This window comes from Macaca mulatta, chromosome 7, assembly GCF_049350105.2.
Source record: "Macaca mulatta isolate MMU2019108-1 chromosome 7, T2T-MMU8v2.0, whole genome shotgun sequence".
NCBI lineage: Eukaryota > Metazoa > Chordata > Mammalia > Primates > Cercopithecidae > Macaca > Macaca mulatta.
The window spans coordinates 167,559,939-167,631,436 of NC_133412.1; the positions used below are offsets into that span (position 1 = coordinate 167,559,939).

At 43.6% G+C, this 71,498-nt stretch overlaps 2 protein-coding genes across 4 annotated transcripts; both read right to left on the reverse strand.

Annotated features, from left to right (window-relative positions):
* Positions 1 to 385: 385 nt before the first annotated feature.
* SERPINA10 (serpin family A member 10) lies at positions 386 to 10,852 on the reverse strand. 3 transcript variants are annotated; one of them, XM_001097853.5, is made up of 5 exons: positions 10,709 to 10,852; positions 7,399 to 8,163; positions 5,843 to 6,116; positions 3,646 to 3,796; positions 386 to 1,767 (listed from the first exon to the last, which is right to left on the reverse strand). In XM_001097853.5, exons 2-5 carry the CDS (start codon positions 8,111 to 8,113, stop codon positions 1,576 to 1,578), a joined length of 1,332 nt encoding a protein of 443 aa, XP_001097853.3. In that variant the 5' UTR covers positions 8,114 to 8,163; positions 10,709 to 10,852; the 3' UTR covers positions 386 to 1,575. The 3 variants fall into 3 exon arrangements, with proteins under 3 accessions (XP_001097853.3, XP_077797785.1, XP_014999909.3); XM_077941659.1 differs by lacking the exon at positions 10,709 to 10,852 and adding an exon at positions 10,431 to 10,670; XM_015144423.3 differs by lacking the exon at positions 10,709 to 10,852 and adding an exon at positions 10,128 to 10,576.
* A 9,417-nt stretch (positions 10,853 to 20,269) lies between these two features.
* On the reverse strand, positions 20,270 to 39,928 carry SERPINA6 (serpin family A member 6). The gene is made up of 5 exons (XM_001098128.4): positions 39,754 to 39,928; positions 29,732 to 30,363; positions 25,788 to 26,055; positions 22,086 to 22,233; positions 20,270 to 20,619 (listed from the first exon to the last, which is right to left on the reverse strand). The coding sequence occupies exons 2-5, from the start codon at positions 30,342 to 30,344 to the stop codon at positions 20,434 to 20,436; spliced, it is 1,215 nt and encodes a 404-aa protein (XP_001098128.3). The 5' UTR covers positions 30,345 to 30,363; positions 39,754 to 39,928; the 3' UTR covers positions 20,270 to 20,433.
* Positions 39,929 to 71,498: the final 31,570 nt, after the last annotated feature.

Sequence of the window (71,498 nt, forward strand, 5' to 3'; positions counted from 1 at the left end):
GTGACAGAAAATGACTGCCTAAGGAAGATCAGGGATATTTACAATTTCCCTTTTCACCCTGGGACAAAGTTTATGCTTATATTCTGTTTAACCCCCATGGGTAGCTATAGTTCATGCTGTTTACCTGGTCCCCGTCAGATGTTTTAGATGGAAGGAAGGAAGAGTAAAAGGGCTTGGGGACTAGACTCAGGAAAGGTAGGCCTCTGACTCTGCCATTCTCACACTGGAAGACCTTGGACAAGTGTTTTCTTCCCACTGGTATATAAGGTATGACTTATCCACTAGATGCAGAAGACACAGTGCCTAAGGCCGACAGTACTGTAAGGGCCCACGAAGGTGTTTTACTTATTGCCATATGCTAGACAAATAACTTTGAAGCCAGTTACGCAATTTCAAAAGACGAATATATTCATCTTTCTACCAATGCAGCCATAAAACATATATATCTTCATGAAGGAAAGGAGTCTACGAGGTTAAAAGTGCCTAGGGCCCATGAAAGTAAGAATGTGGACCTGTTTCTGGGTCCCTCTTTCTTTCTTTTGTAAAATGAAAGTATTGAACTAGATGATCTGTGGTTCAGCCAATGCCTCTGCCAAGCGATTTGATGCACCATGGAAGTAGATGCTGTGATCAGGACTGATTAGAGCTATTTTTCTTCTGATGTCATCAGCAATTATTATGACTCCATAATAGATTAAAATAAAACACTTATGTTGCACCAGAGAGAAGTAAAGAGAGAGAAGCACATTGACTCAAGGAGATAAAGCCCAAAGGCTTTATCTCGACATAGTGTTCTCATCTGCAACTTTTTAAAAATCCAAATATGTGAGCAACAGAGAAAAGATATTCTACCCAGCTAGTCTTCAGCCAAATAACTAAGGCTGTTAGAAACAGGCTTAAAATACCAGACGGATTACACAAACATCTTTAAAAAAAAATCAATGTAATGCTTTTGTAGTAGTCCTCCCTTATCCATGGTTTTGCTTTCTGTAGTCTCAGTTAACTGTGGTCAACCATGGTCTGAAAACATTAAATGAAAAATTCCAGAAATAAACAATCTAAAAGTTTTAAGTGGCATGCCATTCTGGGTAGTGGGATGGAATCTTGCATCGTCCTGCTCTGTCCCACCCAGGATGTGAATTCTCCCCTTGCCCAATGTCTCCACACTGTCTGTGCTCCTCGCCTGTGAGTCACTTAGTAGCCTTCTCTATAGTCAGTTTGACTGTTAGGGTATTGCAGTGCCTGCATTCAAGTAACTTGTTTTACTTAATGTTGTTATTATTGTTGTTAATCTCTTACTGTGCCTAATTTGTAAATTAAACTTTATCATAGGTATGTATGTGTAGGAAACAATATATATAAGGTTCAGCACTGTCCACCATTTCAGGCATCCGCTGGGGGTCTTTGAATGTATACCCCTCAGATAAGTGGGGACTACTATATTTGAGAACACCCTAAACTAGTTAAGAACAAAAGGAACACTCTCCCCTGCCATCCATTGCTGGTATCCTGTGTGGATTTGATACCTCAGATTCAGCATCTACTGCAGCACGAAGTGCTTATGCACGTCCTGAATTATAGGAGAGTCGGATTCACCACCCTTCCCAGAAACAGAAGCATTCCAGAGGTTTCTTCATAGATCATGAAATGAAATGGCCGGTTCACTTTGATGACAGGAGGCATGGAATAAGCAATAATTTCTGACAAGGTTCCTGCCACTGCCTCAGTGCCCCTTTCATCAACTTCAATCACTGTTCTTTGTAAAACCTGGAAAAGGAAATAGTGTGAAAAACCATTTGTGTGGCAGTGCAAAGGAGGAATTAAATGTGCCCCTTGAAATTCTTCACAGTGGTCCTACCCATGGGATCATGCTACTGGGATTTAGTGGAGCAGGCCCATCTACATTAAGAGCAGTGGTCTGGGGTTTCACCAGGGACTGCACAGGAGTCTCCAACAATACCAGAAGACCTCAGGAACCCAATGTGAAGTATTGTGGAATATGTGAAACACATTCCAGGCGTGGACTCAGGATGCACTCATGCATCAAATCTTTATTGAGCGTGTGCTTTATACTACTAATTGTTGAGCTGAGCTGGTGCTCCTAAAAGGTTTTCAAGCTGCCTGGATCCCTTGAGTCCTCTGACTTTCCTTTTTGGCAGGCAAGGTGGAGGCAGGGAATGGCTAGTCTTCTGTATCAGCTTCCCAGCACCTGGTACTACTCTGAGGCATTTTCTGGGCCAAGCCCAGGGGTCCCTGGAGCCTTCCTGAATTCTGGCTGCCTATATTGTGGCTGCTTGCTATGTTTGGGAGACCCTTTTTTACAGAAACAGGATGTGATATGAGTGATGTACCTATATAATTACTGTGTTATAATAGAGAATAAAAACATACACTGATTTTCACTCCAGAAAATTCCCTAATTTCCTAGAGGAAAATTAACTCTCCAGAGCAAACAGAGGGAGAATATTTAATGGTTTACAATTTAAATTTCATGATGACCCTTTGTAAATGAGCCGTGCGTTTCAGTTTTTCATGTGTTCATAGCAGAAACACTTTCAGGTGCTGGTCTGCAGGGTTGTTTTATTTAATTGTCTTATGTCTCTTGAGGTGGTAAAACCTGATTCCAGGCCACGGTTACCCTACTGTGTCCTACTTAAGTGGATGCCATTTTTAGTCTCTCTTGGAATTGAAAATTGCAATTGTAAGAGAAAATATTAGCCAAACCACACAACTAAGGAAGAATGTAGAGAGATGTAGCTGCCATTTGGAAATGTGTGGGAGCATTTTTATAGTGATGACTGGAGTTTCCTACTGGCATTAGTGAACATGGGTCAGCAGTGCTAACCAGTTCCCTGCAACATGCACAACTGCTCTGAACAACAAGCAGTTCCCCTCAAAACCAAGAACCTTTCCACTGAGAAACACTGAGTAACTGAAGGGATTCTATGTGGATGGTGACTAAATTTGTTCTTAGTTTTAGAAATAGAACTAGGACCAAAAAGTATGAGGTAGAAGTTACAGGTCTCTCTCTCTCTCTCTCTCTCTCTATATATATATATATATATATATGTATGTATGTATGTATATATGTATGTGTATATATACACATATACATATATACACATATATATATAAACAATTTTAGCTATTGTGGATTAGGCAGCTTTTCAAAGAAATGGTGAGTTTGCTGTCACTGGAAGCATGAAGAGGAAGAGACAGAAGTTGGAGGGCTATTTCATAGGGCTATGGAGGGGATTTCCACAAGGAGGGAGAAGTTGGGCTAGATGATGTCTAGGGGTTTCTTTCATTGTAAAGGTGGTGTAATTTCATGAACTATTCAAGTTGTATTCAACATAAATGATGACGTATCTGTAAACCAGTTCTATTTCAGGGGCAAATTTCTCCCTGAGCACTTAAGCAGAAGGAGAGAGGTCTACTTAAAATAAATTAGTTGAAAAGGTATTTTAATAAAGTTGCTTGAAATTCTTAAAACATCCAACCTGGGTGCTATTTCAAGTATTTGGGATGTAAATATAATTTTCCACTACACTTAGGTATTTTATCAAAGTTAAATGGTTTGTAAAAACATTTGTTTTGGTGACATTTCATGCTGAGGTTGGGCTCTGATGAAAGATCCTGACTTACCCTGGATACTTGGAGATTTCTTCCAGTAGCTGAGAGTTCACTAAGGTCAGCCCAGGGTGAGAAGATTCTTCTGATTCCCATCTGCTTAAGCAGCTCATGCATCTCATACTTCTGATCTAGCTTGAACTTTGGAAAGAAAACTTCCATGTTTCTGTGGTACGAGAACAGATAATGGTGAAATGTAGACAAAGCCATAGTCTATGGACACCAAAAAGGTCACAATTTTTGTTCTTTAAGATTGTTTCCATTAATGAGTCTTTCAGTTGACTATGAAGTTCATGCCATTCTTTTACAATTTCCTATTTCAGGGAAAATATTTCTAGCTTATCAAATAGTACTTCAGCTTCAGGGAACGAGTTTTATTCCTCAGCCAATGACTCACATTTTCTTTAGCAAAGTACTTATGTGTTCATTTCCCTATGTTTTAAAAACAACCTGAGATAACAGCTGCTTTCAGCAACCCTGCAGACTCCTGGATGATGACTGTTTTCAGCTCCTGGATTCTGCAGACCCAAGGAGTCTGGGGATGGATGGGAAGGGGAACAAAGAAAACTTTAAACCTCTCCCCATCTTTAGCCAGAGAAACTCTGATACCATCTATTTTGTATACTGGAGTCCTCCTTTGAAAATATGTTGCTTGGAAAGATGAGTTCTGTGGCTCAAAAAAAAATAATTGAGGACATGATGTATCTTGAAGATTAATTTATAAAGTTATTCATTCAGCAAACATTTCTTGAGGGCTTATGATGTTTGGGGTTCTTTGTTAGGTGCTAAGATATGAAGAAAAATGAAAGAAGAATAATGAAGATAAAACTAACCCCAGGGACCTTTAGCTGGACTCGTCTCTGCCAAAATCTGAGTCACGGGATTCAGAAGCCATAGCCATGGAATTTATATTGCCGCCATTTTCATTGTACTCCAATAGGTGTATTAACTTACTGGGCAGACATTTGAGTGCCCACTCTGCTTTCTGTTCCTCTCCTCTCTATGTACAGACCCCAACCCTGTCATGCGTCTAGATTCTAGTTCTATGCTGATGACTGAATTTATATCTCCGGCCTGGACCTCACCCTAGACTCCAGATCCACCTGTCGTCTTGACATCTCAACTTGGATGTCTAATAGATATTTCTGATCTAAGTGTTTAAGAGTGAACTTCTGCACTTACCCCAGAACTGTTCCTCCCCATTTCAGTAAATGGCAAATCTGTCCTTCCAGTTGCTAAGGCCAAAAACTTTGCAATCACCTTTGACACCTCTCTCACCCACATGCAGTCCGTTAGCAGATCCTGCCAACTCTCACTTCCTGATAGATCCAGAATCCAGCAACTTCTCATCACTTCCACTACCACTACCACCACCGCAGTCCAGGTAGGAGCATCTCTACCTGGATTGCTAGTAACCTTCTAACCAGTCTCCCTTGCTTCCATCCTTACCCCCTAGTATCTTTTATCAACACAGGAGCTTATGTGATCCTTTAAAAACAGAAGTCAAATCAGGTTGCTCCTCTACTCAGAACCATCCAGTGGCTTGCTGCCTCTCCCAGGAAAAGCCCAAGTCTTTTCTGGGGACTGTAAGGTGGGATCCTGGTGACTGGGCCCCTGGTTCCACTCTGATCTCATCTTCAACTGCTGAAGCTCCACTTGCCTCCTTGCTCTTCTTCAAACCCACCAGGTACACTCCCATTCTAGAACTTGTACGATTCTGCCTGTAACATAACATTTCTCTCCCCGAATATATCCACATGGTTTATCCTTCATCTTCAGATGTTTGCTTACTGTTACCTTCTTGGAGTGGCCTTCCCTAACCTCCATCTGCATCCTGATGATGCTCCCTGTTCCCTTCCCTGCATTATTACCTATTTTTAATTTGTTCTTTGTCTTCCTTCAATAGAATGTAAGCCCCATGAGGGCAGACTAATTTTTCCTGTTTTGTTTGCTGATGAATTCCTGGCATCATACTTTTATCACGGTAGCAGAACGTGAAATACTGGTGGACTCAATGAATGATCAGCCAGGCACTCTGTGACAGATGTTGGGGATAGAGTGGAAAAAAAGACAAATGCTGCCCTGCCCTCAGGAAGCTTATAGCTCACTGGAGGAGATGGGCATTAAACCACAGTACATTCAACGAAATTCTGCTGAGTGTTTGCAAGTATGGAAAGGTAGAGTTTGTATAGGATGTGGGCAAGAGTTGTACCTGGTTTTCATGTTTCTGAGCCATGTCTCCACCAAGTCTGTGGTCAGGTAGTCTTCAAGAGCGAGGTGGTGACCCATTTTCTCCATGAGGACCACCAGCATGGTGGCATTTCCTTGGTAGGGCAGTTTGAGGACATGACAATGAAAATTCTTGTCAAAGGTGGAGGCAAACTTGCCTGCACCATACATCATGGACACCTTAATGGTCTTGTACTTGTCTAGGTGGAAAGTGTCGGCTTCGGTGAAGACAGGGTCAAATGGGGTCAGCCATTTCCCTGAACAAGTGAGAGAAGAACTCATTGCAGAAATCCCCTCTTTGAAAAGCATTGTTCTTGCTCAAATAATAAAGAGGGAACCTTCTATCTCACTTCTCATTCCAAGGCGTTCCCTAATTGGGTTTGCTTTTCCACAGCTCAGGCAGGCAAAATAAATTTCCCCAAAATAGCTTTTCCCCGGCCTCTAGCCCAGCTAACAAAATACAGCTCCACTTGCAGGCCCTATTGGGAATCACACACAAAAGCAGGGAAATGTTTCCTAACAATCCCTGGCTTCCCTCATTGTCCTGGACCCGAACAAAATCCACAGTCTTTCCCTCATAGTTGGCTCCAGCTTAGAGAAAAGCCTTTGCCTGGCACCTCTGACTGCCACTTTGTCTCATTCACACCAGGCACAAGCACATGCAGAGTCCAAGGTGGCAGGAGTGACACTTCTCACCCACTGTTTAATGTGGTTCTGAGAGAAGGCCCCACAATGCAGAGGCCACCAGCAGGCAGGTACATGACTCTCCACACAAATGTCTGCCCTGGGGTGTGTGGCCTGGCTGGTTGTAAAGTGGCTTCCCCTGCCGGGGCTTTGCAAGTCTGGTGCCAGCTCTGCGAAAGTGGCATCCAGCCCATATCTAGTACCCCATTAGGGAGGCAGGGCTGGACAGAACCTAGGATCAGGAGGTCAGGAGGTTCTTGTTTGGGTTTTGCCTCTGCCACTTATTGTGTGACCTTGATCAGGCTAACCTCTGAGCTGCTTTGATCTTTAGAAAGGAGACAACAACTCCTGCTCTACCTGCTGATTGACAGTTAGGAAGAACAAGTAAAGCATAGATACTCAGTGTCTGCTATGTGCCAAGTCCATCTGGGCACTTTACATTCATTGTCTCATTTAACCTCTAACTCTATAGTAGGTGGAGTGTCACTATTTTCTATAATAAGAATCTAAGGGCAGAGAGCTGGTCAAAAAAGTAAAAATGAAGGAGCAATGATTCACTTCTAAATCCCCCAGATAATCCCCCCACCTCCCTCTTTTTGGAATGACCCTGTGCTTCTGAACATCAGAGGGGAGCTGTGTAGAGTACTTTGAAAATTATAAGGACTACAAGCACATAGGATGCCAGGGCAGGACCTCAAGTGACTGTTCAATATGTGTATCAACCTGTATTTGAAACCTGAAAACACATTCATAGAAAATCATTTAGCGTTAACCCTATGCTGGCCTAACGGAAGGAAAGGGAGAGACAGTTGTAGGACCCTGTGGCCTTGGGAGAGCAGAATATTATCAAAGTACCTTTGAACAAGATGTAATCCACAAGAATTAATTTGGTTTCAGGATAAATCTCATCAAACAGTTTGGGAATTTTCCCCTGAGTCTCTTTGTTAATGTAATGATTCATGAGCCTTTTGGCCTGTGAGGCATTGTGAAAATTCATAAGCACACACTCTGTATCAAAATACCTCTTGGATAAATTGAGGAAGAGCTCTTTGACATAAAAATCCTTGTGGATGAAGGCAAAACTCCCCTGTGTGAGGCCCAGTTCCAAGTTGTGGGAGAGGGTCTCTCTGAGTCCCTTAAAGAGGGAGGGCAGGAGCCCGGGCTTGGTGGTGTTCAGGGACTGCAAGTGGAGCCCTGTCTTGATCTGGGCTTCGGTCGGCCCTGTGGCCCCCAGCATCAAGCCTGCCATGGCCAAGGACACACCAAATGGAGAGAAGACCATGTTGCCATCGTGCCTCATGGAGATCTTTCGCAGCAGGCTGAATCCGAAGTTTGAAGTCTCCTTGGCAAGCTGCTGCCCACTAGCTATCAGCCAGGCTTTCTCCTCCTCACCGGCCTTCTCGCTGGCCTCCTCCTCATCCTCCTCTTCCTCCCTGGGAGCCTGCACTACCCCGCCGGTCTGGTTCTGAAGGGCCGGGGCCTCTGGCGACTGAGGACTGGGGGCCAAGCTGGGTACCAACCACACCTGTGCCAGGAGGACGGAGAGCAGGAGGCTTGGCACCACCTTCATGTGGTCGGCTGCAGAGGCCAAGGAGTGCCTCCCCTCAGCTGCAAGACTTCCTGTGGAGAGAAGAGGACAGAGATGGTTTTAATGCCTCCTAAAGTGTCTTAGTGGATAGTAAAAGCTTCTTCAGGGACCCTGCCTCCTTCCTGTGGCTAAGTAGGTTAGCCCTGTCCCAGGGAGACCTGAAGCAAGTGTGGGTGACATTTGCTCACCCAATGAGGGGACATTATTTCACAGAGCAAAACCTCCTCTAGTTCCCATTCCCTGCCCAGCTGTCAGGCAGCTCTCGGTCCTGACCCCTTTTTTATTCATCCCATCTCCTTCCTGAGGGCTAGGGCAAGAGACCTCGCTCTGGGAGCAGGAGGCAGCACAGAAGGTGGGGGTCTGAGCAGGTGGAATCAGGGGTCCTCACACACCTTTCCCTGATCTGCTTCGTTCATTGCCCTGACCCTCCGGCCATCAGGCTGCCCATCCAGATGGGTGGCCGGCCTTGCCCTGTGCCCTGTTTGGCTGGGGATTGGAGTGCCTGCATGCCTGTTAGGCAAGGAAGGGGGAAAGTATTGGAGCTTTCCTGGATTTTTGATCAAAATTCTCTTCGCACTGCACCTCTGCCACACAGTTCCTTGGACGTCTTCCTTCCTTCCTATAGCTGCGGCTCCCAGGTAGCAGGAGGCCCCGCAATTCATACAACCCACTGCTGGGCTCCCTCCACTGTGGCCTCATAGAGCCCTCCCAGCCACCTGGGCTGCCTGCCGGCTCTCACTGCCCCCGGCTGCACAGCGTGGGAGCCACACTTCCTCACCGTTCGCTGTCCCCTTCTCTGTTGCCTTTTAGGCTCCCTCCACATCCTTGGACACAGAGCCTGGCTCCCGAACACTTGTATGATTTCCATCCAAATACATGGCTTGGGGCTGGGCTGGGCCACCTAGCTGTGTCCCAACTCAGTTCTGGTGCTGAGCCACACTGCAGGCCTGATCCCAGAGGCTGACTGAGCAGGACCCCCAGGACACCTGCCCTCCCTCATCCTCTCTCTGGGCCCACTGCCCTGGGAGGGTCTGCATGGGGTCGGCCACCCAGCCCAGTGAGCGCAGGGTGGATGCTGCGGGCCTCATGAGAGTTCCCATCCGCAGAGACCCTTATTCTTGACCAAGGTCACCTGCAGCAAAATGTGACAGGCAGGGAACTCCCAGGCGTCTTCTCCCTGATGCAGGGACTGAGTCCTTATCTATGCGTGGGACAAAACCGCCTCCAGCGCCGGGGCCCAGCATGTTGCTCCTTGTTTAGGCTGAATGGCACCCGAGAATTCAGGGCCGCACTCTGCAGTCTGAACGGCACTCCCCTCTGCCTTAAAGAAGCAGTGAAATACTTCCACTGTGTTTCCCAAAGGACACTGTTGAGGAAACTCTTTTTGACTCTAAATGGCAAGCCTGTGTTCAATAGGTCACTCAAGTATTGTAAATGTTGGGGAAATAGCTCTTTCAGTGTAAACGCAGCCCAGTTTCATGCTTTTATTGTTATGGATTGAATGTGTTCCCCCAGAATTCATAAGTTGAAGCCCTAACCCCCATTGTGATTGCAGTAGAGTTGAGGCCCTTGGGAGGTGATTAGGTTTGGATGAGGTCATGAGGGCAAGGCTCCTGTGATAGCAGTAGTGCTGTTATAAGAAGAGAGACCAGACTTCCCCTCCGCACCTCCTTGCCATGGGAGGACACGGTGAGAAGATGGCCATCTGCAAGCCAAGAAGACGGCCCTCCAGAATCCGGCCACACTGGCCCCCTGACTCGGACTTTCAGCCTCCAAAACTGTGAAAAATCAATGGCTGTTGGAGCCACCCAGTCTGTGGTGTTTTGTTAGAGGAGCCTGAACTAAGACGATTACGTGGCATCATTTAATGCTACTTTCTACATGAAGACCACACAGAATACTCCTGAATTCAAGGTTAGTTCTCCCTGTCACAGTGGTCGGGAAATTAGCACAGCACGCCAACCAGATGTCACCGCTTCCAAATGCTGAGTCTTACCTTCCTGTTCTTGAAGCTTGTCCTACAGTCTGCAGAGTGGTAGCCCAGTAATTCCTGGGCGCTCCTGAACAGGTACCCCCTAAGGTCTTTGTAAGGTCTTTGCTCATCTACTCAACCCTTCGAAGTCTAGGCCAGGAGTTCAGGGGGCGCTCCTGGACTAGGACACCATCCAGCATGGTGAGGACGCACCTTCCTAGACAGAGCCCGGGCAGTAAGCAACCACCAGCTCACCCGCCACTTCTCAGCCCTGGGAGAGCACACACCCCTCCTCCCCTCAGCCCTGGGAAGGGGAGCCCTGCTTACTCCGGCAGTGAGTTGCGGTGGGTGAAATACCAAGCCTTTCAAGCCTCTTTCCCTTGGCCTCCTTCCTGCAGAGGATCCCCTTGTGTCTATAATTCACCTCTCACCCCGCTCCAGCTCCTGGTCTGTATGTGCAGTCCCCATGGAGTGCAGGATTGAGGCCTTTGCACTGCTCAGCCACGCAGCCCTCACGTTGGAGCCCACCCAGAGATGATACCATCTCTCCCGGTCCCTCCCTGATTAGACTCGTTGAAGGTCTCCTGTAACCCACTACCTCTTACCAGTGTGTGGCCTTGGGTCCTGGAAATGTCCTTCATTCAGAGCAGAAACCAAAGCTTCAGCTTTGCAGCTGAGAACCTTCAGCAAATATTTGCTATTCCAAAGTATGATTCCCTGTGGGACGGTTACTGATTAACATCCTGCTTGTGATGGTGGAATTTTCAGAAAACCAAAGACCAAGTGGGAGGCTTCCCATACTCCCCAGCTCCTCCTGTAACCCAGAATACGACCCAAATCCCATCGCGAGAGCTTCTGCCTTGCAACTCAAGGCTTCGCCCCAGTAAGATTCAGCTCCTTCTGGGTGGCACGTTGGGGATTTCTCTTGAGCTGTTCCAGGTGCTGAACACCTCGAGAAAGAAGGCACTGGGGGGTCCCGTGTATGCTTCCTGAGTCCCCAACCCAGTGCTGGACACTGTGGGGATGTCGGTTGGGGGGTACAGCAGAGATGTTCAGGACCTGCTCTCTCAGCCCTCAAGTCAGTCCAGTGTGGGAAGCAGACAGGTAAATCACTACTTAGAGTACATAGCTCCTTTCAAGGTAAATTTCCTGCTTTGCAATGTTTCTGTACTTGAGACTGAATCCTTGGGTACTCAGAGTTGAGGCTGGTGGAGACCCTTTATGGGAAAACTTCTCAGACTTCGCAGACTCTCTTTTTAAAAATATATAAATAAATATTTTGTTATGTGCCCCTTACTACTACCCTTGAAGTGAAATGTATAGCTAACATAACCTACCCACAAAATTAAAAAAAACAATGCTGTAACGATAATGTGGAGGCATAATAAAAGAGAATAATGTGTCCCTGAATATGGCAGTGCTGTGGTCTAAGGGCCTGGGCAGGTGCAGTGAGGCCACCCAATATGGAGCCCGCAGGAGGCCGCATGTAAGATGCTCACTGCTGGCCAGTCAACACGACAACCAATGTTACTACCAGGGATAGAGTTTTCAAAATGGTAAATAATGCTTGGTAAAGTTTCAAACAAACAAAATACAGATCTTTGCCTGATTTACACGGTCATTGTCTTCACAGAAAATGCAGTGTGTAGTAAAACCTTGGATAAACATTGTATTTTTATATGAAACAAAGCAGCCCCAGGACTGAGATTCTAGGCTCAGATAATGCCACGTGAACTTGAGGTGGACATGTGAGTCCTGGGGGACCTGGCGGCCTCTTCATCGTGGGAGACTGCCCTGCGTGTTCTGGTATGTCTGGCATTGCTCACCCTCAATCCTTAAATGCTAGTAGCACTCCCCACAAACGTTTGTGAAGAGCAGTAGTATCCCAACAAGTTTCCAGGGTGTTCCTTTCGGGCAGTACCTGCTCTGTTGATAGGCAGTTCTTTAAGAGGTGAAAGTGAGGGTGTAGAGGGGCCAGGCTGGACCCACGCCATGCATATGAGCCAGCCTTGGCCTGCCCATCCAGGTCGAGCTCTGCAGCTGAGGGATTGTGGATTCGCAAAAAGCAGGGGCACTTCCTCCAGGCTTGGGAAGGTGTCTGCTTTGCTAAATGTCTGAGCGGAGCTAGCGAGTGTGCAGGTCTTAGGGCACAGGGCTTCTTTTATTTATTTATTTATTTATTTATTTATTTATTTATTTTGAGATGGAGTCTTGCCCTGTCACCCAGTCTGGAATGCAATGGCATGATTTCGGCTCACTGTAACCTCTGCCTCCTGGGTTCAAACGATTCTCCTGCCCCAGCCTCCCGAGTAACTGGGATTACAGGTGCCCACCACTATGCCTAGCTAATTTTTGTATTTTTAGTAGAGACAAGGTTTCACCATGTTGGCCAGGCTGGTCATGAACTCCTGACCTTGTAATCCACCTGCCTCTGCCTCCCAAAGTGCTGGGATTATGGAGGCATGAGCCACCACGTCTGGCCAGGGCACAGGGTTTCAGAAATGGATCCTTACAAACGAAGGCAGCAGAGTATTCTGGAAAAATTGTGAAGACTTCAACCAGGCCATTGCCTCCTGCCCTGGTGTGAATCTGAGGTCCTCTGCTCCCAATTCCTAGCTGCTGGATGTAAGTTAACCTCATCGAACCGGCCTTTCTTCCTCTGTTAAATGGTCAGAACTCAGACTCTGCCCTATGAATATCTCAGCAGCACCAAGGAACCAGGAAGTGCGTGGACGATCTTGCTCCTAAGGCTGTGAGCCCTGGACCCCAGGGTGTGGCTCAGAAGTCCCCCTCCTTCAGCGACGACATTATTCCTGTACACCTCCCAGCAAGGGAGCCAACCACTCTTTGACCTTTAGCCCTCCAGTTAGATGGGAAAGTGAGAAAACTCAGTGCATAGCACTGTAGCCTGAGCTCTTTCACCAGCAGCATGACCCTGAGCAAGCTACCTAACCTCTCTTAACCTCAGTTTCCCAATCTATAAAATGGGGCTCCCCAGGCTGAGCCGTTAGGACTTCTGGAAGGATGAACTGAAGTGGTGCCTGTGGAGTTTAGTACCTCGCCCGGTAGGAAGGAAGTGCTACAGGAATGGCATTTGTTGCATAATTTTAGAGCCAGATTGAACCTCAGAAGTAAGTAACCCTGTCTTCAGGCTTTGATTTTACAAAGGAAGATATTCAGGCCCCCCAATGAATGCCTTTCCTGTTAGAGTTAAAGCAGGCTGTCTGACTTCTAGTTGTTATGAACTTTAGCTTCTCACACTCCTTGGCCAAAAACGATTGGGAAAGCTCTGGTGGGAAGGCCTCTGGTGACCCAGATAAACTCACAGGTGATATAGAACCTTTCCTGGAACTCCCCTCAGGCAGGAGGCACAACTTCTGAAAGCCACTCTTCAGGGTGACATCGAGGGGCTTCTAAGGCAAATCTGTCCAGAGACCTACAGGGGTAAACATCTGAAAAACAAGTGTTAAGGCAGTCCTGTGAGACCAAAAGCAGACTCCAGGAAACAATGAGAGAACTGCAAGAGTTTACTTTGTGTGGATCCTATGAAGCGAGTGCTTGGGTAGGTGGATAGTAAAGGAAACCAGACTATGTTACCCCCTGATATGGTCTGGCTATGTCCCCACCAAATCTCATCTTGAATGGTAGCTTCCATAATTGCCACATGTTGTGGGAGGGACCCAGTGGGAGATCATTGAATCGCGGAGGTGATTCCCCCATACTGTTCCCGTGGTAGTGAGTAAGTCTTATGAGATCTGATGGTTTTATAAGGGGAAACTCCTTTTGCTTGGCTCTCATTCTCCCTCTTGCCTGCTGCCATGTAAGACCGTAAGACCTGCCTTTCGCCTTCTGCCATGATTGTAAGTCCTCTCCAACCATGTGGAATGGTGAGTCCATTAAATCTGTTTTTCTCTATAAATTACCCAGTCTTGGGTATGTCTTTATTAGCAGTGTAAAAATGGACTAATATACCCTAAATATGCATTTCTGATATAAAAATTATTTTTGAACTGAAGGTAATTAAGCAGCAAATGGAGAAAAAGTTTTCTCTATCTTCCCCCCTTTCTTCCTAGACAGATAAAAATTCTCCTTTACTGGAGATGACTCCAGACTCTTATCAACCCAGAGATGGCATCAGAGGACTATGCGAACAAGGTTTCCTCCCATATGTTTACCTTCTGTGATTTCCTGCCCTTGGAAGCATAAAACCACTTCCCTTGTCCCGTCCCATGATTTTCCTACTAATTTATTGCTCTTTATTAAAGATAAGTGGAGTTCTAAGGCACCATTTTCAGTTGCTTTTTATACAGGTTTCTCCTGTGTGAAGTGCATGGCCCATGTTATAAACTGATTTTTCTCTTGTCTGTCTTTTGTTACAGGAGTCCATCCCAACAAAGAACTAAGATGGGAAGAGGTCAAGTTTAGCCTTCCCCTACAGTAGTAGAGAGGTAGGAACAAAAGGGCTTTCCAAGTCCTTGCATCATACACACGCACATGCACATGCACACACAGGTGCAAATTTCTCGCTGATTTCCAGACATCCCTTCTGCCTCGAACTTTAAAGACATCTTCCCATTGTGTTATGGCTTATGTGAGTTCTTCTTTTTAAACTTCTAATTTAGAAATAACTTTAAACTTACAAAAATTTGCAAAAATCATGTTTTTGCCATCTACCCTTCACCCAGCTTCCACAAATATGAGCATATCATATGACTATAGTACATAACCACAGTGTATTAGTCCGTTTTCATGCCGCTGATAAAGACATACCCAAAACTGGGAAGAAAAAGAGGTTTAAATGCACTTACAGCTCCACATGACTAGGGAGGCCTCAGAATCATGGCAGGAGGCATGCTTACAAGGCACTGCTTACATGGTGGCGGCAAGAGAAAATGAGGAAGATGCAAAAGCAGAAACCCCCAATAAAGGCATCATATCTTGTGAGACTTATTCACTATCACAAGAACAGTATGGGGAACCACCCCCATGATTCAAATTATCTCCCACTGGGTCCCTCCCACAACATATGGGAATTATGGAAGTACAATTCAAGATGAGATTTGGGTGGGGACACAGAATCAAACCATATCATTCCACGTCTGGCCCTGCCAAATCTCATGTACTCACATTTCAAAACCAATCATGCCTTCTCAACAGTCCCCCAAAGTCTTAACTCATTTCAGCATTAACCCAAAAGTCCACAATCCGAAGTCTCACCTGAGATAAGGCAAGTCCCTTCTGCCTATGAGCCTGTAAAATCAAAAGCAAGCTAGTTACTGCCTAGATACAATGGGAGTACAGGTATTGGGTAAATGCAGTCGTTCCAAATGGGAGAAATTGGCCTAAACAAAGTGGTTACAGGGCCCCTGCAAGTCTGAAGTCCAGCAGGTCAGTCAAATTTTAAAGCTCCAAAATGATCTCCTTTGACTCCAGGTCTCACATCCAGGTCACACTGATGCAAAAGATAGGTTCCCTTGGTCTTGGGTGGCTCTGCCCCTGTGGCTTTGCAGGGCACAGCCACCCTCCCCGCTGCTTTCACGGGCTGGCGTTGAGTGTCTGTGACTTCTCCAGATAAATGGTGCAAGCTGTTGGGGGATCTCCCATTCTGGGGTCTGGAGGACAGTGGCCCTCTTCTCACAGCTCCACTACACAGTGCCCCCATAGAGATTCTGTGTTGGGGGGCTCCAACCCCACATTTTCCTTCTGCATTGCCCTAGCAGAGGTTCTCCATGAGCATCCCTCCCCTGTAGCAAACTTCTGTCTGGCTATCCAAGGGTTTCCACACATGTTCTGAAATTGAGGCAGACGTTCCCAAACCCTAATTCTTGATTTCTGTGCACAAGTTCTACCACATGGAAGCTGCCAAGGCTTGGGGCTTGCACCCTCTGAAGCCATGGCCTGACTCTACGTTGGTTTCTTTCAGCCCTGGCTGGAATGGCTAGAACACAGGGCACCAAGTCTCTAGGCTGCACACAGTACGGGGACCCTGAACCCAGCCTATGAAACCATTTTCTCCTAGACATCTGGGCCTGTGATGGGAGGGGCTGCTGTGAAGACTTCTGACATACCCTGGAGACATTCTCCCCATTGTCTTGGGGATTAACATTCTGCTCCTTATTACGTATGCAATTTTCTGCAGCCAGCATAAATTTCTCCTCAGAAAATGGGTTTTTCTTTTCTATCACATTATCAGGCTGCAAATTTCCCAAACTTTTATGCTCTGCTTCCCTTATAAAACTGAATGCCTTTAACAGCACCCAAGTCGCATCTTGAGTGTTTTGCTGTTTAGAAATTTCTTCTGTCAGATACCCTAAATCATCTCTTTCAAGTTCAAATTTCAGGGCAGGGGAAAAGTGCCACCAATCTCTTTGGTAAAAGATAACAAGAGTCACCTTTGCTCCAGTTCCCAACAAATTCCTCATCTCCATCTGAGACCACCTCAGCCTGGACCTTATTGTCCATATCGCTTTCAGGCTTTTGGTCAAAGCCATTCAGCAAGTCTCTAGGAAGTTCCAAACTTTCCCACATTTTCCTGTCTTCTTCTGAGCCCTCCAAACTGTTCCAACCTTTGCCTGTTACCCAGTTCCAAAGTTGCTTCCACATTTTTGGGTATCTGTTCAGCAATGCTGCGCTCTACTGGTACCAATTTACTTCTTTAGTCTGTTTTCATTCTGCTGATAAAGACAAACCCAAGACTGGGAAGAAGAAGTGGTTTAATTGGACTTACAGTTCCACATGACTAGGGAGGCCTCAGAATCATGGTGGAAAGTGAAAGACGCTTCTTACATAGTGGTGGCAAGAGAAAATGAGGAAGATGCAAAAGTGGAAACCCCTAATAAATCCATCAGATCTCATGCGACTTATTCACTATCGTGGGAACAGTATGGAGGAAACTGCCCCCGTGATTCAAATTATCTCTAACCAGGTTCCTCCCACAACGTGTGGGAATTATGGGAGTGCAATTTAAGATAAGATTTGAATGGGGACACAGAGCCAAACCATATCACATAGTATAATGGTCAAAACCAGGAAATTACAGTGATTCTGTATATTGTCATTATTCAAACTTTTTTCAGTTGTCCTACTAATATCCTTTTTTCTTGTACAGGGTCCAGTCCAGGAACACATGTTGCATTGGGCTGTCACATTGCTTCATTCTCCTTGAGTCTGGCACAGCTTTTCAGGTGTTGTCTTTCTTGACCTATGACCTTTTGAAAAATACTGGCTAGATATTTTGTAGAATGTCTTTCAATCTGGAATTTTCTGATATTTTATCATGTCAACTTTAGGTTGTACATGCTGGGCACAAATATGGCAGAGGTAATATGCCTTTCTTTGTGTATCGTTTCAGCTGGCTGGCATAATTTCTGATGAGAAATCAATCCTTATTTTTATCTTTGTGCCTTGTATGTAATATATCCTTTTTTCTAGCTGCTTTTAAGATTTTTCTCTTTATCCTTAGTTTTAAGGAATTTGATTATTAAAATTGATTTTTAATTATTGATTATTAAAAGAGCACCTTGGCTGGTGTTCTTTCTCCTGCTTTGGGCTTGTTGAATTTCTTGGAACTGTAAATTTATAGTTTTCATCATGTTTAGAAAATAATTTAAACATTATTTCTTAAAATATTTTCCTGTCCCCAAACTGTCCCCTTCCTGGGATTCCAATTTCAGGTGGTAATGTAATGGTGAAGGCTTAGGTCATGTGTAGTTTTATGTGCACTACTGCTGATTTTATAGCTTGTTGGGGTGATGTGTAAGAAATATTCATGCAGCTACCATTATCCTAGGGTCAATCAGAATTTTATGACTTATAGAAGAAATTAGCTATATAAGGATGTGAATGGCAAGATTTTTGGTACTTTGTCATTTGCCTTTTAAATTTGATTATACTTTTAAAAATGTTTATGTAGTTGAATGTATCTATCTTTAGTCATTTCTGGATTTATAGCATTAAGTCTTTCTCACTATGAGATTATCTTTAAAACATTCATTATATCCTTCTTATTTTAGGATTTCAATTTATGTCTAAATCTTTGATCTATCAGGAATTGATCCTGGTGTAAGGATGACAGTGATTCTAATTTACACTGTTTTTCAGCTGGCTACCTGATTGTCCCCAACCAAGCATTTTAAATAAATGTTTTAACACAATTTGTTTGCCTCATTTATTTGAGATGCCACTTTTTTATTTTTTTATTTTTTTTTTTTTTAAGAGAACTCTCATTCTGGCACCCAGGCTGGAGTGCAGTGGCACGATCTCAGCTCATTTCAAGCTCTGCCTACTGGGTTCAAGCAATTCTCATGCCTCAGCCTCCTGAGTAGCTGGGGCTACAGGCACGTGCCATCCTGCCTGGCTAATTTTTTGTATTTTTAGTAGAGACAGGGTTTCACCATATTGGCCAGGCTGGTCTCGAACTCCTGACCTCAACTGATCCACCCACCTTGGCCTCCCAAAGTGCTGGGATTACAGGTGTGAGCCACTGTTCCTGGCCTGAAATGCCACTTTTGGTTTAAAAATGAAAATGGTTTAAAAGTGAACGATGTAAAAAGCATACTAAAAACAAAAACAAAAACAAAAAAATGAATAAGACGAATTCAATTACTCACCAAACAGAAACAGTGTTCCTGGTGCTGTAGGGGTTAGGATCATATTAGCTCAGTGTTAGGGCAACTACCATAAGATGGCCCAACCCCAGCCTCTACCTGGGGTTTTGCTTCAGTGCGTGTTGCTTTTGCAATAAGAAAGGAAATCTAATGAATGTTGGAACTGATTCTGTGTTACTCTGTTTTCACACTGCCGTAAAGATACTACCTCAGACTGGGTAATTTATAAACAAAGGAGGTTTAATTGACCAATGGCTGGGGAGGCCTCAGGAAACTTACAATCATGGTGGAAGGAGAAGCAGACACGTCTTACTGGCAGCAGGTGAGAGAGAGAGTGTGTACAGGAGGAAATGCTAAACAATTATAAAACCATCAGATCTCATGAGAACTCTCTCACTATCATGAGAACAGCATGGGGGAAACCACCCCCATGATCCAATCACCTCCCTCCCTGGACACGTGGGGATTACAGGCTTCCCCCTCCACATGTGAGGATTACAATTTGAGATGAAATTTGGGTGGGGACACGGAGCCAAACCATATCACACACATCTGCTAAGTCTCCTCCTGTCTTTCTGGAGCAAGACTCCGCTGTTCACCCACAACAGGCTTCCAGCGTCAGCTGCTCTGGTGGGAGGCCAGAAATGTCCAACCCCTCCCCCTCCAGGAAACCTTAAAGACCAGAAACCTTAAAAGACTTTCAGTATCTTACCTCTCATGGACCTGGCTGGGATTCTGTCTCTTTTACACAAAACTTCCTGCACTGCCCTGACCCCTAACACCCATGACAGATTAAAGATGCCACGTTCGTTAGCCTACACTTGTGCCAGTCACCGAGTTTTGGCTGATCAAATGTAACCAAATAAGACAAACACAAACCTATACCCAATCCAGCTGTTTCTGTTCCTCACTTCTGTTTTCTGTACATCACTTTCCTTTTTCTGTCCAAAAATCTTCTTCCACCACGTGGCTGCCCTGGAGTCTCACAGCTGATGAGGCTGTCCGATATGTGAATCATTCATTGCTCATTTATACTTTAGATTTAGTTCAGCTGAAGTTTGTCTTGTATCAGGGAAGAGGGGAGGGTTTGTTGGCCAGAGGAGTTGCTTCTCCTGTGGCAGTACCAGGTGTTATGACCTGAATGTTTGTGTCTCCCCAAATTGATACATTAGAACCAAATCCCAAAGGTGATGGTGTTAGAGTTGGAGCTTCTGGGAGGTGATTAGGTCCTGGGTAAAACTCTCATGAATGGGATTAGGACCCTTATAAAAGAGGCCCCAGAGAGCTTTCTCTGCTCTTTCTGCCTTTGAGGACACAGCCAGAAGGTGCCACCCCTGAACCCGGAACCGACCTTCCCCAAAACCCAATCAGGCTGGCTTCTGATCTCAGACTTCCAGCCTCCAGAACGATGAGAAATGCATTTCTGTTGTTCATAAACCTGTGGTGCTTTGTTATGGCAGCCCACACAGATGAAGACCCCAGGCCCAGGGATTTGCAAACACCACTTTATCACGGTAACCTCCAGAACCCCCCTGCCCTTCCCTTTAACCACGCTCGTCATCAGAGTCGCAATGACATTTATTACAAGATGCCTAAAGGTAGACACAACTCTGGGGAGGAGAACTTGGAGGAGATTGGGGGAAACCTCCCACTCTCCAAAACATTTCCGTGGTGTCCCTGGTGCCCAAAGTCAGATAGTGCTGAGGCTCTGGGTGAGCCGTCTCTTACGCCGGGTTCACAACCCTGGCCAGGAAAAGGCTGCTCCAGGTGAAGTGGTCGAAGATCATGATGATGAAGGGCTGGTTGAAACGCAGGATGATAGGCTTGGACGTCAGGTTTAGGCTGACCCCAGTGGAGCCAGCTGTGTCCACACCCTCCTCACTGAGTTGCAGCACAGCTTTGTGGACCACCTGTTAGGTACAGAACGAAGATGGGTGGTGAGACCTGCTGTGTGTTCTCGCTTTCCTGCCTCATTGCTGGGACCCTTCATGTCCTTGGTTTTAGGAAGGTGAATCCAGGCTCAGAGAAGGTCACTTGCTGGATTCTTATCCAAGTGGCAGCCCCAGGATGATACAGCCCAAGTCTGTCCACCTCCAGAACCCAGGCTGCACCTACACTTCCTATCAAACGGGCAGGTTGGGCCCATCACATGGAGATCAGAGGTCTCATGGCTTGAACTGGGCTTCACTGTCCATGTTGGGTGCTTCTTACTGCCCTGGGGTAGCAGAGGGAGATCTTGTTCCCTTTCCACTCTGCTGGGTAAATACTAGGGTTCAGCAGTATGCAAGTGCCTATGGCTGTTCTGTTTAGGAAAGCTGAAGCAGAATCTAAAAATGTATATCTTTGACTGTTGATATGTCCTTGTTGTGATCAAAATTAGGAGGAGTTCTAAAGTCAGCAAAACATCTGCCTAGCTTGTATCAAAAGACTCTGGCGGCTCATAACCTGGCTAATTAAGTAACAGGTGACATTGGTAAGCTCACAACACCCTAAGGGGTGAACTCCCAGTGACTCTTTCCAGCAAGCACACTCAGGCTCTGGTGGCTCTGTGAGTGGCACCCAGACCTAGGAAGAAGCTGAGCTGGGATTGGAACTCCTGAAGTATGTCTTGAGCAGATGAGGTTTTGAGTCAACAGGCCTGAGATCAAACATCAAACTGTTATTTACTAGCTCTGTGACTTTGGGCAAGCTGCATACCCTCCCTGAGCAGGAGATTCCTCCTCTGAGAAATTGAGATAATACCCTCCTTCTGAGGAGGCAGCTGTGTTGACTCAATCCACTCACACAGCATGCATTTTACTGAGCACATATTATGTGCCAGGTACCACGGTGGCCACAAAGTCCTTGTGTCGAGGTCAGGAGCCACACATTTGAGTAATGGGGACACACACAGGGCCTACACAGTTTGGGACACATAGTAGGTGTTCAGTAAAAATTTTCTGAATGCATGAATAACAGAACATAAAGCCAAAGCATTTATGTAATTGAATGGATGTAATTAGGTAGAAAGCACAATGTGATCCCAATTAGACATTTACCACTTTTCCTGTTTCTTTTTGCCAGGGGCAACTCACAGTTCTGCCATGACAACTTGGTTTTCACAGTGCCCCCTCTGTGGGGTCTGGTGGGATGGGTAGGTGCCTGGGCTATGGCCCTCCTGTGTTGATAGCTTCCTGTGTGATCTCGGGGATGTCACATTTTCTTGCTGAGCCTCCATTTACCTCATGGTGAGACAAGGGGCTTGAACTCGACCTGGAGTTCTCAGCCAGGGACCCAGAGGCTCATTCATGAATGAACTCAGGGCCACTTCCTAGTATTATATTTATATTGTGAATTTTGGAGGGGGGAAGAAAAGGTGGGCTTCCAAGACATTTACCTTTGATGACTTCAGTTGGGCATCCTGGGTGATGCCTGAGAAATTTGCCTGGTTGGTGAACAAGTCTGCGATGCCCATTTCCTCCAGCACATCTCCGAGGTCGTAGACTCCAGAGATGGTGACCTTCGGAATGTACAGGTCCACCTGGCTGCTCAGGGTAAGCAGACAGAGTTAGACATTCAGGGCTGGGCCTGGCAGAGGGGAGAGCAGCACCTCTTCTCCTGGACAGGCTCTTATTTCCTTGTGCTCTCCCTCCAGCTCCTGTCCCTGAGCCTGACTTGCTCTTTGTGGGTAGAAGGGACAGAGCAGGAGGCAGGATCTGTCTCTGCCTCCATGACACAGGCAGCTTTCCCATGGGGTCTCTGAATTGCACGTTCTTTTCTTCTCTGTAGTTCCTTTGAGCTGATTCCACCTGAGATGCAGCTAGACCATGGAGCATTTAAGACAATAGTCCATAAAGAAGCATTTTTGGTCCCAGGAGAACCCCTGCTAGAAGCAGAGGACTGGAGGGAGTGCCCAGCTGGGAGCAGTGGTCCCTGGCTCCAGCTGTGCCACTAATGCTGTGTGGCCTTAGCCAAGTCCAGCCCCTCTCTGTGCTAATGTCCTCACCCGCACACAAAGGTGTTGAACACAGGCTCTCCCAGGGCCGGTGGGTGCTAAAGCTCTGTGATTCTGCAAGAATCTGATTCAGCTGGCAGTTTCTACCAGATGAAGCAGGTGGGGTTTCTAGAAAGGTAAGTGGGGTTACACTAGGAGTAGCACGGGCATCTATGCTTTTTAACATGTCAAGGCCTTAGTGTTATTTTTAAATTCTTCTTGTGCCTTCTGCCCAGAGGGAGAGCAGATGTCTGAAATACTGAAACCGAGGGGTGTCAGTGAACTCTCACTGGCTCTCTGGGCAGATGGGAGGGAAGGCACAAGACCCTCTCCTCACTGAGCAAAAGCAGCCCTGGGTGAGGCCTGGAGACTGGCAACCATCCCGTGTGAAGTGGAAGTCATCCTTTTCTGAAGGCGAGGGAGAAGAACCAGAGGCGAATGGGTGTGTACCTTCTCTAGGTGTGGAAATACTAACAGAAAGAAAGGAACGGAGACTAACTTATCCCAAACACCTGGTCTATGTTCTTTAATTTTTTTGTCTCCTCTTTCTCTCTCTCTCTCTCTCTCTCTCTCTCGCTCTCTCACACACACACACCCACACACACCACACACACACGTGCACACACACATATACACACCTATGAAGTTGGAATCAACATCTTTAATTTCCAGGTTGAGAGATCAACACTTAGAGAGGCTGAAGAATTCCCCCAAAGTCACACAACTGGGAGGCAACAGAACTGAAAAGACCAGGACTAGTTTTGCCACCTGCCACCTGCTGCGTTGTTGAAAGCTTTCTGAGAGCAAGGTAATGGGGCTTTAAGGTATGTATTATTGATTAATGTTGCTCACATTGAAGTATTTTCATGAAAAGATTATTTTTGGTGTAAAGAAAGACAGATAGTCCTTCCCATCATTTTCAATGGAGTATGATCTGGAACGCATTGTTTGCATCATGGTGCGTTATCACCCCCTTGTGGTACTATGCCTAAATTACAGGCTTTCTTTGGGCAGAAAGGAGGAAGAGATGACAAATGGATCCCTAGCATTGCCCAGATACAGGTTCACACCCACGCATATACATGTGTACATACACACACACACACACACACTCAAGCGTAGGTATGGATGGTTTAAGAACTGTGTCCTCCACATAGCTATAGGGGATTGCACAGAAGCACAGGGCTGACCACATGACTTCCCTACAGGAGAGAAGTCAAATTCCCAGGCACTTCCATGTGCATTCACAGAACTGGATGATCTTCTCTAGAAGCACCCAACATCAAACAGCTCTCAGAAGGTATCATTCAAAATGAAAACAATCTGAAACCATAAATCACAAAACCTACATATTAATAAAGTAGTGGAGCTTCCTCCTAGATTATCTACTGCAGAATTTTTAGATCACAAAATTTGTCCAAGCCAAATTTATCTCCTTCATTACTGCTGGCCCTCCATTGTTGGCATTCTGGGCATGGTCCCCTGACTTGGTTGGTGCCATGCCCTCTTCATGCCGGGTCTGAAGGCCACTTCCCACTGGCTGAACTTCCACTCAGGCACAAGGCAGTTTCAAGAGAAAACAACCTGCTCTGCAGCCCTTTCCCATCCCCTGGGCAGAGTCAGGCATTCCCACCTCCCAGCCAGTGCATGTTACACATCTCTCGCGGTCTCTCTCAGAACTCACACTGTTGAACTCACATCGTTGTGCTGCTATGAATTCCAACAGAATCTGTTTTCTGCTCTAGAGTGCATGTCTTTAAGGGCTCTATTTTGTCCTATTCACTACTCTGACCCTTGTGCTTAGCTAGTGCATGGTACATAGCAGGTGCTTCCGTTTATGTGCATTGAATGAATGAGTGAATGAAATGCACATTGAATGAATGAATGAATGAATGAGTGAGTGAATGAAATACTGCCTGATCCATCAGCCTTCCTGAGCTACTCCAGATCTACATGCCCACTCCCTCCTCAGCACCCCCTCTGCTTTTGAGTCTGCATCAGCCCACCTGCCACCAGGTTTCATGCTGGTTGGCATTTTCTGACTCTTCTGCACAGAAGGAACTTGAATCTCCCTGAGAGTGAGGACCATGTTCTAAAGAACACCTCCTTCCTCCTTCAAGGTGAGGAGCAGGGCTGGGCACTCGCATGACAATAATTTCAATTGCTCTCTAGCTCAGGGGTACTTGGAGGGGAAAATCTTATTTGTTTGTCCATCCATCCATCCAACCATCCACCCATCCATCCATGCACTCATTCATCCATTTACTTATTAATTCATTAACTCATTCTCCATTCACTGACTCACCATTCTATGCACTCACTCACTTATTCATTCATTAATTCACTCACTCATTCGTTCTTCCATCCATTCACTCACCTATCCGTTCATTCATTGATTCATTGCTGACTCACATCCTCAGCTGACCTTGCCTGAGTGTCAATCCTGCACCAGCTCCTTGCTTGAGCCTGAGGTCAGAGATAGAGGGAATCTACTGGCTGCTTCTCCTCCTGATTACTGCCTCTTTAGGATATGCAGTCCTTGCTTTCTTTCTACTTACTTGCTTATTACCTACTTTAGCCTTGCTTTGTTAGTTGTTTACTGATTGACTGATTGAAGAGTTAGATGCCCTGAGTAGCTTAAGAACCATTCATATAGGTTTTGCATTGGCTCCATGATGAATACAGAGGTCATTTTCACTATATTCCTATGAGGTCTCCCAGGAATCTTTAGGCAGGGCCTGGTTTCAGGTAAGCAAGATGACAAAATGGGTAAGTGTGTAGCTGCGTGGTTGGCAAACTTAGTTTAAGAAAATGCTGCAAAAATATGACAATGCAGAGGGTGTGTATGAACCTCACAGGGAAAGGGGACCTCACTTTGTGAAATATCCCAAAGTATTTCAGTATTGATGGACAGATCAATAAATTAGTGTGAGCTCCACATCAGAGAACCTTACAGCCTTTGGAGGCCCAGCAGACAGGAACACAATGAGCCCTGGAGGCTGAGTCCAGGGAAGGAAGGATGCTCCGGCATACCCCCTTTTCACCTGCGCCACTTTCTGGGGACATGTGCATTGCAGATATCAACACGATGGCTGCAGGGCTTACCTGTTGGTCAGGCCTGCGGACCACCTGTTAATCGTGTCCCGGCTCAATGCAGCGATAACTGTGTTCATCTTCCCCTTGTCTGGAAGGATGAAGAAGACAGTCCCATTGCCCGCATAGTTCAGCTGTACCAGTTGGCAGGGGAGCTCCGAGTCATGAAAGTAACTGATGGTGCTCGACTGGAACATCATGGGCACCTTCACCACAGTCGTCTCGTCCACATAGAAGTTCTCCCCGGTGCTTGCCAGGTCAAAGTGCTGTGTCCATGTGCCTAGGAAGAGGAGGAGACAGGTCTTTAGGGCAGAGGGGAAAACACAGTTCTGGATCACCTCACGGGCCTGCTATCCAAGTGACACAGTGGCCTTCTGCATGCTTGGAATGTCCCCATTCAAGCCTCAAGGGTTTTTAGGTAAGATATAAAAATTCTCAGAAATTTAAAGCCTGTTTCATCCTCTACTTCTTGGAATGGGTTGAGGATGAGCTCTGTTTCTGAGATTGGCTTCTACACAAGGCAGTGGGGAGAGACCAAGAGGGTGCTGGTCCTTGGATTTGGGGGTAAAATTCGCTTAGCTCAGACTGTGCCTCGGCTCCCCATGCCTAGAGTGGGTCCCAGTTCTGAGGGCTCTGGAAGTGGTGCTGGACCTCAAGTCTCAAACTCAGAGTCCTTGGTGGGAAGGGAGGGGGCCATCTCCACCCCTGCCAGCCTGGCCGGCCCAGCTGAGGCTCCTGACCCTGCTGAATGGTCCTTCCTTTAGGTCACATTGTCCTAATGAAGAGTCAGGGTGAGAAGACTCCTTCAGGGTCACAGACTCCCACCCCCCGCAGGCCCTCAGGTCCCCTCTACCATGTTCCAGGGTGCCACCATCCAGCTTGTTTTTTTTAATGCCTTGAGATGGGGAGCTCACTACCTTCACAGATGGGACTTGGCAGTACTGGTCAGCTCTGATGGGAAGAAAATTGCTCCTCAGACTGAGCCGAAGCTGGCCTGATTGTCCTTCTGAACTTATTCCAGACAACTGAGTCCATCTACCGGAAACTTACCTGGGCTGAGTGTCACAGGGTCTCTCTGCTGTAGGTGAAGTCTCCCCAGTCTTAAACTAATGACTGAGGCCCTTGAGTCCAGCAGGTCCCGGGTGTCCTGGCTGCCATTGACCACAAGCCCTAAAGCCCTTGCCAGGCCACCATTCCCCAGCTGAGGTTACCTAAAGGTGGCCAGAACATCATTCTAAGTAGCCCCTTCTCCATACTACTGTCTGTGGGATCTGTGGATTGCTTGGCCAAAATTCTTGGTTCTGAGTCAGCCACAAACCTCTTGTAATAGCTACTGATGGAGACAACAGGGAGAGGCTGATGGATGTAGAGAAATCAGCCGTGGCTGCGGAGCCTAGAGACCCCAGAGCTATGCTGGTTCATTCTGAATGACCTCACTAACCTTGGTGTCTGCATACACTGACCAAAGGTAGTAAACTCACCATCCGTCTGTCTCACGGCAAATAAGATCATTTGAGGGTTCTCAAATCATCCTCCAAAGGAAGTCTAAAATCCTCAGAACTAGAGGGCAGTTGTATTTTGTGGCTAACTTACAGCAAAAAAAAAAAAAAAAAAAAAGTGGGTAAAATATTTTTCATTGTTAGGTTTTCTTCATCCTTAACATTTTGCTGCTTGCTTTTTATGGAGTATTTCTTTGCTAGAAGCAAGCATAATGTATATAGTTTGACGCAAAACAAAATACAAAATAGGGTTCAGCCTCTACTTTAAGGGATCTATTCTCAGAAAGTCCTAGGAGAATTGGTGGTAGAGAAAGAATTTATTGGGGAAAATCCGAGAGAGCAAAGATGGCTCCTCTGGAAAATCTTGTAACAATATTTTTAATGTTATTTAAAAAGAACTGTCAAGAAAGTCCAATAAATAAATCACACATCAGGACCATTTTACATATTCTACATTTAGTGACAATAGCTACATTAAACTTGATTTCTGTTTATTATCCTGGCTTGCTAGAAATATTTCAGAGTATTTTCCCAGCAGCTTTAACCAAAGACTTGCGGATTCGTTTTGCTGTGCCATAGAAAATCTGTGTACAATGAGGCATTTCACCCCCATCAATGTCTGGTCCTGCATTCAAGTGTTCAAAGTTTCTCTAATTTTGTAACCTAAAGCTGTTGATCTCCTATCCGCTTAGCCCCACTGTGGTCCTGAGGACACTGAAACCTCGTGCAGAATGATGCCGTGCCAGCACCTGTTCCACCAGATGCCCACACGTGCTCAGGCCTTTCTTAGGCTCAGGAGGGTCCTCCCTGCACCTGGGTTTACCATGCCTTTTCCCCAGGCTGTGTTGCCTGAACCTCTGTACAATCACTGCTGAGCTCCTTCCATGCACCAAACATTCCACAAGGGCACTGGGATCTCCCAAAGAGACAAAGACACCCTGCACAAGGGCGCACAGCCTCGTCGGGGAGATGGTCTATGGAATCTGTGGGAGCACACAGAAGAGGATTTGGGCAAACGTTCCCAGCCTCCCTGGCCCTCCCACAGTCAGGTGTTAAGAAGGCTGTCTTTGCCCGGTCAGCCTCTCAGCCTCACCATCCTGCCAGGAGGGCAGCCTCTCCCGGGAGTTCCCAGCCTTGTGCTGGAGAGCAGGAAAGACCCAGAGGCAGGTGGAGAAGAAGGACTCGTACTGATGCTAAGTCAGTCCAGGCAGTAAGGAGGTGTGGGATGGGAGGGGAGGTGAGCACAGTCTGATGGGAGGTCCTGAGAGAGAGCTGGGGAGGAGGGGAAGGGGGCATGAGGAGTCCTGGCTGGGGATCACACCTCCACTGATCTGATGATCTTGTCGAGAGACACAAGTTCAATAGTGATACTGGCTTAGTTTGCTTATTTTGGCTGTTTTACCTGCATTCCTTTGAATATGATTGCTTAACTGAAACTCAACCACTTAGGTGTTAAACAATGTGTTATGGCAAGATGATTGCCCAAACGAGACATGGGCAAACTGTGGAGCATGCATATGAGGACAAAGGTTTTCCTGGGTGAATCTGGGGAGGCTTCACAGAGGAGGTGACTTTTGAGCTAAGATTTGAAGTGAGGGAAAATGTTTTAGGCAGTCAGATAAGTTGCAAGAGGGCTCATGAGACAGAAGAGGCCTGGGCTTTGTGGTAGGCAGAATAATAGCCCTCCAAAATGTCCACATTCTAATCCCCAGAACTTGAGAATATGTTAGCTTTCATGTCCAGGGGGAATTAAAGTTGTAGATGGAATCACAATTGCTAATCTGCTGGCCTTGAGATGGGCAGGTTATTCTGGATCACCCAGGTGGGCCATTATCCAGTATAATCCTGAGGGTTCTTGTAAGTCAAAGAGGAAGGCAGGAAAGTGAGAATCAGAGAGACGTGATGATGGAAGCAGAGGTGGGAATGATGCAATTACTGGCTTTGAAAATAAGAGAGGCCCACAAGCCATGTGGCTTCTAGAAGCTGGAAAAGACCTGGAAGTGCATTCTCCGCTAGAACTTCCAGGTTTTTATGAAGAGGAAGGTTGAAAAACTGAAGCAAGACCTGGTTAGAGCAGTGTGTGCAGGACAGCTTTGGGGGCATCTGGGAGTTCCCGAGGGGTGGGTGGGGTTCTGTCTGGTTCTAGGCCATTTTTCCAGTCCCTGGCCCAGTACTTGACAGTCAGCATTTGTGGAGCACGAAGCAGCCAGACTGTTCATGGTTACAGGTGTAGGCCTCAAACCAACCTGCCCAACCCTTCCGGGTGGCATTTTGATCTTTTGTAAAATAATATAATTCCACCTACCCAACAGGACTGTGGTGAAGATGGAGAGTCCCAGATGTATATGTGCTTTACAGAATCAAAGACTTTGCCCAAGAGTGTGCCCTGGATTTTAACGGCTGTTATTATTCCTGGCCATAGTGGATGGGCCTTCAGACTGGGATGGGTGGGAATACCTTTGAAGAAGATATAGTTGACCAGGACGAGGATGGCTGGGCTATCCAGCCCTGACAACAAGTCGGCAATTTTCCCCTGTGTCTTACTCTTGACATAGCTGTTGATCTGTCTGCTGGCTGTTGCCCAGTCCCGGAAATTCATAGCCAAGACCTCTGACTCATAGTAGTGCTTGATGTCTGCTGAGAATGACTCCAGCAACTCCAGGCTGCCATCAAGAAATAAGGCATTGCCCATGGTCATTTCTAAACTGGTGTCTGACTCTGCAAAGAGTTGGTGGAGGTGCTGGAAACCCTGGTGGATCTCAGTCTCAGACCTCTCAGTGAGGTTGAAACCCAGGCCCTGGAGAAGCTGGGCCCGTGTGTGACCACAAGTGCCCAGGGACAGCATAGCTAAGGCCATGGAGATGCTCACGGGGGAGATGAAAATGTTCTTCTTGGGACTCAAGGCCACTAGGCGCTTATACAGGCTGAGGGCAAAGTCAGCGTTGACTGCAGCCAGGCCCCGGTGATGGTTACTCATGTTCCTATAAGCAGCATTAGGATCCATGGCCTGGATGGTCCAGAGGCCACTGGTGGACAGCCAGAGAAGACAGGTGTACAGGAGGAGTGGCATTGTCCAGTATAGCCAGGCCCTGCCAAATCAGAAAAGCTTGTTAGATGATGTGGCAGTCTCTGAGTCAATGGGGCATAGTGCAACAGGGGGCAGGCAAAAGACCCCGTTCAAGCCCCAGCTCTTTCCTCCACACTGGCTGTGTGACCTGGGAGCACATCACAGAGGGCACTGGACTTCAGTTTCCTCATTTGGAGATATGAATAACACCCGTTATGATTTATCCAGTGCCTACCAGGTACCCAACAATGATCTAGGTAGTCTGGCTATATTCAGTCATCTAACCATGACCAAAACATTCCTAAAGTAAGTATTATTAACCCGATTTTAGGCAGGCAGAAATAGGTGCTCAGAAAGGTTAAAACCCGGCCGGGCGCGGTGGCTCAAGCCTGTAATCCCAGCACTTTGGGAGGCCGAGACGGGCGGATCAGGAGGTCAGGAGATCGAGACCATCCTGGCTAATACGGTGAAACCCCGTCTCTACTAAAAAAATACAAAAAAAAAAAAAAAACTAGCCGGGCGAGGTGGCGGGCGCCTGTAGTCCCAGCTACTCGGGAGGCTGAGGCAGGAGAATGGCGTGAACCCGGGAGGCGGAGCTTGCAGTGAGCTGAGATCCGGCCACTGCACTCCAGCCTGGGCGACAGAGCGAGACTTCGTCTCAAAAAAAAAAAAAAAAAAAAAAAAAAGAAAGGTTAAAACCCACCCAACAGATATGTTCAAAATGCTCAAAGAAAAACAAAACACAATTAAAGCATTCCCAGAAAAACAAAAGCTGAGTAAGCTTTTCCCACAATACCTGCCCTGTAAGAAATGAGAGGCATTTTATTTCAGATTGAAATGAAAGGACACTGGACAGTAACTTTAAGCTGAATGAAGAAATAAAAGACCTCTGGTAAAGGTAGATGCATGGGCAATTATAAGTTACATTTTTGGCAGTAACTGGAAACAGGTGGGAACAGAGCTACAAGGAAGCAGAGCTTTTGTATGCTATTGAAGTGAAGCTGGTTATATCAAATATATTCTGGACTAAATGTATTATGAGCATACATATTGCATTTTGGTTTAATTTATTTTTCTACTGTTTTTCTATTCTCGATTTTATTTATCTCTGCTTTAATCTTTATTATTTCCTTCCTTCTGCTATTTTTCAGTTTGGTTTGTTCTTTTTCTAGTTCCTAAATTATAAACAAAGACTAAACATTATTTTTACACATTAGCCTTCTAAACTATGATACAAATATATGCTGTCTACAAGAGACTCATTTTAGATCCAAAAATGCAAATAGACTGAAAGTGAAAGGATGGAAAAGTTACCCCATGCAAATAGTAACCAAAAGAGAGCAGGGGTGGCTACACTAATATTAGACAAAATAGATTCTGAATTAAAAATGTTCCAAAAGACAAAGAAGGTGATGATATATTAATAAAGTTTTCAGTACAGCAAGAAGATACAATATTTTTGGTTCTTCATTTCCTATATTACTGTCCTTTTTTGTATTTAGTTTTTGTACTGAAATGCTTTTTTGTGTACACTTTAATAATTCTATTCTCATCCCTTTGTGATTATTATGGGGATTACATTAACATCCTAAAGTTAACACCTGAATTTGAATATATGCCATTGTTTATTTGAGATCTTCTTGTTTTTTAAATGTGTTTACAGCCATACATTTCTATCATCACACTGCTTTCACTCATTCCATAAGTTTTGGTATGTTGTGTTTCCATTTTCATTTGTCTTTAAGTATTTTCTAATTCCCCTGGTGGTATCTTTTTTGATCCTCTGGTTGATAAAGAGTGTGTTGTTTTTTCCACACTTTGTAAAATTTCCAGTTTTCCTTCTGTTAATGATTTCTAACTTCATCTCATTGTGATTGAAGAAGATACTTAGTATGATATCTGTCTTTTTAAATCTATTGGCTCTTGATCTGTGGCCTAACATAGGGTCTGTCCTGGAGAATGTCCCTTGTGCACTTGAGAAGAATGTGTATTCTGTTGTTGCAGGGTGTTTTGTATATGTCTGATACATCTAGTTTTTGCTGTGATGTTCAAGTTCTCTTTTTTCTTACTTATTTTATGTCTGGTTGTTCTATCCATTATTGAGAATGAGGTATTGAAGTGTCTAAATTGCTGTAGAATGATTTCACCCTCCAATTGTGTCCATTTTTTGCTCAATTTATTTTGTCCCAGACACACTCAAAAATAGTGTTTTACCAGCTGCTAAAGTCTGAATGTTTGTGTCCCCACAAATTCATATGTGGAAACCTATTCATGGGGGCTCTACCCTCATAAAAGGAATTAGTGCCTACATAAAAGAGGCCTGTGGCAGTATTTCTGGAAGAAATTGGCATATGAATCAGTAGATTGAGTAAAGACAGCCACCTTTACCAATATGGGTGGGCATTTTTAATCCATTAAAGGCTGGATAAAACAAAGAGGTAGGGGAAGGGCAAATTCTCTTTTCTGTCCCTGAGTTGGACATCCATGTTTGCCTGCCCCTGAACATTGGGGGTCCTGGTTCTTGGACCTTTAAACTCTGGGACTTAAACCAGCAGCCTTACTAGGCCCTTTTCCTATTGTGGAGCTGCACCATTGGCTCCTCCGGTTGTCAGGCCTTCAGACTCAGACTGAATTACATGGCTGGCTTTCCTGGGTCTCCAGCTTGCAGATGGCAGATTGTAGGACTTCTCAGCTTCTGTAATTACATAAGGCAATTCCCATAGTGCCTCCTCTTACAAATATTTCTATATATCCTGTAGATTCTGTTTCTTTGGAGAATCCTGACTAATATAATGGATTAAATTAATTTTGAGAGGCTATTAATAGGATTATACACCATACCCAATTTGGATTTATTTCTGTAATGCAAAAAACGTTTCAACATACAAAAATTGATCAGTCTAATATATCATATTAACAAAATAAAGGAAAAAATCACGTGATTATCTCAATTGCTGCAGAAAAAAGTATTTGACATAATTCAACACACCCTCACATGATAAAAACACACAACAGATTGATACAATCAAGTGTAAAGAGGTGCCTGGAGAATGCTCAATTGGCTCACGCACTGGGAGAATGGGGTGGAGCTGTGGGAAGTTTGTGCCCTTTGCAGCGGGGAGGAGCTTGGCTTCTCTCTCCTGATCCTGTGTGGTAATCTGGGGATTCCATTGGTGAGATGAGGGCCTGTTAACAGGACTGTCTCTCGCTTTGCTGAGTTAGTTTCCTTTTCACCCAATAAATTCCATTTTTTTTATCCTTCAAAGTGTCTGCGAGCCTAATCTTTCATGGCCATGTGACAAGGATCCCATTTTTAGCTAGACTAATTAGAAAGTCCTACAATGAAATTAGTAATAGAAGAAAACTACCTCAACATAATAAAGACTATATATTTATAAAACCTATTATACTCAATAGTGAAAGACTGAAAGCTTTTCCCTGAAGATCAGGAACAAAACAACGATGCTTGCTCTCAGTACTTTTACCTAATATAGCACTGGAAGTTCTAGCCAGAGCAATTGGGGAAGGAACGAAAAAAGGTATCCATATTTGAAAGGAAGAAGTAAAATTATCTGTGTTCACAGATGACATGATTTTATATGTACAAAACCCTAAAAATTCTACGAAATATTCTGTTAGAACTAATAAACAAATTTAGCAAAGTTGCAAGATATAAAATCAATTGCATTTCCCAACGCTAACAAAGAAAACAATTTGAAAAGGAAATTAAGAAAACAATTCCATTTACAATAGTATGAAAAAGAACAAAATAGGGATTAATCAGGGAGGTAAGAGACTTATACACTGAAAACTACAGAACAGGGCTGAAGGCAATTAAAGAGGACATAAATAAATGGAAAGACATCTCGCATTTGTGGTTTGGAAGAAATTGCTAAGATGATAATACTATCCAAAGCAGTCTATAGATTCAATACAATTTCTATCAAAATTCCAGTTCTGTATTTCACAGAAATAGAAAAATTCATCCTAAAATTTATATAAAAATCTCAAGGGACCCGGAGAGCCAAAACAATACTGAAAAAGAACAAAGTTGAACGTCTTGCACTTTCTGATTTCACAATTTACTACAAAACTATAAAAATCAAAACAGTGTGGTACTGGCATAAAGACATACATATAGACCAATGGAATAGAATTCAGAGCCCAGAAATAAGCCTTGCATATATAGTAAAATGAGTTTGACAAGGGTGCCAAACCATTCAATGGGGAAAAGACAGCCTTTTCCACAAGTGGTGCTGAAAAATTGGATATTTACATGCAAAAGAATGAAGATGGACCTTTACCTAACACCATATACAAAAATTAACTCAAAATAGATCAGTGATTTAAACATGAGTTAAAATTATAAAAATCTCAGGAAAAAACATAGGGGAAAAACTTCATGATATTGGCTTTGGCAATAATTTCTTGAATATCACACCAAGGCCATGGGCAACAAAAGAAAAAATAGACAAATTGGACTTCATCAAAATTGAAAACTTTGTTCATCAAAGGATACTGTCAATAAAGTAAAAATGCAACTCAGAATGGGAAAACATTTGCAAATTTCATATCTGATAAGGAATTGATATCCAGGATATACAAAGAACTCCTAAAACCCAAGAACAAAAACAAGAAAACAAATAAACCCAGTTAGAAATGGGCAAAGGACTTGAGTGGACATCTTTTCAGAGACAACACACAAATGGCCAATAAGCACGTAAAAAGATGCTCAGCATCACTATTCATTAGGAATATCAAAACCACAATGAGATACCACTTCATATCCATAGGGATGGCTACAATAAACAGACAAACAAAACAGAAAACAGTAAGTTGGCACACCAGGCATGACGGCCTGTGCCTGTAATCCCAGCTACTCTGAAAGCTGAGGTGGGAGGAATGCTTGAGGCCAGGAGTTTGAGACCAGCCTAGGCAACATAGCAACATTTTTTTTTCCGTTTCAAAAAAAAAAATTTTTTTTTAAATTTAAATGTTAGCATGCATATAGGGAAATTGGAGCCCTTATTCTTTGCTGGTAAGAATATAAAGTGCTACAATGTGTGGAAAACAATATGGCAGTTCCTTGAAAATTAAACAAAATCATCATTTGACCCAACAATTTTGCTTTGAGTATATACACCAAAGAACTGCAAGCGGATAGTCAAGGAACTTGACTAGATAATTGTAGACCAAAGTCACAGCAGCATTATTCACCATAGCCAAAAGGTGGAAACAACCAAAATGTCTATCAAAGGATGAATGAATAAACAGGCCGGGCGCGGTGGCTCAAGCCTGTAATCCCAGCACTTTGGGAGACCGAGACGGGCGGATCACGAGGTCGGGAGATCGAGACCATCCTGGCTAACATGGTGAAACCCCGTCTCTACTAAAAAATACACACACACAAAAAAAAACTAGCCGGGCGAGGTGGCGGGCGCCTGTAGTCCCAGCTACTGGGGAGGCTGAGGCAGGAGAATGGCGGGAACCCGGGGGGCGGAGCTTGCAGTGAGCTGAGATCCGGCCACTGCACTCCAGCCTGGGCGGCAGAGCGAGACTCCGTCTCAAAAAAAAAAAAAAAAAAAGAATGAATAAACAAAGGATGGTATAAACATACAATGGAATACTATTCAACTTTAAAAAGGAATGAAATTCTGACATTTCCTACAACATGGATGAACCTGGAAGACATTATGTTACGTGAAATGAGCCAGACACAAAAGGACAAATAGAGTCTAATTCTATACCTACAGTAGTCAAATACATAGAGACAGAAGTAAAATTGTGGATACCAGGGGCTGGGGCAAGGGAAGATTAGGGAATTATTGTTGAGTGGGTATAGAATTTCAGTTTGGGATGATGAAAAAGTTCTGGACATGGAAGGTGGTGATGGAGGCACAACAACGTGAATGTACTTTTAATGCTACTGAACTGTACACTTGTCGTTAAAATGTTAGGTATTATATTTTTCCCACAATACAAATTTAAGGAAAATATTAAATATAAATGATTTAAGAAGAGTTCCATAAATGGAATTGAAAAAATTCACCCAGCTTGCAGTGAGCTGAGATCGCACCACTGCACTCCAGCCTGGGTGCACTCCAGAGTGAGACTCTGTCTCAAAAAAAAAACAAAAACAAAAAACAAACAAACAAACAAAAATCCACCCAAGGTTGGAATCAGTAAGTGGACATTGTCTGCCTGCAAGGTTAGTGGTTTCAGGCCCTGTGCTGTTTGTATCACAGCTGCCTGTATCACAATAAATACAGGAGGCTTACGGGAGAAGCAGGTCTCGCTGCACCAACCACTGTTGAACCAGTCGCTTTGGGTAAGGGGCTGGAAACCCTCATTTAAACCAGTGCTCCAGGAGGGTGTGGCATGTTAAATTAAATTAAATATGGGCTAAAGCTGCCTCCTCATGTAGCAAACTGTAACCTAGCTTAATATGTAAACAAACTGCAGTATATTTTGAGAGTATATTCTAACTTGAGAGTATATTCTTTAACAAGTAACCAAGTTAACTTTTAACAAGTAACCAATCATAGCAGCTGAACTTTCAGTCAATCACAGTCTGCGAACTGCTCGGACATGTCCAAACAAGGCAAACACAGAGCTGTAATCTATCAGCCTATGTATATATGTCACTTCCTTCTTCTACCTGTAAATACTGCCTACGTTGCTTGGTGGCATTCTCTGAACCTTTACTGGTTTAGGGTGCTGTGTGATTCACGAATAGTTTCTTTGCTCAAATAAACTCTGCTACGTTTAATTTGTCTAAAGTTTTCTTTTACCAGGTGTGCTCTGAGCGTGGGAACCACTGTTCTGCTCTGGAATTCCCCAGAGGCCCCTTCCCTGGTGTGTTTCAAAAGCAGAATCTCAAGAAAAACAGTTGGGAGCGCCTCCCCTCCCAAAACCCTTAGTTCTCCTGAGTCTTCTTTCAACCCTCCTTGGGTGTCTCCCTTATCTCTGCAGGGTGGAAAACAACCCCTGTTGGCTGCTCTAGTCCCTACTTCTCTGCTTTGATGATAGAGGCAGGTGTGACCTGCTTCCCACTCCCTGCGCCCAAATGTCGGGCTTTACTGAATTCTCCGCCGGGTTTCTGACTTGGATTTCTGGGTCCTTGGGACAATTCTTTCCTTTTCCTGGGTTTTGTGGCAGATCAAGCTGGACTGGGCTCCCAGCGCTGCTATGTACGAATTAGGTGACGTAGGACAGGCTATTTAAACTCTGCCTCAGTTTCCTCAGTATAAAAAGAGCTTGTAATAATACCTCTAGCCTTACCCATTTTTCTGGTGTTTGTCTCTTCTCCGGTGCCTCTGCACAGCCTCCTCATCTCTCCCAGGACTCAGCAGTAACCCTACCTTGTCTCCCTGCCTTCTGTTTAACTCCCTCCAGCCCTTTTACCCATCTGCAGCTGCATCTTTCTAAATTCCTGAAAATTCAAGCTGGTCAGTTCTGCTTTGAAGTTTTCAGGGGCTCCCCATTGCCCACGACGAGGCTGATTCTCACTAACGTAGCCCAGCGGGTGTTTGTGACCCAGTCCCTGGTGACAGTTCTGCCTCCAGCCTCAAATCTGGCCCTTGGAGGTCTCAGCCACAGCAACACTGGGTGTCAGGGGTTCTTCCAGCACCCACCAGCCTTTTATCCCACTGTGGGTCAGGGCAGGGTGGGGCAGGTCACATCACTACAGGGCAGGTTACAGCAAGACAGGTCACTGCAGTTCCCTAGTGCAGGTCATTTCGATTTTTCCATGTTTGCTGAGCCAGCTCTGGGCTGGGAGCAGGGAACAAAGATGGACCTGCCTCAGCCCTGCCCATGTGGCTCTAGTCTGTAGGTCCCTTGTCTCCCTGCCTCACCTGGCTCACTCCATCTTGTCCTTTGAGACTCAGGTCCCAGGTCACCGCCTCCAGGAAGCCTTGCATCTGTGTTTCTCTATGGCCTTGCCCTATGACAGGCAGTGAAATCTTTGCTTAGCTTTGGTCACTGCCATACCTGTCTGGGATCTCCTCTTGGGCACAGGCCCTGTGCAGCATGATGCCAGTGGTAGGATGGGCTCCCATCCCTTTCCTGCCATCTCTGCGGAGATTGTATGCCTCACCCTCTCCTGTGTTAATTCTCTAAGATGAGGGTGAAAACTCCACCCACCTGACAATATTGTGAATACCAGACGTGGTTGTTATCAGTGCTTGGCTTATGTGACCTCATTTAATGGAGCATCGTGGGGCCAAATTTACAGATGAGAAAACTGAGATCCAGGGAGACAGAGTAACTCCCCCTGAGCTGGAACTCTAAACCTAAATGTCTGACTTCAGAGCTTGTACCATGCCATTCTGCCTGTCTCTACAGAAAGGAAAATGATGAGTAAAAAAGCTCTTAAGAGTATCCAGCCATGGCCGGGTGCGGTGGCTCACGCCTGTAATCCCAGCACTTTGGGAAGCTGAGGTGGGCGGATCACCTGAGGTCAGGAGTTTGAGACTAGCCTTGCTAACATGGTGAAACCCCGTTTCTACTAAAAACAAAAAATTAGCAGGGCGTGGTGGTGGGTGCCTGAAATTCCAGCTCCTCGGAAGGCTGAGGCAGAAGAATAGCTTGAACCTGGGAGGCAGAGGTTGCAGTGAGCTGAGATCGTGCCATTGCACTCCAGCTTGGGCAACAAGAACGAAACTCTGTCAAAAAAAAAAAGAGTACCCAGCCATATAAAAATGCAGAGTATCAATATTGTTCATGCATTTCATGTCAAGTGTGCCCTCTTTGTTCCTCATCTCTGAAGAGACTCACTTAGTAAATATTCACTGTGTTCTGTTTTCACAAATGCCCTAGGAGCCAGGGACAGTTCTTGACCTTCTGTATTGAAACCTCAGGACATGTGGTACAGTGCAGACAGTTCTGTTCTCCGTGCATTATCTCCGCCCCAGGTCACTGAGTGAGGAGCTGTGGTGGATAGATCTGCGTGACTCTGAAGAATTCCTCCGCACTGGGCCAGCTGAGCCCTCCCTGGCCCCTACCCGTGGCCAACATCCTTCATCAGTGGTGCCGACTGGAGCAGATGCATCGTAGCTCGCAGGCTGCGACTCTGTGGCTGTTGTGGGTGTTGTGGCTGTCTGGCTGGGCTTAGAAGCATCAATCACGGCAATGGACGAGAATGGTTCTTAGCTACAGCCTTCTGTGTCAGGCCCCTGCATGGCAGGAGCCCAGGGGACATCAGAACCCCTGTGGATGACTCACAGACTCTGGGATCTGGAAAATCCTCCACAAGGTTGCCTCATAACAGTGCTGGCTGCCCTAATGTTCAATGTACCATTTAAAAAAAATAAAACATCTCAACAAACCAAACAAGCAAGCAAGCAAAGCCCTAGCTTTGCTCCGGAGGCCGGGCAGGGGGAGGGATAGAGGGTTCTCAGTTGTTACTCACAGTCTGCGGTGGGCTCAGGCTGTTTCTGCTGGCTTGGTCCTGCGGTCCTGGACCCTAGCATGTGTACAGTAAGCCTGCGGGGGATGCTGCCTGTTAAATTTTGTTTGCCAACTTCCCGGGTGGTTAATGGTTAGAGGGACCAGTGGCCTTCACCGCTTGGTAGTCCTCTCCCCCGAGCCATTAACCAATGGGAGGCTTCGTCAGGAAAGCTGAGTAAACATAGTAATGCTGCAAATTAACTTTGCTCTGCGTTCAATTCTATGAAGTTTTTTTATACCAAAATGTGGCTGGAGTTGCATCAATGTGGTTGCCCTGTGTCAGTTAGCAGACATGTCTTAGGTGCCCGTAATTAGCACCAAGGTGCAGATACTTGTAAAAAGAAAAACAGGTGTTTAACTCTAATTGGGGATGACTTGGGCAAGGTCCTGCCTTCCAGGGGTCTTAGTGTGGTGGGAGAGACAGATATGGAATAATATCTGCCAAGCGCTTCCTCTGTATTATCTCACAAAATCTTCACAATGACTCTGTGAAGTGGGCACCATTATCTCTCCTCTTTAGATAGGAAACTGAGCTGCATGGAAGTTGAGTGAAGCGCCCTTGAGATTCAAATCCAAGACCATTCAACTCTAAAGTCTAGCACCTTTCCTCTTCCCCACATTTTATTTTTCATTAGTTTTCTTTGGATTACAGGTGACAGACATCAAATTGAACTGCTTTAAAGCAAAAAGGAATGAATGAGAGGTCCAACGGTGGAAAGAACTTGAGACCTGGCTGGATCTAGGGAGTTCCAAATCAGGCATCAGATCTCTCCTTCTCTCTCTCTCTCTTTTTTTTTTTTTTGATTCATTCCTAGCTCTGCTTTCTTCTTCTACTTTATTCTGTCTGCACTGGGGACAAAGGTGTCCACTGTAGCTCTAGGTTATTTGGTTCTAACTGGTTAGTTGACATCAGAAGTAGAGAAATTCTCATTTTTCTCAATGTTCGTAACAGTCCCCCTAAAAGTCTACAGCATGGTTGCTCCCCTGTGGACTGATTGACCACAGTGTGGAGAAGGATGAGGCACTGTGAATGCCTCGCTAGAGTCCTTTGCTCTCCGTTGGGTTGACAGCATCATTGCTTCCATCCAGAGATGAGGGAAGCTCTTTCCAGGGGAAAAGAGGAATGCAGGGCCTACAACTGGGTCTGCAGTTTTGGAGACACCTTAGTTTTGTTGATATTTATTGGTCTTTTCAAGTTTCCAATCCTATAAGCCAATTTTGAGCTTTATATCTCGGAATTTATCTATTTCATCTAGATTTTCAAATTAAATGCTACAGAGTTATTCATTAGGCCTCTCCATTATTATTTTTACATTATTATTCTATATCAGTAATTCTTTTTTCTTTTTTTGTTCTATATTTTATTTATGTCTTTTCTCCCTTTGATAAGTCCTGTTACAGAGATCTAGCGAGCTAATTAATCTTTCCAAAGATCCACCTTCTAGTTTTGTTACTGTTTTTTAAAAAAATTGATATTTCATTGATTTCCGTTTATATCTTTATTTTTTTAATCACCCCTTTAAATTCTCTGGGATTCGGTCTGTTGTACTTTTTTCTATTTTCTTGAGATAAATGCTTAGCTTTCTTACTTTTTAATATTTCCAGTCTCCACATAAATGTATTTAAAGTTAAAAGTTTTCATCTAAATACTGATTGAGCTATGTCCCACAAATTTTTGGTAATTACTATTTTCATTGTCTTTTTTTTTCTAAGTATTTTAAAATTTCTTTTCTGGTTTCCTTTAAAACCCAGGTGTAGTTTAGTAATATGTCACTGAGTTTATTTAGAATTTTAGGCTATTCTTTTGTTATTAACTTCCAATTTTATTTCACTGTGATCAAAGAATATTGTCTATTATGATATTGAACATTTGGAATGTTTTGAGGTTTGTAATGACCGTATATGGCCTTTTGTTTTTTTGAGATGGAGTCTTCCTCGGTCGCCCAGGCTGGAGTGCAGTGGCGCGATCTTGGCTCACTGCAACCTCTGCCTCCTGGGTTCAAGGAATTCCTCTGCCTCAGCCTCCCGAGTAGGTGGGACTGCAGGCGAGTGCCACCATGCCCGGCTAATTTTTTTTATTTTTAGTAGAGACGGGGTTTCACTGTGTTAGCCAGGATGGTCTCGATCTCCTGACCTGGTGATCTGCCCACCTTGGCCTCCCAAAGTGCTGGGATTACAGGCGTGAACCACCGTGCCCAGCTCATATATGGCCTATTTTAATAAACATTTCATGTTTTCTTTAAAAAATAACGGATATTATCTGTTTGATACGTATATGTACACATTCATATATGTATATATGTAATAACTTGAGCTTATTTTATTTAAATCTTCATATGTATGTTGATTATTTACTTAAGCTTTCAGTTTCTCAGTGGGGAATGTTAAAATCACCAATAGCAGTTGTTCACTTATTTCTCTCTGTCAGTTGTTGCTTGATTCACTTCAAGACTGTATATTAAAGCATATATACTTTTGATAATTATATCCTCTTGTTGTATTTATTTTTCTTATATCTTTTTTCCATATAGCATACTTTTGTCCTAAATTTAATTTTATCCATTGTTATGATTGCTTTCCTTTCTTTTGGTTCACTCTTACCTGATACTTTTCATCCTTTTATTTCCAAACTCTCTGTGCCTTCTTTTTTGATGATATTTCTTTTCTGATGATATTTCTCTGAAGCTAAGAAGGTTTCTGAAGTTTTGTCTGACTTCTCGATACTTACAGTAAAGTGTTAGAGGATATAGATAAGCTTAACATTTTTGTTAAATATAAAAGAGCTGAGGCTTATTGGGTTAAAAACTATATAGTGTCTCCTTCTTAGTCTTTCAAAGATTATCCAATTAAGAAAGAATTTCAAAACAAACATATATCTAGAGTGTAACTGTAAAAGTCTTTATAAATACCTCAGAAATTTCTAAGGTGTTACCTTAGCAGACCATTGGATCAGATATAAGGTCCTCTAAGGCTAAGGATTTTAAGGTTAATGTTCCATACCAGGTTTATAAATAGACAAAAATATAGATAAGCTTATCTTGGAAAGATTGGTGGTTGTGGCCTTTATTATAGTGGAGTGGATTATAAATTAATTCATATAAAATTCACAATTTAAAAAAATTAGATTAGCTTTGTCTCAAAGGGACAAGACAGTGCAAAATGATGAAAGGCCTTTGAACTTTCAACCTTCTACAGGCAGGAAACAGGATACAGAGGCTCAGCCTCAAATATGAGGTATTTTTATGGAAAAGGAAGCGTGACCCAGGCAGAATCAAGATCTCAAAAGACACAGCAAGGGGCCACGGTGAATTATTCCCAGGAGCAGACTGGGAGTGCCAATTGTGTTAAATTATGTGTGTCTCACCATTTTATATTGTGTGTGGAGAAGTGGGAGAAGAGAACTTGTTTCTTCCATTCACAGGTCTTCAGATTGAGAGAAGCTACACACTTCAGGAAGGACATTTAAGGACCCTCCTCCGTACCGTGACTGATTTAAATGAGGGTATCTGGATTTGAAGGGGGTGTTGCAGTTGGATGAGACTTTGGGAGTCACGGGGGAGGTGGGTGTATTTTCCATGTGTGAGGGAAAATGAAGTGTTGAGCCCATATGGTGGACTGCAGTGTTTTTTCTCCGACATGGCTGCCGTCCTTCCCTCTCTCCCTTTGTGAGCATACTGCACCACCATCAAGAGACAGTCTATTCCTCCCTTCTTGTGAATCTTGGCTTGTCTTACTGGCTTTCTTGACGAATAGAATGTAGAAGTGATGTTCTGGAATTTTCAAGCCTAGTTCATAAGTAATCTCGCAGCTTCTGCCTTGGGCTCTTGGAGCCCTGAGTCACCTTGTAAGATGTACAAGTGCTCTGCTAGGGAGACTGTGTGGAAAAACCCTGAGACACTATGTGGAGAGATAAAGAACCAGCTGAGTCCTGCCTTCTAGCTATCCCCACCGTTGTGCCACACCTGAGTGCAGCCGTCTTGGATCAGCCCAGCCCAGCCACCTAGTGAATACTTCTGAGTGATCCCAGCTGATGCCGTGTGGAGCAGAAAAAATCACTCAGGCATGCCCTGCCTGAATTTCTAACCTAAAAACTGTGCGTAATAATAGAGTTGTTTTTGTTCTTTTCTTTGCTTATCTTTGTGGAGATGGCGTCTCACTATGTTGCCCAGGCAGGTCTTGAACTACTGGCCTCAAGTGAACCTCACATGTTGGCTTCCCAAAGTGCTGAGATTTATAGGTGTGAGCCACCTTGCTCAGCCAAGATTGTTCTTTTAATTCATTAAATTTTGGAAGAGTTATTATATAGCAACAGATAACTAAAAAGAAATGGCTGGGTCATATATTTAGCTTTAGTAGAGACTGTCAAACAATTTTCTAAAGCGATTGAACCAATTTATATTTCCAAACAATGGTGTATGAGAGGCACAATTGCTCCATATCCTTGCAAATCCTTGGCATTGTCCGTCTTTTTCATTTTATTCATTCTGGTGGGGTGTGTAATGGTTTCACATAATAGTTTTATATCGCATTTCTCTGATGACTAATGAAACTGATTACCTTTTTTTTTTTTTGTCATTTGGATATCATCTGTTGAGAAGTAACTGTTTAACTTAGATTGAACAGAAGTGTCTGTTTCTGTCAAATTGTCTTTTACTTATCAATTGGTAAGTTTAACAATCATTTGCCAGATCGATATATTGCAATATAAGTTTGTGACTTACCTTTTCACTCTCTTAATGGAATCTTTTGATGAACATTGTTCATTATTTTAATGAGGTTCAAATCACCTGTTTATTCTTTTACAGTTAATGCTACTTATGTTCTGTTTGAGAAATCTTTGCTGACCCAAATGTTATGGAACATTTTCTTATGTTTTCTTTGAAAAGCTTTATTGCTTTATTTTTCACTTTTAGGTTCGTTACACATCTGGATTTGATTTTTGTGTATGGTGTGAGGTAGAGGTCAAATTTATCTTATTTCATATATATGACACCATTTAGTGATGATGAGGATTGTGTTGCTTAAAAATGTCATGTCATAAAAGATAAAATGTGTTACCTCTCAGAGGATACTAAAGAGGCATGAGATCAGTAATGGTATGATTTCAGAGTAGGAGGTGGTCACTCTTGGATAGCATTGGCAAGAAGCTCCTCCCAGGATATGGGTGACCTTCTGAAAGTTCTTGATGACTTACTAAATGCAGAGCTCAGATCCTTAATCGGAGAAAACATGTGCTATGTATTAAGGACCTTATTGGGACAATTGACAAAGTTGGAATATAGATGGTATATTAGATAAAGGTATCAGTGCTAAATTTCCTCAAGTTGATAGGTTTACTGAAAAGTAATATCTCAAAATCTTAGAAAATATACACTGAAGTATTTAGGGGTAAAGGGGTATGATGTATACAATTTATTCTCAAAATATTCTGAAAAAAATTATTACAGACACATACCTGCATGCGTACGTGTGTGTGTGTGTGTGTGTGTCTTGGGGAGAGAAATCGTGTGCGTGTTGTTTGTATTATTTTTATTCTTGCAGCTTTTCTGTAGGTTAGGAATTACTTCCAAATGCGGAGTTAAGGAAAAACAGAAAAGGTTGAGCTCTGACTCTTGCTCCACCACTGTGAGTAGGTGGTCTTGCGACCTTCCTCTCTGGGGCGTGCTCTCACCTCTGGTGGAGCTATAGATACTCCGTGCTTCACGGGGTTGTTGTGAGGATTGGGTGATGCTTGAGCCTAGCACAGTTTCAAGCACATGTTAAGGCATGAGAATCACTGCTAAGATTGTTATTTTATCTCTTCAGTGACTGGTGCCCACCAAGTACTGGATCCTGCTTGGGAAATGCCAGCCAAGACCTTTTCTTTCATCATCAACCTCTTAGCCCTTTAATAAAGAAGAATCAGTTTTTAAAATAAAATAGCACTTTTATAAGCAACATTGAGCTGTTCCTCACATGTTCCTTGAACCACTGGTCTGTGCCCACCAGGCCCTGGCTAGTGACTTCAGGTGAATGAGACCTGCTTCCTGCTGACCAGGAGGCTGGCTTGTTCTCTTAAAGGCAGGGCTGCACCTGCTCCAGACATCCTTGCCTGGTTCCCAGGTCAAATGCTGCTGCATCTGGGTCTCATTTGAGAATGACTTGCTGGTCTCTCAGGGGTCGCCCCCAATACTGGAGGGAGCATCTTGCTGAAGCCCTCCATGAAGGGCCACCCCTCTGAAATCATACCATCCATGAATGGTCACCCCTCTGAAATCACACCATCCATGAAGGGCCATCCCTCTGAAATCAAACCATCCAGGAATGGCTGCTCCTCTGAAATCACACCATCCGTGAATGGCCACCCCTCTGAAATCACACCATCCGTGAAGGGCCACCCCTCTGAAATCACACCATCCGTGAAGGGCCATCCCTCTGAAATCAAACCATCCGTGAATGGACACCCCTCTGAAATCACACTGCCCATGAACGGCCACCTCTCTGAAATCACACTGACCATGAATGGCTACCTCTCTGAAATCACAGCTGTGCTGCTCTGGGTTCAACTTGCCCAATTCTGCTGAGCACAGAAGCTGAGCCAGGAGGGTTGCTCAGGGCAACTGAACTTCCCCAGTCCTTTCTAGGATCTTTTCTGTAGGAGGAAAGGGCCCAGGCCTTGCTTGGCAAGGGACAGGTCATGTGAAGCCAGAGACTACGGTGACCAGAACCTCTAGAATGAGTCTTGGCTGGACTTTCCAAGCCCCATCTGGCTGTTTATCTGAGGAATCATAAGCTGTGTTGGCAAAGAAGGATGCCACCCAGTACTAGTGGTCAGTGTGGGGGTGGCAGGGGTAGGTTGTGGGTGCTCCAAGGGCCTCTGAGTCCTTTTCCAAGTCATGGACTTCTGAGCTGGACCTGACTGTTGCTGGACCTGGGACTTGGCTTTTGTTTGTGGTGGCCCAAGGAAACTACCTGGATCCCTCTCCTGCCAATCTGCACTTTGGGGGCCACTTGTCCTACCCACAGTCTTTGAGTGATTCTTGGACCAAGCAGGACCCCAAACCCCTCTTGGCCCTCATCCTCTCAGACAGGCAGGAACATAGCCTAGATGTGCCATTCATTTGGCCTTAGTTCCTTTGGGCTACATCTTCACTGATGAGTTGCCTACACTGTCTGGGTCCCCCTTCTGCTCTTCTTCTCCTCCCCACCTGCCAGCCCCTCCCCTACTCTGGTCTCCCCGCAGCAAGTAAGCACTGAGCCCAGTGCCTGGAGCCTGGTGCAGGGAGTAGCTGGCATTTTATTGAACCCTCATTGGGTGACAGCTCTTGGAGTGTAGTGTAGACTGATCTATTCCATCCTCAAAAGAACCCTGTGGGTTAGGATTGGGATCACCCAGGGTAGTTTAGCTAGCAAGAACATGGGCTCTGGGTTAAAATCCAGACATTTCGGCAGAGGCTCTGGGTTCAAATTCAGATGTCTCAGTTAACTGTGACATGGCTCAGCCGCATCATCTGAGGGGTGTAAATTCTGGTGCCCAGGTCTCTTCAGGCTGTTGTGCAGATTTGGTGGGGTCATATGTGGCAAGAGCTCAGAGCTGTGCCTGCCATATAGTAAGTGCTATATGCGTGCTAGAGATTATTGCTGTCCCCATGTGGCAGGTTGGGAAACAGAGAGGGGTAGAAGACTGACCTAAGTCACACTGCCAAGTACAGGAGTCAGAATCTGAACCTAGGCATCTTAGCTAAAGTCCGTGCTCTTACCATGGAGCTTTTCTGCCTCTGTCTTTGTTCACCCCTTCCCTGCCTAGTCCCACCTCTGGGCAGTGGTTACAGTATTCCGGGGTCAATCCTGAGGAATTATTTAGGGCAGACGCTGGGGCCCAGAGGCTAGATCGGGGTGTTGAGTTGGGGTGTGGAGTGTGATGTGAATGCTCCTCATTGGTCCAGGTGTGGCCCACGAGTTTAGTAGCCTTAAAAAGCCCCAGAAACGTGGGGTAGGGCAGGCAAGCTCTGCAGGCACCATCTCCCTCAGGAGAAGCTGGGCCAAGTTCCTGCTCTGCCTGCCTGCCGCTCTCTTACCAACTTGCTCTGTGACCTTGAACAAGTTGCTTGACTTCTCTGAGGCTCAGATTCTTTTTTAAAAATCTTTTTTTAATTGCCAAATTATAATTGTGTATTTTGGTGGGGTGCAATGTGATGTTATGGTGCGTGTATACAGTGTGGAATGAACAAATCAAGTGAATTAACATATCCTTCACCTCACACGCTTATTTTTGGTGAAGAGAACATTTGAAATTTGCTCTTTCAGCAATTTTGAAATATACAGTACATTATTAACTATAGTCACCTTGTTGTGCAATAGATCTGAAAAACTTATTCCTCCTGGTTAACTGATACTTTGTACCCTTTGACAAACACCTCCTCATCTCCCCAAACTGCCTGCCTCTTGTAACTATCATTCTACTCTCTTCTTCCATGAATTCAATTGTTATAGAGTCCACATGTAAGTGAGATCCTGAAGTATTTGTCTTTCTGAGTCTGACTTACTTCACTTAGCATAATGTTCATCCATGTTGTCCCAAATAATATAATTTTCTTTTTTAAAGGCTGAATATTACTCCATTGTGTTTGTTGTGTGTATGTGTATAGAAATGCTACTGATTTTTGTATGTTGATTTTATATTCTGCAATTTAACCAAATTTGTTTATTACTTCTAATAGTTTTTTGATGGAATCTAAGCTTTTTTATATATAAGATCATGCCATCAGCAAACAGAGACAACATACACACACGTCAGATTTTCTTTATTCATTTGTTGATGGATGATTAGGTTGATTCTGTATCTTGGGTATTGTGAACAATGCTGCAATGAACATGAAAGGGAAGGTATCTCTTTGACATATTGATTTCATTTCCTTTGGATAGGTACCCAGAAGTGGGATCGCTGGATCGCTGGATCATATGGTGTTTTTTTTGTTGTTGTTGTTCGTTTGTTAGTTTGTTAGTTTTTTTTTTTTGGAAACTCCACACAGTTTTCTATAGTGGCTATACTAATTTACAATCCTACCAACAGTGTACTAAGATTTCCTTTTCCCACATCCTCACCAATGCTTATCTTTTGGCTTTTTGATGACAGCCATTTTGACAGATGGGAGGTGATATCTTATTGTGATTTTAATTAGCATTTCACTAATCATTAGTAATGTTGAACATTTATTCATATATCTGTTGGCCATTTTTATGTCTTGTGAGAAATGCCTATTCAGATCATTTGTCCATTTTTTAAAATCAAAGTTTTTTTTTTTTTTTTTTTTCTTTTTTTTGCTATTAAGTTACTTATATAATGTGGATATTAACCCCTTATCAGATGTATGGCTTCTCAATATTTTCTTCCAATCTGTAGTCTGTCTCTTCACTCTGTTAATTGTTTCCTTTGCTGTACTGAAGATTTTTAATTTGATGCAATCTCATTAGTCTATTTTTGCTTTTGTAGCCTGTGCTTTCAGGGTCAAATCCAAAAATTTGTTGCCCAGACCAATGTCATGTAGTTTTCCTTTTATTTTTTTTGTAGTAGTTTTACAGTCTCAGGTGTTGTATTTAAGTCTTGAATCTATTTTGAATTCTTTTTTTGGTATAGTGTGAAATAAAAGTCCAATTTCATTCTTCTGCATATGGATATTCAGTTTCCCCAGCACTATTTGTTGAAGAAACTGTTCTTTGCCTGGTGTGTGCTCTTGATATTTTTGTTGAAATTAATTGACCATAATCACATGGGTTAGTTTCTGGCCTCTATTCTTTTCCATTGGTCTATGAGTCTGTTTCTATTAGCCAGTACTGCTGTTTTGATTACTATAGCTTTGTAATATATTTTTAATCAAGAGGATGATACCTCCAGCTTTGTTCTTTTTGCTCAATTGCCTTGGCTATTCAAGATCTTTTGTGGTTCCATATGAATTTTAGGGTTGTTTTTTCTTTTTCTGTGAAAAATGCTGGAATTTTGATAGGGATGCATTGACTCTGTAGATTGCTTTGAGTAGTATGGTCATATTAACAATATTATTTCTTTCAATCCATGAATGCAGGTTATCTTTCCATTTATTTGTGCCTTCTTCAATTTCTTTCATTAATGTTTTATAGTTTTCAATGTACAGGTCTTTTACCTCCTTGGTTAAATGTATTCCTGAGTATTTTATTTTATCTTTTTGTAGTTGTTGTCAATGTCATTGTTTTCTTGATTTCTTTTTTTGATAATTTGTTGTTAGTGTATAAAAATGCTACTGATTTTTGTATGTTGATTTTATATCCTGCAATTTTCTTGACTTTGTTCATTAGCTCTAATAGCTTTTTCGTGGAGTTCAGGCTTTTCTATATGTAAGAGCATGATGCCATCAGCAAACAGAGATGATTTAGCTTCTTCCTTTTTCTGTATGACACTCAGCTTCTTGTCTTCGTAGCTTCCCTGAGGAGGAAGGTTAGATTGAAAAACCAAAGAGAAAACCTATGCAGACCTTTATAGTCAGTCACATCTGCTTTCTATACTACTATAATGAATTACTAATTATGTGACTTTGTCCAATTTCTTGTGCTCCCCAAACCCCAATTTTCTGATACATTAAATAAAGCAAAGAATATTACCCATCTAAGAGTGTTGCAGTGATGAGTGAAAATAGTTGATATCATGTTTTCAGTACACACAGTGGTCAGTAATTTTCTTTTTTCCTTGTGCTCTTGCCAGCTCTGGTTGTCAATGTCATGCTGACCTCATTAAACCAGTTGGGGCGTGTTATTCTAAGGCCTGGAAAAATGTGTAAGCTTGACATAAGTTTTTCCTTAGCTATTTGGTAGAATTTGCCAGAGAAACCATTTGGGCTTAGAATCTTCTTTGGGAGATATTTTTATTTATGGATTTAATTTCTTTCATAGTTAGAGAGCTATTAAGATTTTCTATTTTTTAAAGTTTTTTTTTTTTTGAAATTTGCCCACTTAATCTAATTTCTAAAGCTTACTTATACAAAGTTTTCATATTATCTTCTAATTACCTCTTTAGCATGTTTCAGATCTATAGTAAATGATTCAGTTTTCATTCCTGGCCTAGTTTATTTGTGCTTCTTCTTATTTTTTTTTTTAATCAATCGTTAAAGTTATGGCATATTCAAAGAACCGACTTTTGGAGTTCTTGATCTAAGTTTCTGTTTGCTTTCTATTTCATTAATTTTTGTTCTGCTTATTTCCTTTTTGCTACATTGTTTTGTTTCATTTGTGCTTCTTTTTCTAATTTCTTGAGATGATTACCTCATGGATATTTTTTACTTTATAGGAAAATATATACCTTAGAAGCAGTGAAATTTCCTCCTAAACATAGTGCTAAATGTGTCTCCAAAGATTTTTAACAGCTTTATTGTGATATAATTTAAATACCATAAAACTCACTCACTGTCAGTGTCTGAGCCAATGATTTTTACTTAACTCATAGAGTTGTGCCAGTTTTACCAAAATCCAGGTTTAGAACCTGTCTGTCACCACAAAGATCTGCAGGAACCCTTTTACTGTCAATTGACCCTCTCAAATGTGTAGAGCCAGAAAGTGCACCAGCTATAACCCTAGGCCACCACCGATCCACTTTCTGGCTCTACACATTTGCTTTCTGGATAATTTACATAAGTAGACTCATAAATAGCCTTATGGATCTAACTTTTTTCACTTAGCACAACATTTTCAAGATGCAATCACATTCTACATGTGGCCCTTGAACAACATGGGGATTAGGGGAATCAATCCTCCATGCAGTTGAAGATTTGCAAATAACTTTTGACTCCCCAAAACTTAACTACTAATAGCCTACTGTCGACCTGTAGCTTTACTTGTAAAGAGTCAATTAATATGCATTTTGTTGTTATAGCATTATATAGCATTTGCTTACAATAAGGTAAGCTAGAGAAAATAACAAGTTATTTAAAAAATCATAAGGAAGAGAAAATATATTTTCTATTTATTAAGTGGAAATGGATAATCATAAATGTTTTCACCCTCCTTGTGTTCATGTTGAGTAGGCTGAGGAGGAGGAGGAAGAGGACAGGTTGATCTTGCCATCTCGGGAGTGGCAGAGGAGGGAGAAAGTCTAACCTATTTTGTATATAACTATATATATAACTAAAGTAAGATCAGTAGCTCATTCCTTTTTATTGCTGAATAGTATTCCATTGTGTAAAATTTTATTAATCAGTTCACCAGTTGATAAATATTTAGATTGTTTCCAGTTTGAGGCTATTATTCATATATGAATTGACATTATTCATATAGTATTGTATTCACATATTTATTTATCCATTTAGGAATTCATTTTATTCATATAGACTTGTGTTCATGTGCAAGTCTCTTTTTGTATGGTCTTACGTTTTCATTTCTCTTTGTAGAATTGTTGTGTGATATGTTCATGTTTGACATTTTATGAAAGTGCCAAATTGTTTTACAAAGTGGCAACACCATTTTATAATCTCACCAGCAATGTGTGAGAGTTCTAAGTTCTCCATCTTAATAAACACTTGATATTGTCTGTTTTTTTGTTTTAGACATACTAGTGGTTGTGTGGTTGTGGCTCATTATAGTTTTAATTTGCATTTTCCTTCTGACCAAATAGAGTGCCTTTTCATGTGCTTATTAGCCATCCATATGTCTTCTTTGGTGAATGTCTATTCAAGTCATTTGTCCTTTTTAAATTGGGTTAAGTCATTTGTTTTATTATTGAGTTATAAGAGTTCTTTATATATTTTGGATACAAGTTCTTTATCAGTGATATGATTTGCTAACTTTTTTTTTCCTATCTGTAGCTTGCCTTAAATTTTTTTTTATTTTAGAAGTTTTAGATTGACAGAAAAATTGCAAAGATATTATAGAGAGGTCCTATATACCCCATACTCAGTTTTCCACATTATTTACAGCTTATATTTATATGATATGTTCATTATAATTAATAAACCAATATTGATACATTATCATTACCTAAAGTCTATACTTTAATAATATTTCAATGTGAGTCTTTCTTACCAAATGTCCTTTTCTGTTCTGGGATCGCATCCAGGATACCATGGAACACTTAGTCATCGTGTTTCCCTAGGCTCCTCTTGGTTGTGACAGTTTCTCAGACTTTCCTTGGTTTTGATGACCTCGCCAGTTTTGAGACATACTGGTCAAATATTTTGTAGGATGCCCTCTAGTGGAATTTGTCTATGTTCTTCATGACTATATTGGGGTGACAAGTTTTTCATAGGAAGACCACAGTTGTAAAGTGCCATTTTCATCACATCACATCAAGAGTACATACTATCAACATGACTTATCACTGTCAATGTTGATGTTGATCACCTGTTTGTCATGTTTATCCAGTTTCTTCACCATAAAGTTACTCTTTTTTACACTGTCCTTCTTGGAAGGAGTCACTATGTATAGCCCACACTTAAGGTGAAAGGAATTAAGCTCTACCTCCTTGAGGCTATTTACATAGTATATATGAAATTATTCTGCATGGCAGATTTATCTCTTCTTTCCAATTTATTAATTTATTCAATAATTTATTTATATCAGTATGAACTCATAAATATTTATTTTATACTCTGAGTTATAACCTATTATATATACACACTATTATAATCTATAATACTACTTCACCTATTTTTTGTTCAAATTGATCCAACTTGGGTCATTGGGAGCTCTTTTGGTTGACTCCTGTGTTCCACTGACATACTCCCAGCACTGTGATGGTTTTTAAAACATTTCCTTATTTCCTGGCAATACAAGATGCTCCAGCATCACCTTGCATATTTCTTGCCCCAGTCTGAGACTCAGTCATTTCTTCAAGGAGACCTGGTTACTTCTATTGAAGAATGGTGTTAGAAACCAAGATCCTGTTGCTCTGTGTGCTCATTGCTGCTGAAGTATCATTGCTTCTAGACCCTCTCAGCTGACAGAGTGTATTATTCTATTCTCACATGGCTATGAATAATACCCGAGTCTGGGTAATTTACAAAGAAAAGAGGTTTAATTGACTCACAGTTCCCCATGGCTGGGCAGGCCTCAGGAAACTTACAATCATGTTGGAAAGCACCTCTTCACAGGGTGGCAGAAGAAAGAATGAGTGCCAGCAGGGGAAATGTCAAAGACTAATAAAACCATCAGATCTCGTGAGACTCCCTCACTATCACGAGGACAGCATGGGGGAAAATTGCCCTGATGATGCCTTAATCTCCACCTTGACATGTGGGGATTACAATTTAAGATGAGCTTTTAGGTGAAGACACAGCCAAACCATATCACAGAGCAAGGGAATATATGTGTATACACAAACCAGTGCCTGTACACATATCTTTTAGCATTTATACATGTAACCAACTATCTCTAGATTAAAGAGCAAATCATGAGTTCATACTAATATCTCCAACTGTAAGCCATAGACCATCTCAGTTTCCCCTTACTTATCTGTCACCTCCCACCCCAACCTGGCTCCCACCACCTGCCTTCCATTTACTTCATTTGGCTAATTGTTTAATTCCTATACACATGCATATTGGTATCAGAATTGTTAACTTGTACCCCTGTGGGAAACAACTTTTCTAACTAGAGCACAGTGCTTACACGCAATTTCTTTTGCCTTTGCTCTTTCTTCAGTCATTTCTAAAGTTACATAGGTCAGCAACCCCCATCCTGTCAGTGAAGTTGTTTCACATATTTCTAATACAATTAGATTGTTTGATCAATTCTACTTTTTATCCTGAGATTCTCCAACTCTTAAATGAGTATTCTTTAATTTGCAGGTTCATGTTTTGTGTTGTAAAGTTCTATGGGCTTTGACAAATGTGTAGTGTCATGAGTCCGCCATTATAGCATTGTACAAAATAGTTTCATCACCCTAAAAAATAGCCTGTGTTTCAACTATTTTACCCTTCCCTCCTTCCCCTGAACTCCTGGCAACCACTGGTCTTTGTACTGTTGCTATAGTTTTTCTTTTTCCAGATATCATAAAATTGAAGTCATATAACATGTAGCCTGACTTGTTTCAGCAGGCAGACTGACTTCTTTCACTTAGAAATATGCACTTAAGGTCCCTCCATGTCTCTTTAAGATTTGACAGCTCATTTATTTTTATTGCTTTATCGCTTTATCATGAAATTATATTTTATTGTTTGCATATACCACCAAATTTTATCTATTAACCTATTGAAGGACATCTTGGTTGCTCACAGTTTTTCATTTATTTATTTATTTTTTTGAGACAGTCTCGCTCTGTTGCCTAGGCTGGAGTGCAGTAGTACAATCTTGGCTCACTCCAACCTCCACTTCCCAGGTTCTAGCAATTCTCCTGCCTCAGCCTCACTAGTAGCTAGGATTACAGGCATGTGCCACCATGCCTGACTAATTTTTTTTTTGTATTTTTAATAGAGAAGAAGTGTCACCATGTTGGCCAGGCTGGTCTCAAACTCCTGACCTCAAGTGATCCACCCACCTAGGCCTCCCAAATTGCTGGGATTACAGATGTGAGCCAACCGTGCCTGGCTTGCTCACAGTTTTTACTGATTATGAATACAACTGCTATAAACACTTGGGTACAGTTTCCTGTGTGAAGAAAGCTTTCTAAATGGTTGGGTAAATATCTGAGAAAATGACTGCTGCATCTTGTGGTAAGACTGTGTTTCAGTTTGTAAGAAACTTGTGGCTGGTCTTTTAATTTTCTTCACAGCATATTTTGAAGTATAAACATTTACTTTAGTAAAGGCCAATTTGCCATTTCTTTCCTTTTATTGCTCATGCTTTTGGTGTCATATATAAGAATGCCTTACCTAACCTGAGGTCATAAAATGTTTCTCCTATGGTTTATTGTAGAAGTTTTATTGTTTTAGTTTTTACATCAAAGTCTGGTTCATTTTAAGTTAACTTTTGTGTACAGGATAAGAAAGTGGGGCTTATGTTCTTTCTTTTTTTTTTTTTTTTTTTTTTGCTTATCGATATCCAATTGTCCTAGGCCAATGTGTCAAAAAGATGCCATTTAATTTTCTTGGGATATTTTTTGAAAAATTTTTGAGCATTATTAATATATGAGTTTCTTTCTTATAGTTGTATACCCTACGTTGAATCATCCTCTAGTTCTTTAGATGGTATTATTGGGTCAGTATATTTCCCATATTTTCTGTCTCTCCTTCTTCCACCTCTACATTTAGGGAGTTAGTTTAGGCCACTGTTGCAATAGTTGAGGAGAAACATAATGGTAACTTGGACAAGAGGGTAGCAGTGGACATAGTGAGAAGTAGTTGGATTTTAGATATATTTTAGAGGTAGGGCTGATGGTATTTGCTGACAGTATTTGCTGACAGATGCAATGTGTGATGTAAGAAAAAAATGACAGGTCAAGGATGACTCCAAAGGTATGAACCCAAGCAACTGGATGGATGACATTACTGTTAACTATTAACTAAAATGAGAAGACTGCAAGTGGAGCCAGTTTGGCTGTAGGGATCAGGAGCTCAGTTGTAAATATGTTATGTTTGAGATGGCTATCAGATGGCCAGTATGCAATTGGACGTATGAGTCTGGAGTTCAGAGGTGACATTCGTGCTGGAGATGCAAATTTAGGAGCATCAGCTTTTAGATGGTGTTTAAGATCCATGAGACCAGATGAGATCACCCAGGGAGTGAGTGTAGATGGAGAAGAAAAATGGCTGAAGGACTGAGTCCTGGGACACTCAAAAGTTAAAGAGTTGGGGAGGTGAGGCAGAGCCAGGATAGGAGGCTGAGAAACAGCAGCCAGCTGGGCACAGGAGAGCACAAGTTGACCAGGAGAGTGTTTGTGTCCTGGAAGCCAAGTGATGAGAATATTTCTAGAGCCAGAAGTGATAAATTCTGTCCACTGATGCTAAGCAATCAGGAAAAATGCAGACTAACAACTGTTGGAGGAATTAGCAATTGATCATGGGTGACTAGCCAAGAGTAGTTGGGTGCAATGGTAGTGAGATTGGTGGGGATGGGGAGGGAGCTTGAATGGAGCATGTTTGAGAGAAGGAAAAGAGATAGTTTTGTGGGATGACCAACTTGTCCTGGTTTGTCTGGGAACTTTCCTGGTTTTAGCATGAAAGTTTGCATCCTATGACTTCTGGTTTGAAAACTGAAAGATGCCATGTCCTGGAACCCTTTCATTTCCAGGCAAACTGGGGTGGCTAGTCACCTCAATTTGAAGACAGGGGAATAATTAAGTTTTTCAAGCAATGGTGTGTTAACTGGAGGAGGAAATGATATCTATCTATCATCTACCTACCTACATACCTACCATCTATCTATTTGAATATGGAGGCAAAAAAGTGTGTTTGCATCCTGATAGAAAAAGCGCAGTAGATAGGGAAGATTTCTGAGTTAAGAGTAAGAGGGAAGGGTAGCTGGTGCAATGTCTTCATTATTGTATTTTATTAGAGTAAGATAAAATACAATCGCAGCATCAGTGGATGGGTGACCCTAGCAAGGAGCATGGCCAGGCATCCATTGTGGCAGGAGGGATGGCAGAGGCATGGGCAGAGCGGCAGGTGAGTGGGCAGATGATTGCCTACATTTTGCCAGTGAAAATGGAAGTGATGTCATCAGCTCAGAGTGATTTGGGGATGAGGGTGTGGGAGGTGAAAGTATGAGAATGAAGGCATAAAGTATTCATTTAGGGCACTGGGAATATGGAAGGGTTCCAGGAGTAGAGAATGCTTGCTCTCCAGGATCCAAGCTCTCTTGAGGTTAGTGATCATGAATTTAAAATGGGGCCAGCCTGTGTAGTGTGGTTTTCTCTGGCTACATTTAGTAGCTTGAGTGTTGGCATGGAACAGGAAGTTGGAGGGCTTCTCAAGCAGCTCTGATAAAGTAAGAGGAGGACAAAGGAGCAGAGGCTGTGACTGATTATGACATTGAAGCTGGGCAAGATGGAAGTGAGGACCTGAGAGAAGAGAGATAAATGATAACAAGTAGTATCAATGGATGTGCATCCCAGTGAGACTAGAGGATTGTTGGAGTTGGGTACCAAAAGGATTGAGCTAGAAAGAAAGGAGGTGGTGGTTGGTCTGAGAGTAGAATACTTGAGATGGTGGGGTTAGCTGTTGTAACAGCAATGACTATGGAATGACAGTAAGAGCAGTCAAAGTCCTGGTGGGTTCCTGTCCACTTGCAGCGGTTCTTTGACACCAGCTCAAAGTGAGGCTACACCCTTCTCCCTCTTGCGCATGAATCAGACTCTGTCACTACTGGGCTGCTTGCCCACTCAGCTTAAAACCATCTGGCACACCTCCCAGCAAGAACATGGATTCTATTTAAAGAACAGGAAAATATGTCACACTGATGAACATTTGCCCACACACCCAGGGTGGCTGCATGATGGTAGCATGTTGTATACACCTGTGTGATGAGTTCTTGTAGGATGGACCCATCACCTCCATCTCTGTGTCCTTTCAGCCCTAGAACTGTGTCTGGCACACAGTTGCTACTCACTGGATACTTACTCAAATGACTCATATAGGATTGAATGTTAAATGGAGACTCTTATGAAGATGTCAGTCTCTGCTCTGCAGTCTGCTCTCATGCATTCCCTCATGGAGAGAATTTTACAGGCGGAGTTTAGGGAGCCTTTGTTCTTGCTTCCCTGAATCCTTTGCAGGAACACAGCGGAGGCATGTGAATGGCCTTCAAATGCAACATAACACTAAGTAGCTCTCTTTTCAAAGAGAATCAGAGACAGTCCCTGCATGCTTTCCTTCTCAGACACTTGTGGAGGAGACCTGACACCCCATTCGACCCAGCGGATACCAGCGGGCAGCAATGACAGGACGGTCCTGCTCCCTCCATGTCACAAACATGTTTCCAGGACACTCTTCACAGAGTCCCCAAGTCCTGCCAGGGGGACCACCTGTTCGGCATCACCAGAACACCCACCCCCACCACACACACACACAGAGTTGTCATTTGCTGCTTTATGAAGCCAATCTTTCAAAGGAGAACAACAGCTCTGCTACAATCCAGGTGGCGAGGGTCTGAGAAAACTGGAAGCCAGGGAAAAGTACAGAAGCCAGCAGAGGATAGGAAGCTGGTGAAAGTCCGTAACAGTGACTTAGGTCTAAGATCCTCATGGGAAAGTTGGCATTAAGGCAGTGAATGAGTTTGGCTGGTGATCTGTGTAACTGTGGACCTTGGTTTGTTGATCTGTGAAATGGGAAAATCACTCACAGGTGCTTTGTGCAAAGACCAGAAGATGGAGCCATAAGTTGTGTGCTGTGCCAATGAGCTCCAGCCATTATTTTCCTTTTTCTACCGGAGCCCCAAGCATTGCACAGCACTGGGAGGGCTGGGGGTGGGGACAAGGAGGCATGAGCTCTTGTCACCTGATGGTGACTTTGCTTTGGGATTCATCACTTCCTCTATGAAGGGGAGGTTGTGGCTGCCTTCCTCAAAAATTAATAGTAGGAAGAGCCTGTTGAAACGGAGGGTGGGAAGAAAGTGCCAAGGGAGGGACTGGAGGTCGGTGACATCTTCCTTTTCTGCTCCTTCCTCTTGCTCGGTCAGGTCCACCCTGTGCTCTGCCTTTGAGGGACTATGGTTCTCAGTGTTGATCCCAGCAGAAGCTGTCCCTTCCTCCAGGAGGTGCCACACTGAACCTCAGTCTGAGCTTGGCCCAGGAGGTCCAGATTCGAGTCCTGGTTCTGTCCTGATTAGAGGCATGAACTGGTGCATCTTGTTCCCTGGTGGAGTCTCGGTTTCTTCGTCTGTTCCTTCCCTCTCCACCAGGAGTGTGGGTGCTTGCCTTAGCAGTGAGCTTGGGAAACCCTTCCCCCGCGTCCCAGCCCCAGCCCGCTCCTCAGATCAGCTGTCCTCAGGACACCAGTGGGTGTTGTAATTTGACATTTCCACCTTTGACTTTCCCCAGCAGTAGAGCAACATCACAGTGACTCCATTGGTGCATGATGAATATATGAGAAAATGTATGCACTTTTAGAAATGACCGGACACCGGTGGATTTTAACTTACCTTGAAGGCCTTCATGGGCGTGGTTTGCAGGGAAATTCTCAAGGCCTGCATGGCAACTGAATGTATCTGAGATGCCCATTTCGGGCAAGAGCTGGTCCAGTTGAATATTCCCAGGTAGGGAGAATTTTGGAAAATATGGCCTCCTCCTATTCACGGAGTGAGAGGAGAAAACAGAGCTGAAATAATGTCATCTAATAAACTGCCCCAGCCAGCAATCTCACTGCAGAATAACAGAATAAAATTAACGTCAGCTGTGTTTCCCAAGTGTGCCTGCAATACACGTGTCTGTGCCAGGTTCTTTACAAGGAAATTTTGATCCATCCTCCCTGTAATCCCAGGGACTGAGTGCCCCAAATATCCACTTAAAAACGAGAAAATGGAGGATTGAAGAGGTTGAGAAATTTGCCCAGTGGTTAGGAACATGGTTCGTAAAAGGCTCAGAGTGAACCCAGTGCTGAAGCCCCTTCTCCAGCTGCGTTGCTGCTTCTCCGACTGGACGTGGCCTGCTCCTGAGTGCAGTGGAATAGGAGCATCTCTCTGTCCGTCTGCTTACCTTTGTTCCAACACATAGCCTCGCCCTGTTTTCTTCCCTCTCTAAGCCCAGCCTTCAGGGCCTCGAAGGTCCCAGGGGAGGATTGAGAGCTACCTTTTTTTGTTTACCTTTCTATGTCTTACATCAATGGCACATGATGGGGACATGCTCTCACTTAGAAGTGGAATCTAAAAAGTCAAACTCGTAGAAGCAGGAGCTTTCTGGCCAGGGGCTGGGGAGAGGGAAATGAGGAGAAGTTGATCAAGGGGTAAAAGTTCAGATGAATGCATCTGGATTTCTACTGTGCACCATGTGCCTAGAGGTATGTATACAGCGCTGTGTGCTTGAAATGTACTAAGAGGCTAGATCTTAAGCATTCTCACCATACACACAAAAATGGTACTCGTGTGAGGTGATGGATCTGTGAATTAGTTTGATTATGGGAATTGTGTTCAATGTATACATACATTGAAACTGCATGTTGGACACCTTAAACATACGCAACTTTTATTTGTCAATTCTACCTCAAGAAAGCTGGAAACAGATACAAATGAAAAGCACAAATCAGAAAACAAAGACAAACCATCTGTGGGCACAGTTTCTGCGTGGCAACCTGATTGTGACTTGTGTCCACAGCCTGGGAGGTGACTCACCATTGAGAATTTGTCTTTCCAGCTTTAGTTTCCCAACTGCCTTGGCTACAAGAAAGCGTGCCTTCTTCCCTCTTCCCACCATGACTCCCCTAGTAGCTTCCTTGTGGCAGGAGGCTGGAGCCCCCTAGCAGCTCCAGCGTGGATAAACCAAGCAAAGTGGGGTGTGGAGGGGAAAGCTGGAGGCTGTCAGCCCTCTCCAGGGCAAGGGCACTTGAGGAGTGTTAGAAAGTCCCATCAGATGGGCTCAACCCTCAGATCAATGCAGCCCGTTGCATATCTGTCAGACAGGCCTTTGGTGGCGAATGAAATCTCAGGACTGAGCGAAGTCCATGGTCCCCAACTTCTAGGATCCCACAGTCCACACACATAGTCTAGAATAGGAGTGACTCTGCTCCCTAGGAAACATTTGGGAATGACTGGGGACATTTTTGGTCATCACTACTGTAGGGGTGCATGTGTGCTGCTGGCATCCAGTAGGTAGAACATCCAGGGATGCTGCTAAGCATCCTACAATGCACAGGAAAGCCCCTGAACTACACAGGACTCTCCAGCCCATGATGTGATGAGGTTGAGAAACCCTGAGCTGGAAGAAAGGGCCAGGTCTGAAGTCAGAATGATGGGTGTAGAGAAGGCACTTCAGGGCACACCACGTGGGTCACCACTTGGTGATTCGTAATGACAGGTGATCTGGAAGATCTATCAGGAAGCAATGGGATTTAGGTCAGAGCTCCCCAGTCCTTAATGTGCTCATGAATCTCCTGGGATCTTGTGAAAATGAAGATTCTGTTTCAGGAGGTGTGGGGTGGGATCTGAGAGCCTCTAATTCTTACAACTCCCGATGAAGCCAGTGATGTTGGTCACAGACTACACATTGAGCAGCAAAGATCTCAAATACTTGAGAAAAGCAAGGAACTTGATCACAGAGTGTGGCCGAGAGGAGAGACGTACAGATAGCTGGAAAGTGGCTTTTGTGTAAAGCCTCCCTGAGAAGTGACCAGTAAAGCAGACGGGTCCCGGCTCCCTCTGAGTTAATTACCAGTAATGCTGACCGCATCAGTATATGAGCTGGAAAGATAGCTCCTTGGCCACTACCCAACTACAGTCCATGGAACTGCAACTTGTTTAAACATCTTATGTTAAAATACCTGCCATGTTCACGTGCTGTTTGGGAAATGCTGAGTAAAGTTAAGTTAGACATTGTTCCATTCTGTACAACTTCTCAGTGCTTTGAAGTGCTAAAGTGAATTGCAAATCTCTCAGAGGAAGATGTAATGTGACAACATGGTGGTGGTGATGATGATGAGAATGATTTTATTGTGCCGGCACACTTGTTTCCATCTCTTGGAGGGATGAATGGCTGAATCCTGTTTGATAATTAGTGCGTGACCTAGCCCCACCCCCTCACGTCATGGTCCAGAAGACCAGAGGGATTTCAGCCTCCAGCTGCAGAGACTGCAGAGGTGGATGTCGAAAGGGTTCCATTGCATGCAGGGGGCAGGGATAGCTGAGGTTTTACCTTATTGGGAAGGGTTGAGTCCACATATCAAAATTTTCCTTCATCAGTGCCCCTTCTATCTCTCTGACTTTCCCTATGTCAGAAAGAATGAAGACTGCAGTGCCATTGCAGCTGGATGGCAGCTGGAGGGCGTAACTGTGCAGGTGATAGAAACACAGGAGCAGGAACCTGCCCAGCCGCTGCACTGTGGGCACCAGGATCATGAGATCCTTGCTCATTGAGAAGGGCCTTGTCTCAGTGAGCTTTGGGTCAACCAGGGGAACAGTGCTATTTATCTTTATTTATTTATTTATTTGAGATGGAGTCTCACTCTGTTGTCCAGGCTGGAGTGCAGTGGCATGACCTCGGCTTGCTGCCACTTCCACCTCCTGGGTTGAGGCAATTCTCCTGCCTCAGCCTCCTGAGTAGCTGGGATTACAGGCACATGCCACCATGCCCAGCTTGATTGTTTTTTTTTTTTTTTTTTTTTTTTTTGTATTTTTAGTAGAGACGGGGATTCATCATGTAGGCCAGGCTGGTTTTGAACTCCTGACCTCAAGTGATCTGCCCGCCTTGGCCTCTCAAAGTGCTAGGATTAGGGGCATGAACCACTGCACTCGGCTGCTATTTGCCATTATTTGGGTGAGAGAAACTTATCTAGAGAGAGGGGGCTGGAGAAGGGTTACACAGATGCTCCATAAGAGATGGAGTGAGGACTTCTGGGGTCTTCAAGGTATTCCTGGTCTAACCCTGAGGCTTAAGGCTCCCTGCTATCTGTCAGGGCTGGCAGGCCGTCCTTCCACTGTCCTCTGCTGTGCCCATCATTCTTCACATCTCCGAGACCCCTGTGCATGGTGCGCCAGGGTTTGGCAAAAACCTTCGTTCAAAGCAAGTCATCAAGGAAAACCTGGAAGTGGGAATGGGAGTGGGGGTGTCACAAATCCCTTATTTCTTAAAAATGCCTCAAGTCTGAATTCACCTTCTGGCTCAGTGGGATATTTCATTCAGCCAATAATACAAGTTATAGTGTAGTGAGTGCCCCTGTGCTCAGGGCTTAGCTCTTTAATGAGCTGAGAAAAGAGACATAGTGTGCGTGCTCATGGCACACAGTAAGTGCTCAGCAAAAGCTGGCTATTACTGTTACTAGCAGTGATGCCTTTTCTGCAGGCTGTTCTCTGTTTGCCAGTTCCTGCCTGCCCCCCACCCCCTACCACCAGATCCTTTCTCTGCCCTGTTTTGTGCCCTGAGAGGCTGACCCCTTTGGACTGAGCTTCCGGACTCTCCTGCCAACTGGCTTCCTTTTGTGTTTGGCAGTGGGAGCCCTGGGCAGGAGAAGAGAGAGGCTAGGGTGTTCCTTCCCTGTTGGGGGAACTAGCCTCCAATATTTCAACACAGGTTCTATTTTCCCCTAAGTGTCGGCCGGTCTGAGAAATAAAGAGAAAGAGTACAAAGAGATAAATTTTACAGCTGGGCCTCCGGGGGTGAATTACATATTGGTAGGACCGTGATGGTGACCTCGAGCCACAAAACCAGCAAGTTTTTATTAGGGATTTTGAAAGGGGAGGGGATATACGCATAGGGAGTGGGTCACAGAGATCGCATGCTTCAAAGGGCAATAAAGCATCACAAGACAAAGGGCAGGGCAACATCACAAGGCAATGGTGAAATTAGAATTACTGATGAGGGTCCATGTCCCACTGGGCATGCATTGTCTTGATAAACATCTTAACAGGAAACAGGGTTCAAGAGCAGACAACCGGTCTGACTAGAATTTACCAGGCTGGAATTTCCCAATCCCAGTAAGCCTGAGGGCACTGTAGGAGACCAGGGTGTATTTCATCCCTTATCTCAACCACATAAGACAGACACTCCCAGAGCAGCCAGTTATGGGAATGCATTCCTTCACCAAGGTTATTAATTATTAATATTCCTTGCTGGGAAAAGAATTCAGCGATATTTCTCCTACTCACACATCCATCTATAGGCTCCCTGCAAGAAGAAAAATGGCTCTATTCTGCCAGACCCCACAGAGAGTCAGACTTTATGGTTATCTTTCCTTGTTCCCTGAAAATCACTGTTATTCTGTTCTTTTTCAGGGTGCACTCATTTCATATTGTTCAAACACACATGTTTTACAAACAATTTTTACAGTTAACACAATCATCACAGGGTCCTTAGGTGACATACATCCTCAGCTTACAAAGATGATGGGATTAAGAGATTAAAGACAAGCATAGGAAATTATAAGAGTATTGATTGGGAAGTGATAAATGTCCATGAAATCTTCACAATTTATGTTCAGAGATTGCAGTAAAGACAGGCATAAGAAATTATGAAAGTATTAATTTTGGGAACTAATAAATGTCCATGAAATCTTCACAATTTATGTTCTTCTGCTGCAGCTTCAGCTGGTCTCCCTGTTTGGGGTCTCTGACTTCCCACAACACTTCCCATTCCCTCCCTATTTGTGCTCCACATCTTTTGGAGTAGCTGCATCCCCTGGTCATTGCAGATTGCCCCTTCCAAGCACCCCGTTTCTCCATGGCTCCAGCTCCCACCCTTTCCTCCCCTGGCTCCTTCAGCTTTGAGCAGGTAACAGCTCCCCGCTTTTACTAACCTCTCACCTTTGCATTTTTTTTTCCTTAACCCTTTCCACACTGCTCAACGTAGTCTCTTCATTAAAGCCTTCTCCTTTGAACCGTTGAAGGGACTCTGAATAATACTCTATTTAATCCTGATGATCAACCCCTGCAAAAAACTGAGTCCCAGGGAGGTAAAGTGGCTTACTTGAGGTTAACAGCTTGCCAGTGGCTGAGCCAGGATTCCAGGCCAGTTCTGCTGCCTCCAAAGATGGCTTCTTTAATTGATCCTTTGCCAGCTGCCTTTTTCAGAATAAGGTAACCCACAACAAGATCCCTCTGCATGTGAGCCCTGCCTGCAAGGCTGAGCTCTTCTCCCCTCTTATTGCTGACAGCTATGCAGAGAGCTGTCTCCTCAGGTGCAAACTGGGAGCCTTGGGGACCCCCAGTGAAGCAAGGGGACAGGTAATTTTTACCTACAGATTATGTACTAGGAGTCTGATGCATCCACAGCACCCTCAAGTCTCACCCTGGGCTGAGGAGTTCAGAGGGTAGCACATGTCATTTGCCAATTCTGGTGGTGGACATAGAGTTACATGAGAAGGTCAGCTTGTACCTTCCTTGGCAAATGTTTCAGCCCTCAGCTCACTGCGCTTATGTCTTTTGTGTGCTGCAGTGTGTGGTGCTCATGGTGCCTGGGGAAACTGGAGGAACAGAACCTGCTGGGCTGGCCTAGCTTGGAATGTGGTCACACCTTATTGACAGAGAAGCTGAGAAGGGAAGAATGAAGGCCACCTTCTGCAGGGCAAGTGATTTCCAATATTTCCTTCCTCCCTCTCTTCCTCCCTTTTTCCTTCCTTTCTTTCTGCTGTCCACCCATCCGTGCACCCATCCACTTCTGAAGCACTTGCTGTATGTCTAACCATGGGTAGGCATTGAGAGGGATTTAGGGGAGTCAATCTTATCACTGCCCTCAACAGGCATGTCTCTCTTGATGCCCTACATATTAATCGGGGTTCTCTAGAAGGACAGAACTAATAGGATAGACGTATATATGAGAGGAGGTTTATTAAGGAGAATTGGCTCACATGATCACAATTCCACAATAATCTGTCTGCAAGCTGAGGAGCAGGGAAGCCAATCCAAGTCCCAAAACTTCAAAAGTAGGGAAGCTGACAGTGCAGCCTTCAGTCTGTGGCCAAGAGCCCCTGGCAAACCACTGGCTTAAGTCCAAGAGTTTAAAAGCTGAAGAACTTGGAGTCTGATGTTCAAGGGCAGGAAGCATCCAGCACAGGAGAAAGCTGAAGGCCAGAAGACTTAGCAAGTAAAGTCCTTCTATGCTCTTCTTCCTGCTTTATTCTAGCCATGCTGGCAGCTGATTAGATGGTGTCCACCAGATTGAGGATGGATTGAGGGTGGGTCTGCGTCTCCCAGTCCACTGACTCAAATGTTAATCTCCTTTGTCAACACCCTCACAGACACACCGAGGAAGAATACTTTGTATCCTTCAATCCAATCAAGTTACACTCAATATTAACTATCACACCCTGGATGCATATTGTCTCCACGTTCAAATCCCACTACTTCTGGGATGGGAGGTGTAGGTGTAGAAAAAAATCTCTGAACTTGGGAAACACTGAATTGACTAAAAGAACACTGAGCTGACAAAGTTTATGCTGAACGAACAGAACTCAACTAGAACTGAACGAGGTCAAGTCTCCTCCACCAGGCAGGGTTGAGGTCTGAGAACTGAGTGGTGGTTCCTGTGAGCATGTGGCCTTGAGCTGGGTCCTGAAGGATGGGCAGGATTTCAGCAGCCAGAAAATAGGGGAGAGAAAGCACTGGCTAAGCAACCACATGGACTCAGAGCCTCTTGCGGTCATGCTGTATTCCTCCAGTTTGTTCATCTCCCTTTGCTCCATGTTGTACTTCTCCAGGCATGAACAGCATCTTATTTTTGTATGCAAAAACCCAAGGACGTGGCTCAAGGACTGATAGATGAATATAGAAATAGTACTAATAATGATATTAACAACACCTTCAAGGATAGCAGCCATTCTTTTTATTTGTTAAGTGTCTTCTAAGTGGGAGAATATCTGCTATGTGCTAAAATGACCCTATGAGGAGGCATTAGTCCTGTTTTTCAGATGATCCCAAGAAAGGTTGAGGCAGTTGTTCAGAAGCAAACAGCTTATAGAGGCCAAGGCAGGCTTGGCATGTTGAGCTATGTGACGCCCAGTTCTGCATTCTTTCTATTCTAACATGACTTCTTGGGAATAAGCACATTCTCAGGTTGCTGCTAAGGTAAGAAGAGAACCAGAGAATGTCTTGAAGGCTTGGTTAGGCTCTTGAGTATTGAAAAGAAAGAAATTCATTTGGCACTGGTTTGAAGCTGATATCTGTAACACACAAACACACACACACACACACCCCACACACACATGAACAAACAGCTGTTTTTTTATTCTTGGTTTAATAATTTGACCTAGAGATTTTTGGACACACTTTCTTGGGATGAAATGGCCCCGTCTCTATAAAAAATAAAAAAATTTCCTGGGCATGGTGGTGGGCACCTGTAATCCCAGCTACTTGGGAGGCTGAGGCAGGGAGAATTGCTTGAACCCAGGAGGCAGAGATTGCGGTGAGCTGAGATCGCACCACTGCACTCCAGCCTGGGCAACAGAGTGAGGCTCTGACTCAAAAAAAAAAAAAATTTGTCTCAAAAAACCAAAAACAAAAACAAAAACTGTTCACTGAACTTACATGGAATTCACACATAGCATGATGTGTAGCCAGCCTAGGACTGGCATGTGGTGGGCACAGAGTATAGGATACATAAGTGAGTGAATGAGTCACACAGCATGAGATGGTTGAATGAATGAGTAATTGATTAACTGAATCTATTTTTTCATAAGCCTAGTTTGTGTGAACAAAGACTAGCAATCAAAAAAATGTGTCCAGACACCAAACACAGGGAATGCCCACCAGGAAGAAATATACTCTTCTTAGAAACAGCTTTGATGGCACAATTACTGAAATGACTCAGATGACAATTATTCTGAAACCCTTGCACTGACAATTCATGTTGCTCTTGTTAGATTTCTGCTCCCACTCAGTCCCCCACCAGATTCTGGGAGGAACTTTCCCAGTGTGTAATGATAGAGGTTCAAGCTGTATATGTATGTGACTGTCATTGGGATCACCATCCCAGGCCATGAGAAAAGCCTTGAAGATCCAGCCAACAGAATGAGCAAAATCACGTTTATCAGGTCAGTGACTCTTGGGGTTGCTGGTGCTTCCCCAGGCTGGAGATTGAGTTAATATTAACAGGCCCAAGGTGATGTGGGCTTGTGCAATCACAGGCCCGGCCACCTCCCCCCAAGTGGACAGTCCTGTTCATTCACCCCACCTCCTGCACCCCAGGTATAATGCTCAGGAAGGAGAGAGGTGGGCTGGGACTCTGAAGAGCAGCATATGTTGTCTCTCTGAACCAAGAATGTCGAACTCCAGGGGGCCACATCAGCATCTTTTTAGTGGATGCCACTGAGTCCTGGGGGCGTCTGAAGGCACCACATCACCGTCTCTGGGCACAAGGGCGTGTTGTCACAGAGAAGGCAACAGACGTGCATGACAGGAAAGTAAGCTGTGGGATCTCCTTGCAGCTGATCTTGTCTCCCAACAGATTCCCTTTGCTGCTGCCACAGTGAGCCACTGAAATGCAAACCTGCCCTTCCCACTACCCCATTTAAGAGCCTCGGTCACCCCAGCAGCATTTCGCAGTGTGCGTCCCATGGAACAGTAGGGATAATTTGTGAATAAATTGGCTCCATAGTCTAATAAGTTTGGGAAACCGCATCCTCTTTCTCCCACATGAGGAAGTCTTTTCATATCCTAAATTGTAATATTTTAAAGGATCTGTGAAGTCCTGCAATAAAGATTTATCCAATTTTTCAAACCCATTTGACCAAGCAAACTTCATTCCCCTAATGCAAACAAACCCCAGAGAGAAATGTCTTGGGGGACCGTCTTCCTTTAGGACAGCACCCTGCCTTCTCTGTCTAGGATGGAACCACCTGAGCTCCCACTTGCCCACCCACCCTTCCCCATCTCCCAGTACCCCCTTCTATTAGGTTGGTGCAAAAGTAATTGTGATTTTTGCCATTACTAATATTTGATTATTAAATTAATATTTGGTACTTTTTAAAAACAGAAAACTACAAAGAAGAAAAGAAAATGGTCCACGATTCTACTACCCAGAAATACTCCACTTATTATTAAAAATAATAGTATGTGTCTTTATGAGAGTCTGTAAAAAAATCATTTTGTGCCTCTGCTGGATATCCTCTTTAGGGTCTAAGTACTCCTAAGGTTACTTAGAGAAAAAGTCAAAGTCTTTATAGGTGCACAGTTGAAGAGCCCCTGTCCACAGCAGGCGCTGCTGTCATTTCCTGGGTCTCTTTTTTAGCTTCTCTCTCTCTCATACACTCCACTGCTCAAATCATGTGGTCTTCCTGCTTCGCTTGATCATACCAGACACGTTCCTACCCCAGGGCTTTTGCACTTCCTGTTTCCTTAGCCTGGCTGATCTTTTCCTACTTACATGGCTTGCTTTCTCACCTGTCTTGGGTCTCCAATGCCACCTTCTCATTGAGGTCTTCCTTGGCCATTCTTCATCTGAGTGTGCCCCACACTCTAGCACCCCCATTCCTCTCCCTGCATTATTTTTTCACTATAGGACTCATCATCTTCCTCTATTCTATGCATGGTATTGACTTACCTGGTTTATTTACTGCATCCTCACTGAGCTCCTATGGGCAGGTATTTTGTCTGTTTGTTCATACCTGCACAGTCAGTGCTTGGCACCTACTACACACTCAATAAATAATTGTTGAATAAATATGTGTGTTCACGGAAGAAGTCAGGCTGTGTACACTGTTCTGTGTTTTGCTTCTTACCATAGTTTTTGCTTTTAGAGATCCCTCCCTATGAGCCTCTACAGAGCTAGCCTGCCTCATGATTTTTGAAGACTGCACGTCTAGTATAGAGGTGCACCTAAATTTATGTAATCAATTTCCTATTGATAGAATTTTTTTTTTTTTTTTTTTTTTTTTTGCTCAGCAAACAATGCTGTAATTAAAAAGAAGACTTTTTTACATTTGTTTTGTTTGAAAATATTTTCATGGGGTAAGTTCCCATTAATAGACTTTCTGAGTCAAGTAGTAGGGTTTGTGTTCTTTTAACTTTAACATGTTACCAGCTTGTCTTCAGAAATAGCACAAATTTACATGCCCTCATATGACAAATGACAATGTCTGTTTCTTCACATGCTCATAGCTCTGCATATTACCAACCTCATACATTTTTGCTAATCAGATAGCTGGAAAATGCCACTCTGTTAAGTTGATTTGCATTTAAAAAATTGAGAATGGGGTTTAGAATTCTTGCATATTTCCACTGTTAATTTTTATTTTTTATAGACTACCTACTTAAATCTTTTGTCCATTTTTCTTTCGGATTGCTTACTGTTTCCCTATGTATTTAAAAGAGTTCTTTAAAACTAAAATGTTTATCTTAGTCATATCTGTTATACAATTTTTTAGTTTATCCTTTAGTTTTTTATGGCATTTTAAAAATATGCAGTTGAGTATCTATTTTTCTAAAAATTGATGTAAAAGTACCATTAAAACCATAAGGATTATGAGTAATAGTAGTATGTCAGAAATTTGACTGGTTTATTTTGAAAATATTGGCTGTACAATTATTATTATGTTATTTAAAGATAATTTGTATTTACTTTTTTTAATCGTAGTAAAGTACACTTAGTATAAAATTTATCATCTTGACTCTTTTTAAGTATATAGTTTAATTGTGTTAAGTACATTCATTGTTGTGCAATCAATCCCAGAACTATTTTCATCTTGCAAAACTCAAAATTCATATCCATTAAACAATTACTCATTCTCCCCTGCACCCAGTACGTGGCAATCACCATTCTACTTTCTGTCTGTATGAATTTGACTATTCCAGGTACCTCATATAAGTGGAATCATATGCCTTTTGTTGACTGATTGATTTCACATAGCATAATGTCCTTAAGGTTCATCTGTCTTGTAGCATATGTCAGAATTTCCTTCCTTTTCAATGCTGAATACTATTCCATTGCATGTATATACTATATTTTGTTTATTTATTCACCTGTTGATGAATTTGGGTTGTTGTACTTTTTACCCATTGTGAATAGTGTTTCTGTGAACCTGGGTGTACAAATACTTCATCAAGAGCCTGCTTTCACAGTTTGGAGATTTCTCAAACAACTTAAAATGTAATTCAATCTAGTAATACCATTACTGAGTATATACCCAAAGGAAAATAAGTTGTTCAACCAAAAATACCCATGCACATGTATGTTCATTGCAGCACTATTCACAACAGCAC

Bases quoted from the DNA above. Each gene is read 5' to 3' on its own strand.
- SERPINA10 (XM_001097853.5), bottom strand. From the start codon at position 8,113: ATGAAGGTGGTGCCAAGCCTCCTGCTCTCCGTCCTCCTGGCACAGGTG. The intron at 3,797-5,842 runs GTACAACTCTTG...CTCGTACCACAG, and splicing joins CTCAGAAACATGAAAACCAG to AAACATGGAAGTTTTCTTTC. The intron at 1,768-3,645 runs GTAAGTCAGGAT...TTCCTTTTCCAG, and splicing joins GAAATCTCCAAGTATCCAGG to GTTTTACAAAGAACAGTGAT.
- SERPINA6 (XM_001098128.4), bottom strand. From the start codon at position 30,344: ATGCCACTCCTCCTGTACACCTGTCTTCTCTGGCTGTCCACCAGTGGC. The intron at 22,234-25,787 runs GTAAGCCCTGCA...TACCCTGAGCAG, and splicing joins TCCGCAGGCCTGACCAACAG to CCAGGTGGACCTGTACATTC. The intron at 20,620-22,085 runs GTAAATGTCTTG...TGTACCTAACAG, and splicing joins CCCAACTGAAGTCATCAAAG to GTGGTCCACAAAGCTGTGCT.